This window comes from Felis catus, chromosome B4, assembly GCF_018350175.1.
Source record: "Felis catus isolate Fca126 chromosome B4, F.catus_Fca126_mat1.0, whole genome shotgun sequence".
NCBI classification, from domain to species: Eukaryota; Metazoa; Chordata; class Mammalia; order Carnivora; family Felidae; genus Felis; species Felis catus.
The window spans coordinates 54,279,799-54,351,887 of record NC_058374.1 but is presented as its reverse complement, the minus strand read 5'-3'; the positions used below and the strand labels follow the sequence as shown (position 1 = coordinate 54,351,887).

The following is a 72,089-nucleotide window of genomic DNA, read 5'->3' as shown; positions in this document are numbered from 1 at the left end:
ATTTTAAAAGTCACTATAATATATGGCTTACTTTCTAACATTTTTTTGTGCTTAATAGTGACAAATTATCATTGGTTAGGTTTAAAAAATATTTTAAACTATGGTTTAAAAAACTTGCTATGATTTTTCTTTCATTTTTATAAAGAAGTTTGAATCTCCAATTCAATTTTAGAATGGCATCCATTTCAAGTTAGTGGAAATGATTACATTGTATAGTATATTCTGTTTTATTTCTAATTGCCTGCTCTTTGAAGAAAAATTTTTTTTTCTTTGTACTTTCAACTTTGCTGTGAACCTTAAACTGCTCTAAGAGGAAAGTCTTAATAAAAATAAAGATAAATTATAAAAATATTTGTTTTGGTGTGCCTGGGTGGCTCAGAGTTAAGTGTCCGGTTATTGATTTCAGCTTAGGTTTTGATCTCATGGTTTGTGAGTTCCAGCCCTGCATCAGACTCTGTGCTAGTAGTGTGGGGCCTGCTTGGGATTCTCTCCTTCTCCTTCTTTCTCTTTCTCTGCCTCTCCTGCACTCTCTCTCTCAAAATAAATAAATACACTTAAAAAATGTGAAATATATACTTGTTTTAAAAATTCTGAGTTTTTTTTTTTTTTTTATTGTGGTAAAACATATATACCAAAATGTACCATTTTAACTAATTTTAACTATATAGTACAATGGCAGCAATTCACATTATTGTGTAACCATCACTAGTATCCATCTCCAGAACTTTTTCATCATTCCAAACTGAATTTCTGTACCTATTATACAGTAATGCTCCCTTATTCCCTTTCCTCCAGTTGCTGGTAACACTACTCATATTCTGTCCGTATGAAGTTGACTACTCTAGGTACCTCATATAAGTGGACTCATGCAATATTTGTCCTTTTGTTTCTGGCTTATTTCCCTTAGCATAATGTCTCTGAGCTTCATCCATTTTGTGATATGTATCTTTTTAAGGCTGAATAACATTGCGTTGTATGTATATACCACCTTTTGTTTATCAATTTGTCTGTCAGGTACATTTGGGTTGTTTTGTCTTGTGGCAGTTGTGTATGACGCTCCTATAAACATTGGAGTACAAATGTTTTTGAGCCTCTGCTTTCAGTTCTTTTGGATATATACCTAGAAGTAGAATTGCTGAATCACATGGTATTTCTGTGTTTAAATTTTCAAGAACTGTCATATTATTTTCCATACTCACTGTTTCATTTTTTTTTTAATTTTTTTTTTCAACGTTTATTTATTTTTGGGACAGAGAGAGACAGAGCATGAACGGGGGAGGGGCAGAGAGAGAGGGAGACACAGATTCGGAAACAGGCTCCAGGCTCTGAGCCATCAGCCCAGAGCCTGACGCGGGGCTCGAACTCACGGACTGCGAGATCGTGACCTGGCTGAAGTCGGACGCTTAACCGACTGCGCCACCCAGGCGCCCCTCACTGTTTCATTTTTTATTCCCCCAAGCAATGCATAAGAGTTCCAAGGAATGATGTTTTTTGATAGAATTCTAGGAACCTAAGAAATCATAAAGTAGAAAACATAAGTCACTCCTAGTCTCACTACTCAGATTAATATCATAATATAAAGATATATTATTTTTCCACAAACATTTTAGTTTGCAAAGAGTTTTTATTATGTTTTTTTTATTTGTTATTGACATATAATTAACATATAATGATATTATTTCCAGGATTGCAACATGATAACTATAGTCACTATGTATCACCATATGTTGTTATAATATTATTTATATTCCGTATGCTGTACTTTTCATCTCCAGGACTTATTTTACAGCTGGAGATTTGTACCTCTTAATCCCCCTCCACCTATTTCACCATTTCCTCCACCTCTCCACCTTCCTCCCCTCTGCCAACCACCGGTTTGTTCTCTGTATTTCTTTTCATTTTTTTTACATTTCACCTATAACTGAAATCATATGGTATTTGTCTTTCTCTGACTTATTTCACTTAGCATAATACCCTTTATATATATCAGTGTTATTGCAAATGGCAAGAGCTCATTCTTTTTTATGATTAATATTCCATTGCACATGTATATCACATCTTATCCATTCATCTGTCATTGGACACGGGTTGCTTTCCTATCTTGGCTATTGTAAATAATGCTGCAGTGAACATAGGGGGCATATATCTTTTTGAATCAACAATTTCATTTTCTTCATACCCAGAAGTAGAATTGCTGGATTATATGGTATTCTTTTTTTTAATTTTCCGAGGAATCTCCATACTGTTTTTCATAGTGGCTGTACCATTTTACATTCTCACCAATAGTGCACCAAGGGTCTTTTTCTCCATATCTTTGCCAACACTTGTTATTTCTTGTGTTTTTGATACTAGCTATTTGGACTGATGTGAGGTGATACTCCATTGTTGTTTTGATTTGCATATCTTTTGATGATTTGTGATGTTACACATCTTTTCATATGTCTGTTTGCCATTCTGTCTTCTTTGGGAAAATGTCTATTCAGGTGTTCTGCCCATGTTGTAATTGGAGTGTTTGTTTTTTGGTGTTGAGTTATATAAGCTTTTTATGTATTTTGGATATTAATCCCTTATCAAATTTATCATTTGCACATATCTTCTATCATCCACTAGGTTGTCATTTTGTTTTATTGATGGTTTCCACTGCTCTGCAAAAGCATTTTATTTTGATGTAATTAGCATTCTTAATTTACATTTCCATTTTTTTCCTTACCTAAGAAGATATATCCTTAATTAGGTTGTTAAGGGCAATGTCCAAGAGATCACTGCCTATGTTTTCTTTGAGGATTTTTGTGGTATCAGGGCTCACACTTCATTCTTAATCCATTTTGAGTTTGTTTTAGTATTTGGTGTAAGAAAGTGGTCCAGTTTCATTCTTCCTCATGTATCTGCCCAGTTTTCCTAACTATTTATTGAAAAGACTATCTTTTCTCCATTGTATATACTTGCTTCATTTCTCGTAAATTAACCGTATAGATGTGGATTTATTTCTGGGCTCTCTATTGTGTTCCATTGATCAGTGTGTCTGTTTTGGGGCCAGTACCATACTGTTTTGGTTACTGAAGTTTTAGAATATATCTTGAAATCTGAGATTGTAATAACTCCAGTTTTGTTTCTTCTTTGTCAAGATTGCTATTTGAAGTCTTCTGTGGTTCCATACAAATTTTAGGATTATTTGCCCTAGTTTTATGAAAAATGCCATTAGAATTTTGATAGGGATTTCACTAAATCTGTAGATTGCTGTGGACATTATAAACATTTTAACAATGTCACTTCTTTTAGTCTGTGGGCGGAGAATATTCCCATTTATTTGTGTTTTCTTCAATTTCTTTTAGCAGTGTCCTGTAGTTTACAAGTCTTTCACTTTTTTTTGGTTAGGTTTATTCCTAGGTATTTTATTCTTTGTGGTACAGTTGTAAATGGAATTGTTTTTATAATTTTTCTTCTACTTCATTATTAGTGTATATAATTGCAACATGTCTATATATTAATTTTGTATCCTGCAACTTTATTGTTCTAATAGTTTTTCAGTAGAGTCTTTAGAGTTTTCTATATATAGTATAGAAATCTACAAATAGTGACAGTTCTACTTCTTTACCAATATGGATGGGTTTTTTTTTGTCTGGTTGTTGCACCTAGGACTCCCAACTGTGTTGAATAAGTGGTGAGAGTGAACATTCTTGTCTTTTCCTAATCTTAGAATAAAAGCTTTCAGTTTTTCATCATGTGTATGATGTTAGCTGTGGGTTTTTCATGTATGGCTTTTATTATGTTCAGGTATGTTCCCTCTAAACCTAATTTGTTGAGAATTTTTATCCTGAATGGAAATTGTATTTTATCAAATGCTTTTTCTCCATCTATTAAATTGAGAATATGATTTTATTTTTCCTCTTGGTGATGTGATGTATCGTATTGATTGATTTGCAAATAATTGAACCACCCTTGCCTCTCTGGAGTAAATCCCACTAGATCTTGGTGAATGATTTTTTGTTTTTTAGTGTATTGTTAAATTTGGTGTGCTAATATTTTATTGTGGGTTTTTGCATCTATGTTTATCAGAGATATTGACCTGTGGTTCTCTTTGTAGTGTCTTTATCTGGTTTTGGTATCAGGGTAATGCTGGCTTCATGGAATGAATTTGGAAGTTTTCCATCCTTTTCTTCTTTTTGAAATAGTTTGAGAAGAATAGGTATTAACTCTTCTTTAAATATTTGTAAGAATTCATCTGTGAAGTCATCTGGTGCTAAACTTTTGTTTGCTGGGAGTTTTTTGATTAACTGATTCAATTTCATTGCTGGTTATCATTCTGTTCAAATTTTCTATTTCTTCCTGATTCAGTTTTGGGATGTTATTGGTCTGTTTCTATTTCTTCCTGATACAGTTTTGGAAGTTGTATGTTTCTAAGAATTTATCCATTTCTTCTAGGCTATCAAATTTGTTGGCATATAATTTTTCATAATAGTGAATGATTGTTTTGATATATTGTTGAATGTGCTTTGCTAATATTGAGAATTTTTCATCTGCATTTATCAGGAATATTGGCCTGTAGTTGTGTGTGTGTGTGTGTGTGTGTGTGTGTGTGTGTGTGTGTGTCTGAATTCTGTGGTATCTGTCTGGATTTGGTATGAGGGTAATGCCAGCCTTATAGGATGTATTGGGAAGCTTTCCTTCCCCTTCTATTTTTTGGAATAGTTGAGGAGAATAGGTATTAACTCTTGTTCAAATGCCTGACAGAATTTGCCTGTGAATCCATCTGGCCTTGGATTTTTCTTTGTTCATAGTTTTTTGATATCCTAGTTGAATTGCCTTACCTATAATTGGTCTGTTTCTATTTCTTCCTGATTCAGTTTTGGAAGGTTGTGTTTCTAGGAATTTTTTCATCTAGATTGTCCTATTTGTTGGCATATGTTTTCATAGTAGTCTCATAATCTTTTGTATATCTGTGGTATCAGTTATTTACCTTTCATTTCTGAATTTATTTGGTTCTCTCTCTTTTATCTTGATGAGTTTGACTAAAGGTTTATCAAGTGTTTTTTTATGTTTTCAAAGAACCAGCTCATGGAAACCACATTTTAGTGAATTTCTTTTCTTTTTCCTTTCTTTTCCTTTTTCCCTTTCCCTTTCCCTTCTCTTCTTTCTGTCTCTATTTCATTTATTTTTCTTCTGGTGCTTATTATTTCCTTCCTTGTACTAACTTTGGGCTTTGTTTGTTCTTTTTCTAGTTGCTTTAGCTATAAGGTTAGAGTGAGATTTTTCATTTTTCTTGAGGTAGGCTTGTAGTGCTATAAATTTCCCTCATTGAACTGCTTTCACTGTGTTCCAAAGGTTTTGGACCATTGTGTTTTTATTTTCAGTTGTCTCCATGTGTTTTTTTTTTTTTTTTTTAATTTCCTCTTTGCTTTTTTTGTTGACCTGTTGGTGGCTTAGTATCATGTTATTTAAGCTCCATGTGTTTGTGTCTCCTCCCACCCCCTTTTCTCTTATAATTGATCTCTGGTTTCATACCATTGTGGTCAGAAGAGATTATTTATAATATTTCAATCTTTTTAAATTTTTTGAGGCTTTTTTTGTAGCCTAACATGTGATTTATCCTGAAGAATATCCTATGTGCACTTGAAAAGAATATGTATTGTGCTGTTTTTTGATGTAATATTCTGTATGTATGTTAGCTCCATCTAGTCTAATGTGTTACTCAAAGATATTGTTCCCTCATTGATTTTCTGTTTTGATCTGTGTGTTGATGTAAGTGGGGTGTTAAAGTCTCCTATTATTGCATTACCATCAATTTCTCTCTTTATGTCTCTTAATATTTGCTTTATGTATTTAGATGTTCCAATGTTGGTTGCATAGTGAATTATAGTTGCTATATACTCTTGTTGGATTGATCTCTTTATTGTAATGTAATTCCTTTCTTTGTTATAATAGTCTTTGTTTTAAAGTCTATTTTGTCTGATATGTTGCTATCTCCACTTGTGTCCATTTGCATGGAATATTTTGTTTCATTTCTAAATTTTTAGTCTGTATGTTTTTTGTTTTTTTTTTTTAGGTCTGAAGTGAGTCTCTTGTAGGCAGCATATAGATGGGTCTTGTTTTGTGTTTTGTTTTGTTTTGTTTTCCTTTCAGCTCCTAGGTTTTGATTGCAGCATATTTAGACTGTTCACATTTAAGGTAATTATGAGTAGATATATACTTACTGCTATGTTGTTACTTGTTTTCTGGTTGTTGTTGTCGTTCTTTGTTCCTTATTCTCTTGCTCTCTTTTTTTGTAACTGATGACTTTCTTTTTTCTTTTTTTCTTTTTGATGACTTTCTTTAGTGACATGCTTGGGTTTCTTTCTCTTTATTATTTATATGTCTCATAGAGGTTATTGGCTTGTGGTTGCCATGAGGTTCATATATAACATGTATATACCAATGTAAATTAAGCTGATGGCTACTCAAGTTTGAACTTTTTTTTTTAATGTTTGTTTATTTTTGAGAGAGAGGCAGACAGAGTGCAAGTGGGGAAGGGCAGAGAGAGAGGGAGACAGAATCTGAAGCAGGCTCCAGGCTCCAAGCTGTCAGCACAGAGTCCCACGTGGGGCTCCAGCTCACAAACTGTAAGATCATGACCTGAGCCAAAGTCGGACACTTAACTGCCAGAGCCACCCAGGCACCCCGAGTTTGAACACATTCTAAGAGAATTTCAATTTTACTATCCTCCTCAACGTTTATGTATATATTAGAAGTTTTTACATCTCTTTATTTTGTGAGTTCCCATAATTTATTTTAGGTACAGTGGATTTTACTTCTCTTTATTTTTTAACCATACTAGCTATATAAGTGATTTCTCTACTACCTTACTGTTATGTTTGATTTTACTAATGGAATATTTTTCCTTTCATAATTGTTTAAATTTTTAATTATGGCCTTTTCTTTTCCACTTAAAGAATTCCACCTAACTTTTTTTTTTTTTTTTTTTTTTTTTGGTAAGGCCAGTGTAGTGGTGATGAACTCCTTTACTTTTTATTTGTCAGGGAACTCTTTATTCCTTCTTCAATTCTGAATGATAACCTTGCTGTGTAGAGTATTCTTGGTTCCAGGTTTTTTTCTTTTCACCACTTTGAATATATCATGCCATTCTCTTCTGGTTTGCAAAGTTTCTGCTGAAAAATCAGCGGATAGCCTCATGGGGTTTTCCTTGAATATAACTTTTTTTTTCCTCTCTTGCTCCTTTTTAAAACTCTCTCTTTAATCTTTGCCATTTCCATTATGTGTTTTTGTGTGGACCTCCTTGGGTTCATTTTTTTAAGGGCTGCCTGTACTTACTGAACCTTGGATGTCTGTTTTGTTCCCCATATTAGAGAACTATTTTAGCTATTATTTCTTCATATGAGTTTTCTGCCCCTTCCTCTCTTTCTTCTGTTTCTTGCACCCCTATAATGCAAATGTTACTATGCTTAATGTTGTTACAGAGGACCCTGAATCTATCCTCTTTTTTAAATGTTTATTTATTTTTGAGAGAGAGAGAAAGGGAGGGAAGGAGGAAAAGAAACAGAGAATCCCAAGCAGGCCCCGTGCTGTTAGTGCAGAGCCTGACATGGGGTTCAAACCATGAACCGTGAGATCATGACCTAAGCCAAGATTGGGAGACAGACGCTTAATCAACTGAGCTACCCAGGCACCCCTATTCTCTTCTGGGTGGCTCAGTCAGTGAAGCATCCTTCCGACTTTGGCTCAGGTCACGATCTCACAGTTCGTGGTTTCAAGCCCTGCATCAGGTTCTGTGCTGACAGCTCAGAGCCTGGAGCCTGCTTTGGATTCTGTGTCTCCCTCTCTCTCTGCCCTTTCCCTGCCTTCTCTCTCTCTCTCTCTCTCTCTCTCTCTCTCTCTCTCTGTCTCTCTCTCAAAAATACATTAAAAAAATAAATAAAACATTCAGGTTGGGTGTTCTCCATTACCCTGTCTTCCAGATTGCTGGACTGTTTTTCTGCTTCCTGTATCTATTGTATTTTCTTTCAGTTACCATATTCTTTGGCTCTCATTGGTTCTCTTTTATATTTTCCATCTGTTTGTTGAAGTTCTCACTGAGCTTATCCATTCTACTTTCTAGTCCGGTGAGCATTTTAATGACTGTTACTTTGAATTCTTCATCAAGTAGATTTGCCATATCCATTTCATTTAGTCCTTTATCTGAGGTTTTGTTTTCTCCTAAATGGAGCATATGGTCTGTCTCCTCATTTTTTTTTTTTTTTGACTTTTTTGTGTTTGTTTCTGTGAATTAGGCTGAGCAGCTACATCTCCTAAACTTGAAAGAATAGTCCTATGTATATGTGTGGTTGTCCCCTGGGCAGACTGTGTGTGCCTGGTGGCTTTCATTGACTTGGAGCTTTGCCTGGCATGGGCCAGGGATGCTGGGGTCCTCTGTGCTGGTGCTGCCTTGGTGGGATGGCCAGAGCTGAGGTGGCCATTGGCCTGGGCAGTCCTCTCTGTATAGATGGTACCCTGGCAGAAGAGCTGAAACTGATGTGGGTGCAAGCCAGGGTGTCCTAGGGTGTTCAGCATAGGGGACACCTACATGGGGTGGCTGGAGCTAAAGTGGGCATGACCAAGGGTGTGCTGGGATGCTCCGCACATGTTGTGTCCTGTGGGGCCGTGAGGCGGGACGGGGGCAGGGAGTCTCCCAGGGCACTCCCAAATCGGTGGTTCCTGGGCAAGGTGGCTGTAACCAAGGCAGGTGCAAGGCAGAGATTCCTGTGGTGCTCTGTGGCTAGAGCCACAGAGTGGCTAGAGCAGAAGAGAGCAAGAGCCAGGAGGTCCTGGAGTGCTGTGCACTGTGGTGTCCTAGCACATATCATCTGGAGTCAACATGGTACAGGTCTGCGTGGTTCCCAGGTGCTTTGTGCCTGTGTCACTTTGGCAGGTTGGCTGTAGTTGTAGTGAGCGCTGACCAGGGTGCTGCAGTGTGCATTGCGTTGGGGCTGCCTTGGTAGGATGGCTTGGGATGGTGTAGACTAGGGACCAGTGCTCACTGAGGCAGTAGGCTAGCTAGGGTGCCTGGATTGTGCTCCCATCCATGCTAGCAAGGTGGAAGAGAACACAGGATCTGGCACTCACCAGGCCCTCCAATCCAGAGATTTCCAGCAGCTCCCTTGCCATTTGGTGGAGTCTAGGGCTGGATCCTTTATATTACAGTTGCTCTTTTAAACTGCAGCTTCTTTTCTTTGCTCCAAGAGATCCAGGCATGATGTGGGCTAGGGGATCAGGGCTCGCTGGGGCAGCAGGCCAGCTATGGCTTCCGGAACCTGCTCCTGTCTGTGCTGTCAAGGTGGACTGGGAATGTTAACCATGGCACTTGCCAGCACCTCAGATCTGGAGAGAGTTCTAGGAGCTGCCCCACCATTTGGTAGTGGCCTAAGGCTGGTTCCTTTATATTCTTAATTTCCCTTCCAAACCGTGGCTGTTTTTCTGTGTCCAGGGCAGATGAACCTGCTCCTGGCCCTTCAGTAGTATCCCTTCCCACTGTAGTTTGCAGCATAGGGGCTGGGAGTTTTCTTTGTTACAGTGTGTGTCTCTTGCTGTTTTTCATGTGCTCTGTCTTTTGTTGTGCAGAAGCTGTTCAGTCTGCTCGCAGTTCTTCAGAAGGAATTGCTCTGTTAATAGGTGTAGATTTGTTGTGTCTGTGGAGGAGATGAGTTCAGGGTCTTCTATGTTGCCACCTTGGATCAGAAGTTCTCTGTCAGGGTTTGATCAGAGAAGCAGAGGCACTATGCATGATACAAGGGATCTACTGGAGGGATTTAACCTTATGTGATTGTGTGAAGTGGTCAAGCTCTTCCCTGGTGTTTGTCACCTGTGTGTCTGGCACTGAAGTCCACACCAGCGATCAGGAAGAGAAGGTGATGTACAGTGGGGGTGCAGAGGCAAACTGCAACCTGTGAATCATGAATCGTGTTTCTTAGCAGAACCTGTATTAGTCTCAGTGCCTCACAGTCTCCAGTGTGGATGATTCAGGAGTGGGTGTACATGCACATGGACTGGCATACTGCTTGGCTGAGGGTTCAGAGAAGCTGAAGGAGAACCAACAGCATCTGGGGGAGCTACAGGCTCTGCTCTTTCCCCAAGGATATCTAGCAGCAGCCAGAGTTGTGGGCTCGGTGCTGCCCTGTGCCAGTGAGGTCATCAGTCCTGGTCTTAACTAACCTTTCCACATATGGAAAACAAGGGTACTCTTTCACTTCTACCTTCCATATATCTGGCTGCCCAAGGAAACAACTGTCCCTTGTACAACCAAAGACAAACTCTTCCTCTCCCCCCGAAAAGGGCACAGGTTCTTGTTATTCATCTTTGGATGATGCTCATTCCTCTTCCTGCTGAATCACATCCTTCTTTGGTAATCCTCTAACTTAACTCCTGAGATGTGAAGTCAGCTACTATTAACACATTTTATTTACATGTTAGGAAAATAGGAAAAGGGACCTAAATACATACATACATACATACCACCAACGACAAGAAAATAAGAAACGCTTATAGTTATTACAGTCCTGTTTCTCACTTGATCATGTGGTCATTAGATGTTATTTTATAACTGTCTTCTTCAGTTTCCCATTCTTTATTCTTTTGCTCTCAGCAAGTATCTTAATTAGTCACACATCCTTGCCTGGTGTGTGGACTTGCCTTAGCAGTTTGCTTGTATTTGGGTTTTGTAGTTTTGTTTTGTTTTTATTTTTGAGAGAAAATGCATGTGAGCTTAGGTGAGGGGCAGAGAGGGAGACAGAGGATCCAAAGCAGGTTCTGCATTATCAGTGCAAAGCCCAATGTGGGGCTCGAACTCATGAACCATGAGATCATGACCAGAGCAAAACTTGGATGCTTAACCAACTGAGCCACCAAGGCACCCCAGGTCTTGCAGTTTTGCATTAACTTTATTTTTTATTTATGTTTTAATGTTTATTTATGTTTGAGAGAGAGAGAAAGAGAGAGAAACAGACAGACAATGTGAGCAGAGAGGGGCAGAGAGAGAGGGAGACAGATTCCAAAGCAGGCTCCAGGCTCTAGGCTCTGAGCTGTCAGCACAGAGCCCAATGTGGGGCTTGAACTCATGAACCGTGAGATCAAGACCTGAGCTGAAGTCAGATGCTTAACTGACTGAACCATCCAGGTTCCCCTGCATTAACTTTCTAATCGCAGGACATGGGGATATCAAAAGGTACTCTAGAGGTTCCCCTACATTTCAGTCATACTCCTCCTTAATTTTCAGTAGTGTAGCAATCCAATTTCCCTTGAATAGTCAGAATCACTCACCCAAGCCAGTACAGTAAACCCTTCTTTGCCTGCTGATTTACTGGCAACCAGGAGCTCAAGGTGGTCAAGAGGCAGTCCACTGCCATTTAAATGGAACCATTGCTTTTTCCCCCTGGTAGAAGCATTTCTTCCTTGCTTTAGACCTCTAATTTTTTTTTTAATGTTTATTTATTTTTTTGAGAGACAGAGTGTGAGCAGGGCAGGGGCAGAGAGAGAGGGAGACACAGAATCAGCAAAGTTCAAAATTTCAGGGATGGGAAGCAAGCATTTCACTGGTGGATCACTAGGAGGCAATTGTAAGAGGAGCCACTCCCATTTCCACCCTGATCCCTAGACCCAAGAATCCTATCTATGGGACAAACGGTATTGTATTCACTGTTTTGGTAGGTAAGAGCAGTTATACTGGCATCTACTTGATCTTTCCTACCATAATAGTTGTTAGTCATAGGCCAGGGGACCAATACATGGATTTGGTTAGTTGCTGAATATGTCTGTTCTGATAATATGATCTGGAACCGAGGAAATAACCATAGAGTAGGTTAGAGGACCTCCTGGGCCCACTCTGTAATGAACCTGAGCAAAACTGCATCGATCATGTGACTTTTATAAAGTCCAGTCCCTGTTTTGACTGGTGGATCACCATGGCATTTTAGTCTTCCAGAAACTGTCATTTCAGAGTTAATGTCCAGTAATTTCTGAGAAGTTATTTTCCTTTCCCCAGTACGTAATTACTCTGATAAGTTCCTCTGGAGAATACTAGTGTGAAGACTTACTACATAAAATTTTAGTTATGTAATAGAATTTTTCCTCAAAGGGTCCCAACCTCCACTTTATTCAAGGGACTCTTTGTCTATAAATTGGGTCATTTCTGGGAACTGGTTGAAGGACTCTGACTCTGTAGTGATTCAGGTCAAACTTCCATTTACCAGAATCAGGGCTTTGTATTCTGCATATTCAGATTGAGTAATCTGTTTCAAGGACATCATGACCAACTAGCCAATGCCAGAGTTCTCTGTGGACTATTGTGGTTACTGCTTCTGTTCTCTTGCCTCTTATAGCAACACATGTACCTTTTCTTTGGTTATGAATTGAATTGCTACCATTTAGCTCCCATACCTTGGAATCCATCATTCTTGTTGATTCTGTTGACCTAGTTCAAAGGCAATACTTTCCTTACTGTCATTCCTAGCTTAAAGAGAACAGCCACTATGAGTTCTTCAGGGATGCTGGGGCTCCCCTTATTAATGTATTTTTCACAACCTTAGTGAAGGGAGTGTCCTCTGGATTTTCCTGGTGGACACCGCAAGAGAGTAGATAGTAATCTACCTGATAATCCACTCTAGCATTCCCATCTCCCTAAGCCTCTGGACTCCCTTTTTAGACTATACCTAGGAAGTTCTAGCAGTGTGATTGGAATCTACACCTGTGTCATTCCAGCCCAACTTTCTGACATTCATCATTGGAGCCAGGTTTCTGGCAAACAGCTAAGTAAATTATTAGAGCCACTCCTGGCCACTGTATTTAATGCACTAAGCCAGAATTTTTGTATCAGTAAATTTAGCTTTTTACCTATTTTGTTCTGTTCACTCTGATTTAGTATCCATAGAATCTATTCCCACATATATTCCCTACTTTTCTGGTGATACAGGCATACCTCAGAGATCTTATAGGTTTGTTTCTAACCACTACAATAAAGCCAATATCATAAAGCAAGGCAAATGAATTGTTTGGTTTCCCAGTGCATATAAAAATTATATTTATACTGTGATCTATTAAGTTTGCAATAGAATGTCTCGAACAACAATGTTCATATCTTAATTAAGAATACTTTATTGCTGGAGTGCCTGGGTGGTTCTGTCAGTTGAGCATCCAATTTTTGGTTTTAGCTCAGGTCATGATCTCACGGTTCATGGGTTTGAGGCCTGCTTCAGGCTCTACTGTCAGTGTAGGGGCCTGTTTGGGATTTCTCTCTCCCTGCTCCTCCTCAGCTCACACTCTCTCCCCCTCTTTATCTCTCAAAATAAGTAAATAAACTTAAAAAAAAAAAGAATACTTTATTGCTGAAAAATGAGCTTTCAGTGATTGTAGTATTTTTGCTGGTCAGGCGTCTTCCCTTGATGTTGATGGCTGCTGACTGATCAGGGTGGTAGTTGCTGAAAGTTGGGGTGGCTGTGGCAATTTCTTAAAACAAGACAGCAATCAAGTGTGCCACATTGGTAGGCTTTTCCTTTTTTTCATGTATGATTTCTCTGTACGTGTTGTAGCATTTTACCTATAGTAGAACTTCTTTCAAAATTGGAGCCAGTCCTCTCAAAACCTGCTGCTGCTCCTTTATTAACTAGTAAGTTTATGTAATACTCTAAATCCTTTGTTGTTCTTTCAACAATTTTTACAGCATCTTCAAGAACCACTTTATTCGCTCACCCCTAAGATGACTCCTGTTATTTTTATCATGAGAGTGTAGCAGTTCACTCCTGTCTTCAGGCTCTACTTCTAATTCTAGTTCTTTGGCTGTTTCTACTGTATCTGCAGCGACTTTGTCCAATGAAATCTTGAACCCTCAAAGTCATCCATGAGGGTTGGAATCAACTTCTTCTGAATTCCTGTTTATATTTTGACTTCTTGCCATGAATAATGAATTTTCTGAATGGCATCTAGCATGGCAGATCCTTTCCAGAAGGTTTTCAGTTGACTTTGCCCAGATCCATCAGAGCAATCCCTATCTGTGGCAGCTATAGCCTTATGAAATGTATTTTGTAAATAATAAGACCTAAAAGTCAAAAATGACTTATTGACCCATGGGTTGCAGATGGATGTTGTGTTATCAGGCGTGAAAACAAGATGAATCTCTTGGACATCTCCATCAGAGATGGAGCTCCATCAGAGCTCTTGGGTGACCAGATGCACTATCAATGGAAAAAATCTTTCTTTGTTCTATTCCCCCTGAGCACTAGGTCTCAACAGTGGGCTTAAAGTACTTAGTAAGCATGTTATAAACAAATGTGCTGTCATTCAGCCTTACTGAACATAGACAGAGTATATTTAGCATAATTCTTGCCCCTATGAGTTTTGGAATGGTAAATGAGCATTGGCTCTGTTAGCTCCTAACAGAAAATCAGCCTATTCTTTGAAGCTTTGAGGCCAGGCATTGATTTTTCCTCTCTAGCTATTGAAGTCCTATTGGTGTCTGTTTTACAATATAAATAAGTAAACTTTAAAAAAAGTTAATGAAAAACAGTTGTTCTTGTAGACATTGAAAATTAACAGAGAAAAGTGTAGGGATTCTTTAAATCTTAATCATTAACCTACTCAACCTACATAAAACCATGTAGAAAATTTTAGATGAAAATTAAAACTTTATTTACCCAAACAAGCAGCCAGTTCTTAGTTTATTGACCCCAGTCTAGTGAGTATAGGTAATTGCAAGCAATTGCAGTAAAGGTTTTGTGATAAAGGTGTTAATAGGGAATTAAGTCAGTGCAAAGATCTGGTCTAGGGGCTGTCCAGAGAAGGCTGTCTGAGGAAGTGGCATTTGAGCTAAAAGCTGAAGGATAAGTAGGCAAAGAAAGGATAGCAGAGTAAGGAAGAATGTTCATTCAGCGGAGCAGTATTTCTGAGAGCCCAAAAGTAAGAACATGTGTATAGGGAATATCAGTAATCTGGAAGAATTTCAGTGTGGCAGGCAGTGAGGGGCAAGGCACGTGGAAAGAGTCTTGAAAGATACTATAAAATCTTCCCTAGATTAGTGGGAAACCATGGAAGGGTTTTATACTGGTAAGAGACTTGTCAGAATTGTGGTTTAGAAGACGGAGGAATTATAGAAATAATTAGGAGGTAGATTCAGGAGGACTTGGTATTCATTGGATGTGGGTAGGAGAAGGGATAGTCTAGAATGACGCCCAAATTCTAGGCTGGGACAAATGGTGAAGTTGTTCACTGAAGTAGGGTACATTTGGAGAAAGAATTTACATGGGAATGGAGAGAGGGGAGAGAAATTGAGGATGGGGAGCTAGTGAATGGGATATTCTTTGGAAAGAACTGCTGTGAAGGGAAAAAGAGAGGGTGCCCTAAATTAGGTATCCAGGGTTTTTCAAAGATGAGAGAGGCTTGCCCATGTTTAAATGTAATGAGAAGTTACCACTGATGAGGGAGAATGTGAAAATACAGCAGAGAGACTATTTGAGATGGTAAAATCCCTGATAAAGTCTGAATCTGAGTATAGTTTTTAATTTATCTGCTCTCTGTCTCAGGTTATTTTAAGGAACAAACTACAGAGGTCAGCAATTTTAATAATGTAGAATAGCTATATAGCTGCAGACAGTTTCAGTAATAAGAGAAAGGGATATACTTTCAGAACTTCAGTCAAGGGGTGCCTGGGTGGCTTAATCAGTTGAGCATCTCTTGATTTCAAGCAACTCTTGATTTCTGCTCAGGTCATGATCTCATTGAGTGCTCCCAGTGTAGAGCCTGCTTGGAATTCTCTGTCTCTCTGCCCCTACTCTGCTCATGCCATCTCTCTCTCTCTCAAATAAAATAAATATTAAAAAAAAAAAAAGAACTTCAGTCAATAAACTATTCGTCAGTTTCTACTCAGCATAAATTAATCTGGTACAGTGAGTGTGGAAGAATGCTTATGTAACTACCATTCTTAACTATACAGGTTGCTATCTTTTCTTTGGAAAGCTTTGTAGTAATTTTTTCCTGATATAACTGGGCAGTATTTGACTAGATTTATGTTATTTTGCTGAGATTACCAATACTGATTGTTAAAAAATGATAAAGTAAAAATTCAAAATGATACCTATTTTTATTATTATTATTATTTTTTAATGTTAGTTTATTCTTGAGACAGAGACAGAGCGTGAACAGGGGAGGGGCAGAGAGAGAGAGGGATACATAGAATCTGAAACAGGCTCCAGACTCTGAGCTGTCAGCACAGAGCCCGACGCAGGGCTTGAACCCACGAACTGTGAGATCATGACCTGAGCTGAAGTCAGATGCTTAACCGACTGAGCCACCCAGGCGCCCCTATTTTTATAGTATTGAATAAAGGAGGAGATTTCCCTGTAATCTTCTATTTGCTTATTTGGTTAATGATCATTTGTTTATCGCCTCTATTAATGAGGCTAAAAAATAGGAAGTATATTAATGCGTGATGCCCTCAGGTGAGTGGTAGAAACTTATTCTGGAGAAAGTGTAAATTTTAAGGTAGTTACTTTTTCTTTTAGGCTTTACCATTGTGATTTGCCCATTGATCTCTCTTAGGGAAGACCAGTTAATGGTTTTAAAACATTAGGAATTTCAGCTACCATGTTAAATGTTTCTAAGGTATGCTTCTGTGGTTCTTTTTTTTTTTTTTTCTTTTTTTTTTCTTTTTTTTTTTTTTTTAATTTAAACCCTTTACTGAAGTAGAGCCTTGGTTACAATTCAGTTGGTTCTAAAATTATAGAATGATGGGGCGCCTGGGTGGCTCAATCGATTAAGCGTCCAACTTCAGCTCAGGTCATGAGGGTTTGTGGGTATGAGCCCCGTGTCGGGCTCTGTGCTGACAGCTCGGAGACTGGAGCCTGCTTCAGATTCTGTGTCTCCCTCTCTCTCTGCCCCTCCCCTGCTTATGCTCTGTCTCTCTCTGTCTCAAAAATAAATTAAAAAAAAAAAAAAAACAAGAAAACATTAAAAATATTTTAACTTAATTTAATTAACATAAAGTGTAAAAACAGATTAGATAGTAGTGGCCACGGTTGCATTTGATACGGGAATTAATATAACATGGGAGGTTTGTTATTCATCAGTGAGTAAATCTATTGAATTATTACCAAGGATGTGCAGGTATGTATAACTCCTCTTCAGAAGTAACTTTTAAAAAAGCTTTTCTAGAGAGCACACTATAGATGATGTTTAATAATTCTGTATTTTGAATCTTCATGATTAGCTAGTATTTTTAGAACAATGAAGTCATTTTTGCAGTTTTTTTTTACTTTTACTTAAGTGCCTATTTTACTTGTATTGGAGTGTTATGAATTGTTTCCTATGTTTGCTAAGATAATTTGGTGTCCCATCTTTGCCTTCTGGATTTTTAATTAGTGGTCTCTAATCTATAACTTCAATAACTGTATTATTTATGTACATATTTGTTAACTCATAAAGTAGATTAAGTTTCTATAGTCATTTTTTCTTTTTATAACTTGAGGGAAGCTGTTACAAATTAACTTCCACATTTCTGAACTTTGTAGATGTGATATATTTAGACTATAAAGCATTGCTACCTGATTTTATACATACTATTTTTGCATATTTTGAAATTTTTAAGTAGCTATGCAATCTCAAGATTTCTCACACTACCAGCTGAGATGACATGAAAGCGACTGTATTTTGTATTACAGCTTTGGAGATATATTCAGAATAAGTTCAATGGTGGTGATGGAAAATGTGGGACAACAGAAGCTTTATGAGATGGAGTCATGTTGTCAAAACATAACCAAGTAAGCCACATACCTTTTTTATTTAACTTTTTTATTTATTTGCATTTAAACATAAGCACAATTTGAAAGTCTAAGAAATTACTTTGAGTACTTGTTCACTAAGTAAATACACCAGTAGAGTATCAAGTAGAAACCTGAAAAGCAAGTGTCTGAAGGATGGGAGCCAGTATATGAACTCTTAGGATCTGCCTTAATTCAAGAAAATATATTCTCTCTCTCTACCTGATAATCCTCCAAAACTATTTTTTTTTTGTAGTTTTTAAGTAAAACAAGTATACTAAGATGCTGATTTTTTTAGTTGAAGAATAATTGAAGTAGAATGTTGTATTAATTTCAGGTTTATAACATAGTGATTCAGTATTCTCATACGTTACAAAATGGTTACCACAAGAAGTCTAGCTGCCCTCTGTCTCCCTACAGAGTTGGTACAATATTATGGACTATATTCCCTCTACTGTACATTATATCCTGCTGTTATCTTTATATAGTTATCTTTATATACTAGAAGATGATACCTCTTAATCCTATTTCATTCATCCCCTCTTTCATTGAAAGTTTTGATATAAATTGACAATGAACTTAAGCTTTTTCTCCCTGGCACTGGCATACAGCTACATGCTTTATAATTTTGAAAAGGTGTATATAATAGGTTTTGAGAATTGAGCTTAGTAATGTATCATCTCACCAGCTGATGGGTTGATGAAATAACATAGTTAAGCTTTTCCATAAGAAATAAATTTTAAGGCCATTTAGGGTGGTTTTAATGAGACCATATAATTCCCCAATGGCTTCTTAGTATTAGTTATCTTTATACTACTCAAAAATTTTGAACTGATAAGCAGTAGCTGGACAAAAATGCCATTTCTTTCCTATAGAGGGCACAATAATCTAGTTAAATAGGAAAATGAAAATTTCATTAGACATCCAGTAGACTCCCAAGAAGTACATTTTGCGATTTAAATTTTTTTAATGTTTATTTTGCTTTTGAGAGAGAGAAAGACAGAGTGTGAGCAGGAGAGGAGCAGAGAGAGAGGGAAACATGGAATCCAAAGCAGGTTCCAGGCTCTGAGCTGTCAGCACAGAGCCTGATGCGGGGCTCGAACCCACGAACTGTGAGATCATGACCTGAGCCGAAGTTGGACGCTTAACCGACTGAGCCACCCAGACGCCCCCACATTTTGCCATTTAGAGTGAAACTGATACTGTAAAAGAAACTGCTTTGCTAATCAGGAAGATTATTTAATAGTTGCAAAATACTGAATTTCAAAGTGAATCTCTGACAACTTCATAAAGCAATGTTTAGGGTACATATGGAAAAAATTTTACATGGTGGGGAGAAGACCAGTGCCCCAAAGATGTCTAAATCCAAATTCCTGTAAACTGTAAGCTACCTTGCATGGCAAAAGGGGATTACGATTGCAAATGGAATTAAGGTTGACAATCAACCTTAAAGTAGGGATATAACTCTGGGTTGTTTGAGGAGTCCGGTATAATCCAAAGGGTCCTTAAATGTGGAAGGAAGCAGGAAAGGTCAGAATGATACTTATTGGTCTTGAAGATGGAGGAAACCGGGGCATTAACCAAGGAATTTAAGGCAGTCTTTAGAAACTGGAAAGGACAAGGAAACAGATTCTTCCCTAGAGCCTCCAAAAGAAATCCATCCCTGCTGACACCTTGATTTTAATCTAGGGAGACCCATGTCAGACTTCTAACCTATAGAAATGTAAGATAATAAATTTGTGTTTTTTAAGCCACTAAGTTTATGGTAATGTTATGATAAGCAATAGGAAAGTAATAGAACATATAACTGTGTTTTGGAATAGGAATTTTTAAAACTTGTTAGGTCATTTAATAATTTTTATCTCTAAATGTGTTTGCAATGTCACTGTGTATTGATAGCTCAACATTTTGATGAAGCATGCAAGAAAATGTGTGATAACTGATGTAAAGGCATTTGTTGAGTTCACTTTTTTCCTCACTGAAGTATAGTTGACATATAAGGTTATTTTCAGGTGTACAACACAGTGGTTTGGTAAGTCTATACATTGTGCTGTGCCCACTATAAGTGTGGCTACCATCCGTCCCCATATAGTGCAATTACAATACCATTGTCTACATTCCCTGTGCTGTACCTTTCATCCCCATTACTTATTCATTCCATTATTGTTAAGCTGTATCTCCCACTCTCCTTCACCCATTTTACCCTCTCTCCCCTCTAGCAAACATCAATTTGTGTTCTGTATTTATGGGTCTGTTTCTGGGTTTTGTTTATTCCTTTGTTTCTTAGTTTCTACATATAAGTGAAATCCTATGGTATTTATCTTGGACTTATTTCGCATAATACCCTCTCTAGGTCCATTCATGTTGTTGCAAATAGCAAGATCTTTCTTTTTATGGTTGAGTAATATTCCATTGTGTATGTATACCACATCTTCTTATCCATTCATGTGTCAACAATGGACACTTGAGTTGCTTCCATGTCTTGGCTGTAAAAATAGGAGTGCATAGGTATTTCTAAATTAGTGTTTTCATTTTTTTTGGGTAAATACTTGGTAGTGGAATTACTGGATCGTATGGTAATTCTATTTTTAATTTTTTGAGTAACTTCTGTACTGTTTTCCACAGTGACTGTACCAGTTTGCATTGCCATCAACAGTGCACAAGAATTCCCTTATCTCCCCATCCTCACCAACACTTGTTTCTTGTGTTTCTGATTTTAACTATTCTGGCAATGTGTGAAGTGATCCCACATTGTGGTTTTGATTTGCATTTCCCTGATGACTAGTGATGGTGAGCATCTTTTCATGTGTCTGTTGGCTATTTGTAAGTCTTCTTTGGAAAAAAGTCTATTCAGGTCTTCTGCCCATTTTTTTAATTGGATTATTTGGCTTTTTTGGTTTGAGTTTATAAGCTCTTTACATATTTTGGATACTAACCCTTTATTGGATATGTCATTTGCAAATATCTTCTCCCATTCAGTAGGTTATCTTTCAGTTTTGTTTTTCTTCATTGTGGAAAAGCTTTTTTGGTGTGGACCCAATAACTTATTTTTGCTTTTGTTTTCTCTTGTGTTAGGAGACATATTCAGAAAAATTATACTATGGCTGATGTCAAAGAAATTATTGCCTAATGTTCTCTTCTGGCATGTTCTCTTCTGGCATTTCAGCTCTCATGTTTAGGTCTTTATTCCATTTTGAGTTTGGTTCTATGCATGGTGTAAGAAAGTGGTTCAGTTTCAGTCTTTGCATGTAGCTGTCCAGTTTTCCCAACACTATTTATTGAAGAGACTTTTTCTTTATTGTGTATTCTTGCATTCTGTGTCATAGATTAATTGACCATGTAAGTGTGTATTTATTTCTGGGCTCCCTATTCCGTTCCATTGATCTACATCTATTTTTGTGCTAGTATAATACTGTTTTGGTTATTACAGTTTTCTACTACATCTTGAAATCTGGGATGTGAAATCCAGCTTTGTTCTTCCTTCTCAAGATTTATTTGGCTATTTGAGGTCTTCTGTGGTTCCATACAAATTTTAGGATTATTCTAGTTCTATGAAAAATGCTATTGGTATTTTGACAGAGATTGCATTGAATCTGTAGATTGCTTTGTGTATTAGGAATTTTATCAGTATTCTTCCAATCCATAAGCATGGAATATCTTTCCATCTGCTTATGTTATCTTTAATTTCTTTCATCATTGTTTTTTTTATTAAAGTACATGTTCTTTCACCTTCCTGGTTAAGTTTATTCCTGGGTATTTTATTATGTGTAGTGCAATTGTAAATGGAATTATGTTTTTAATTTATCTTTCTGCTACTTCATTATTAGTGTATAGAAACATAATTGATTTCTGTGTATTAATTTTGTATCCTGCAACTTTACTGAATTCATTCTAATACTTTTTGGTGAAGTCTTTAGGGTTTTCTTTGCATAGTTCTTTTTACCTACATATAGTGGCATTTTAATTCCTCCCTTACCAATATGGGTTTCTTTTATTTCTGGTTGCTGTGGCTAGTACTTCCAGTACTATGTTGAACAAAAGTGATGAGAGTGGACATCCTTGTCTTGCTCCTGATTATAGTGGAGAAGCTCCCAGTTTTTCATCATTAAGTGTAAGCTGCAAATTCTTCACGTATGACCTTTATTATGTTGAGGTGTGTTCCCTCTAAACTCACTTTGTTGACTTTTTGTCATGAGCAGATGTTGAATTTTGTCAGATGCTTTTTCTGCATCTATCGAGATGATATGGTTTTTACTCTTCCTCTTATAAATATGTAATAGATTTGCCAGTATTGAATTATCCATGTATCCCCAGAATCAATTCCTCTTGACTGTTGAATGATCTTTTTAATGTATTGTTAAATATGGTTTGCTAATATTTTGATGAGGATTTTTGCATCTTTGTTCATTGGGGATATTGGCCTATAGTATTCTTTTTGTCTGTTGTCTTTGGTTTTAGTATCAAGGTAAGTCTGGCCTCATGGAATGTATTTAAAAGCTTTCCTTTCTCTTCTATTTTTTTTTGGTATAGTTTGAGGAGAATTAACTTTAGAAACTGGAAAGGACAAGGAAACAGATTCTTCCCTAGAGCCTCCGAAAGAAATCCATCCCTGCTGACACCTTGATTTTAATCTAGGGAGACCCATGTCAGATTTCTAACCTACAGAAATGCAAGATAATACATTTGTGTTTTTTTTAAGCCACTAAGTTTATGATAATATTATGATTAGCATTAACTCTTTTTTAAGTGTTGGGTGGAATTTACCTATGAATGCATGTGATCTTGGACCTTTATTGGTAGTTTTTGGATTATCACTTCTGCATTGTTCCTAGTAATTGGTCTGTTCAGACTTCCATTTTCCCTGATTCAGTTTTGGAAAATTATAGGTTTCTAGGAATTTACCTATTTATTCTAGGTTCTTCAATTGTTGGCATATAATTTTTCATAATACTCTTACAAGCTTTTGTATTTCTATGGTGTCAGTTGTTACTTCTCTTTCATTTCTGATTTTATTTGGGTCCTCTCTTATTTTTTCTCAATGAGTCTGGGTAAAGGTTTATCAATTTCATTTATCTTTTCTAAATACCAGTTCTTGGTTTCCTTGATCTTTGTTTCTCTTAAACTCTGTTTCATTTACTTCTGCTTTTATCTTCATTATATCCTTCCTTCTACTTATCTTCGGTTTTTTTCTTTTTTTAGTTCCCTTGGGCGTAAGATTAAATTTCTTGTTGTTTGAGGTAGGCTTCTATTGCTATAAATTTCTTAGCACAGCTTTTGCTGTGTCCCAAAGATTTTGAACCATTGTGTTTCTGTTTCCCTTTGTCTCCATGTATTTTTTGTGTAGTGGCATGTTGTTTACCCTCCACGTGTATATATATTTTTTCTTTAGATTGACTTCTAGTTTCATACTGTTGTGTTCAGAAAAGATGCAGTCTTCTTAAATTTATTTAGACTTATTTTGTCCCCTAATGCTATCTGTTCTAGAGAATGCTCCATGTGCACTTGATGAAAGCATGTGTATTCTGCTCTTTTGGATGGAATGTTCTGTATGTGTCTATTGTGTGCATCTAGTCTAACGTGTTGTTCAAAGACAATGTCCTTGTTGACTTTCTGCCTTTATGATCTATCCATTGATATAAGTGGAGAGTTAAAGTTCCCTACCATTACTACATTACCATTAATTTTTCCCTTTGTCTGCTTATGTTTGCCTTATGTATCTAGATTCGTATGTTGGGTGCATAGATAGGATAGGTACCTTTATTATTATGTGATGCCCTTCTTTGACTCTTGTTACAGTCTGTTTTAAAGTTTATTTTAACTGCTACTCTGGCTTTTCTTTTTGCTTTCATTTGCCTAATACGTTTTTCCAACCCTTCACTTTCAGTCTGTATGTGTCTTTAGGCCCAAAGCAAGTCTCTTGGGCAACAGATAGATGAGTCTTGATTTTTTAATCCATTCCACCATCCTATGTCTTTTGAGTGGAACATTTAGACTATTTACATTTAAAAAAAAATTTTTTTTTAACGTTTTATTTATTTTTGAGACAGGGAGAGACAGAGCATGAACAGGGGAGGGTCAGAGAGAGGGAGACATAGAATCTGAAACAGGCTCCAGGCTCTCAGCTGTCCACACAGAGTCCGACGCGGGGCTCGAACTCATGGACTGAGAGATCATGACCCGAGCTGAAGTCGGCCGCTTAGGCCGCTTAACCGACTGAGCCACCCAGGTGCCCCTAGACCATTTACACTTAAAGCAATTATTAATAGCTGTATACTTACTGTCATTCTGTTGATAGTTTTCTGGGTGTTTCTGTAGCTTTTCTCTGTTCCTAGCTTTCTTTGTGATTGCTGACTTTCTGTAGTGTTATGTTTGGCTTTCTCTTTTCTTTTTCATTAAAAAAATGGTTTTTAATGTTTATTTTTGAGACAGAGAGAGTGTGAGGGGGGAGGTGCAGAGACAGAGGTAGACAGAGAATCTGAAACAGGGTCCAGGCTCTGAGCTGTCAGCACAGAGCCGGACACAGGACTCGAACTCACGAACCATGAAATCATGATCTGAGCTGAAGTTGGACCCTTAACCAACTGAGCTGCCCAAGAACCCCTCATTTCATTTCCATTTTTTTTTTATATTTATTTTGACAGAGAAAGAGAGGGAGAGAATGAGTAGGGGAGGGACAGAGAGTGAGGGAGGGGGAGAGAGGAGCCCAAAGCAGGGCTCAAACTCATGAACTGTGAGATGAGGACCTGAGCCAAAATCAAAACACTTAATTTAACCTACTGAGCCACTCAGGCTCCCCCTTTTTTTCACTTTGAGTGTAGTTGACACACAGTATTACAAGTACAACATAATGATTTAGTAACTCTGTTATGCTGTGCCCATCACAAATGTAGCTACCATCTGTCCCCATGCAACACTGTTAAAATACCACTGACTATATCCCATATACTGTACTTTTTCCTTTTTTTTTTTCTTTTTTTCTTTTAACCTAATTTGGTTTTGGGTTTGTGGTTAGCATGAGGCTGATAAAGAACATCCTAAATATAAAGCAGTCTATATTGAATTCATGGGCATTTATAACACATTCGAAAAGAACTTCCTTTTCACTCCCCTCTCCATGGTTTATGTTTATGTTGCCAGTTTTACATCTTTTTATATATAGTTTCCTTAAGTCTAATATGTTTTTTCCTTTTCCATGTAAAGAAGTCCCTTTTGCATTCTTGGAAGGCCAGTTTAGTGGTGATGAATTCCTTTACCTTTTGTATGGGAACTCTCTCTCCTTGAATTCCGAATGATAATCTTGTCAGGTATTCTTGATTGTAGGGTTTTTTGTTTTTTTCTGTTCAGCACTTTGAATGTATAATGCCACTCTTCTGGCCTGCAAAGTTTCTGCTGAAAAATCAGCTGAGAGCTTTTAAGGAGTTTCCTTCTTTCTTACTATTACAATTATCTCTTTAGCCTTTGACATTTTAATTATGTGTTGTGGTGTGGACCTTGAGTTCATCTTAGGGGGGCCTCTAAAATGCTTCCTGAATCTGGATGTCTAGTTCTTTCCCTAGGTTGGGAAGTTTCCAGCTATTATTTCTTCAAATAAATTTCTGCCCCTTTCTCTCCTTCTGGGGTCCTTATAACATGAATGTTTGTTCACTAGATGTTGTCAACAGATCCCTTAACCTATCCTCATTTTTAAAAATTCTTTATTTGGGGTGGGTGGCAGGAGGGGGACAGCTGACTAGTTCAGTAGGTAGAACATGTGACTCGATCAAAGAGTTGTGAGTTCAAGCCTCACGCTGGTCATAGATTTTACTTAAGAAAAAAAAATAAATCTTTATCTTTGCTGTTCAGTTTGGCTGCTTTCCATTACCCCATCTTCCAGATTATTCTTCTGCATCGTTAATCTACTTTTGATTCCCTCTAATGTAGTTTTCATTTCAGTTGTATTCTTCAACTCTGGTTTTTAGTTTCCAGTTCTTTGTTAAAGTTCTCATGGAGTTCTCCCACTTTTATCTGTAGTCCAGTGAACATCTTTATGATCAATTACTTTAAATTCTTCAAGCATATTGCTTATCTTGATTTCATTAATTTCTTTTTCTGAGGTTTTGTCTTGTTCTTTCATTTAGAGCACATTCCTCTGTCTCCTTTTGCTTAACTTTGTGTTTGTTTCTATGAATTAGGCAGAAGAGCTACTCCTCCTAAACTTGAAGGAATGGTCTTTATGTGTGGTTGTCCTCTGTGTAGACTGTATGTATCTGGTGACTTTTGCTGTCTGGCATGGGATGGGGGTTGCAGTGTACCCCCTGCTGGGGCTGCCCTGGTAGAAGAGTGGTAGATTAAGTGGGTGTGGGCTGGGGGTGGGTCCTGAGGCTCTTGGCATTGGGTGCCCTGGCAGGAAAGCAAATGCTGAAGTGGGCGCAAGCCATGGGTAGTCCTGGGGTTCTCCGTGCAGAGGGCACCCTGACAGGATGGCTGAAATCCAAGCGGGTGTAAGCTGGGGTGTTCAGGGATGTGCAGAAGGTACTTTGATGGGGGCAGTTGGATCTGAGATGGGTTGCTGGCTGGGCACGTCACTGGGTGCTTTGTAAAGGGGACAACTTGGACAATTATAGCTGAAATAGGCATAGGCTGGGGTCACTCTAGGGTTCTCTGTATGGAGGGTGCCCTGCAAGGAAGCTCAAGTGTGGGTGTCCTGGCAGGGGAGCTGGAGCTGAAAAAAGGCATCAGCTGGGGGTGTGCTGAAAAGCTGTCTGAAACCACAGTGGTGCAGGCCTGAAGTGTTCCAGTGTGCTTTGTGCCTGCCTCAGTGTGGTGAGATAGGTGGAGCTATAGTGAGCGCCGACCAGGGCTTCCTGGTGTGCACCACCATGGGGCTGCCTGGGTGGGACAGCTGGGGCTGGTGTCAGGGCTTACTGAGGTGGCAGGCTGGTTAGGACACCTGGACCCTGCTCCCATCTATGCTGTCAAGGTTGTGGGAGGGTGCATAAACTGTGGCACATATTAGACCTTCCAACCCAGAAAGAGTTGCAGCAGCTCCCCTCCCGTTTAGCAGGGTTCAAAGGCTACTTTATATTCTAGTTGCTCTTTTAAGCCAGGGCTTTTGTTTTCTGTGGCCCAGGGTAGATGAATCTGCTCCTGGTACCTCATTACTATCCTCCCCACTACAGTTTGCAGCATCAGGGGTGGGTACGTGGATTACCATGTCTGTCTCTCTTGCTGTTCTCCGTGTGGTGTATCTTTTATTGTACAGAAGCTGTTCAGTCAGTCCTCAGTTCTTCAAGAGGAGTTGCCTATAAACAGGTGTAGATTTGGTGCGCCCAGTTCAGGATCTTCCTGTGTTGCCATCTTGGATTGGAACCCTCCCTAGTTCATTGTTTTTAAATCTTTATAGGCTAATATATATAGCTAGGACTACATGGGGGCAATACTAGATCCCAAAATGGATTTAAAAGATTAAGCAAGCTGTGAACAGCACTTTCTAGATTCAAAAGTAACACAGTTTTAAAACAGTGAAATAATAAAAGGATAAAAGGATAAGTGGTATGTGTATGGATCTATATTGCTATACTAAGCGCATGTTAAATTTTTAAGAAATGAAGGGAAAAGTTTAAATCCCTCTGAATAGAAATGCTATTTAAGAAAAGGCTAATCTCTAATAGTTTATAGTGGCTGATTGGAAAGAGAAATTCCATGCAAGAGTGAATTATTTTTGAACCAGGTAATGGCTAATCACTCATAAGACACTAATATAGATAGCAGTGTTTGGGTGCTGTAGTTGAACTTTTTTTCATCCTGCATGTTTGTTGTATCTGAAGAGCTGGACTAACCAGTTCCCCCTCACAGAGTTCTGACACCTGGTGGGTGAAGGTAACTATGGTCTTAAATTTGCACCCAGAGAAACTTCTGAGTTTCTTATGCTGTGCTATACTCACCAGTTAACAAGAGTCTGATATATAAATCAGGGTACTTAGGACCAATAATCAATAATTAGGAATATCTGATGATGAGGACATTCTTGTCTCTAAACAGTGTACCTAGGAAGCCACAGTTTCCAGAATATTGTGTAATGAGCACAAATCAGGTAAATATGAACAATAGGCTGATTCTAAGTATCTCTCAATCATGTCTGGCAGACACTCTGGTTCCTAGAGCATATCCAAAGGCCTTCTGGTAACCAGGTTATTTTCTTTACATCTCTGTAAATTCAACAATGTCTTACAGAGACTATAACAGTTTAGTGACAGACTTGATTTTAGTTCAGAACAAATTAACAAATCAGTGTTTAGGGTGGCTCATGTTGAGGACTCATTTTAAGCCAGTTTAATAACTAGAATAGCCTGTCCTTGTAATTCCCAAATCCCAGTTGCCTATTTCATTATAGCATGTGAAAGATGAAACATCTAACAGCATACTGCAGAGATCTAATCAAGATCCTGAAGTAGGCAGAGAGGACTTGTTCACAATACTGGTTGTGATCAACACTGGTTGAGAAGTCTGCCTGCGCAGCAAGGTTGAACCGATACTCTCAAGCCTGTGAAACCATGCTGTGTACCACTGTGTCCATAGATTTAGGGTTTCTCAGACAACATATCCCTTCAAGATAGGGCTCATATTTGAGTAGATATTTGAAGACAAAAAAACTGGGCCACCGACACTTAAGAGCTAACCGATATAGAAGGACCCAGGGGGACTATTAATCTGAAGAGAAAATGCAACAGCTGAGTTTTTACCAAAGTGTTTGTTTTTGCTTGTAGACTGAATCACTTCAAACGTATCATTCTAAAGGAGCTGATAAAGAGGAAAGAAAACAATTCAGGTAACTTCCAAAAGTTTGCAAACATGCTTCAGCAATCTAAGAAAAGAGTGTTTCCAAATTTTCCAAGAAAACATTTTATGTACATATACACCATTATTTTGTAGTTTAAGACAATTTCATTAATATTGAAGGCTTGAACACTTGAGATCATGATTTATAAAAATTGACAGTATAAAATGAGAAAAATGTAAACTAAAGTTCACATAAACTCATATTATTTTTACATAACTGTTGATAGCAGTGTTATCACGTGGAGTATTTTATATAGGCTTATTACAAAGGGAATGATTTCAGCTCTTAACAGCTGTGGAATCCAAATGCAAAAGGAATAAAGTATCAATACAAATGATATTAGTAAGTAAGCTATTGCTACATTTCTAGAAGTAAAACCAAACTATAAGCCTCTTGAAACCACAGCCCTCTCTAACATTTCAATCAGAATGATTCTGGCGTACCAGGCCAAGTTGTTGGCTAAGTAGATCACAACCTAGCTGAATCTGCCCCAAAGCTAAATTAGAAATGAATAACTTCAATTCACATTAAATGCTAGGTTTTAAGTTAGAAAAAATGTATTTTCACTGAAATCATTATCACTTCTATTAAATTTTACCTTATTGTGACTTTGTATTATTTGCAACATTATGTAGCTCTTGAAATGCTTTTATTAATCAAAATAATCTTCTAAGTCAATATTGGGATCTAGCAGATCTTCTCCATATGATGAAAGATCCATCTGATTTAAAATTAAGTTTTCAAATGTTTCTTCTAAATCAGTTTCACCAATTAAGACAGCTCCCATCATGCGCCCATTCTGCATGACGACTTTGACGTATTCTTGTCCTTTGGTACATCTCAGCATTAATTCATGATCTGAACCTAAGCCCTGTGCATTGTATTTTCCCAGCAATACAACCTAAACGCAGGGATAAAGTACAAAAAGGAAACACGGTATGTAGTTACACTGTGTTATGCTAGAATAGCACTGCATTTATTATGCAGATGACACTAACACACAATCTATATATGAACATTAAAAATATCTAGTGAATTAGCAAATATGCAGGATCTGGACTACATTAGCTTAGAGTCATGATTTAATCTCCTTAAGTCTTACCTGTGTTCTTCCTTATCAGTAAATTATCAAGAAAAAACTTGCCTCAGAGTAAACTAAGTATGGCAGAGTACCTGGTTCATTCTTGAGTATGACAGCTATTAGTTCCGCTTACAAGGCAAGGATGGATCTCAAATGAAATGCAGAAATGCACCAACAGGGAGTAAGTCTAGAAGAGATGCCCCCCCCACCCCCACCTTTAACTATAAAATAGTATCATAGGAAGGTAGGTGGTGATTAGGAATTAAGACCAGCAGTAATACCAGGTACTGATTTGCAAGAAATGAGATGTCATTTTTTTGTAAAATGACTAAAACCATATATTTACTTACTCAACTGATAAAATTACATAATTAAAGGCTAACAAGCAGAAAAAGGCACTACTTTGTTTATCTTACCTTATAGTTAAAGAATTTTGTTACGTGAGCAAAAAGTTCAAAGCTGAAGTCCATGTCAGTAGATTGTCCTAAAGTAGCTGCGGCCATGCACTTGGCTGCGTACCACCCCATCTGTCTAGCCTGGGTCCACAGCCTCATCTGAAATAAAAAATGTTATGAGATATGTTCATTGTCCATACTTAAAAAACGCTAGCACCTTAACCTTACAAAATTGCTTAAAGGGCTTCAATATCGAGAGTCCTTGAGACTGGTTAGATCTAGCTAGCCAGATGACCAGTTGGATTGTCTTTGCCATAGAAGCAATCACCATTCCACACTAACCAAAACTGATACTGCTGTTTGAGAATTCTAAAACTAAAGGATGATACCAACTCTGTATGTTTCAATAAACTATAACAACTAAAACATTTCAGGGTACACCAGGGAAGAATAATACTAATTAACTGGTCTCCTCTCACACAGTAAGTTTATCATCAGCATAAATAGAGATGAGAAATGATCACTGAAAAATTCATTCCTTTTCCTAATCCTTAGATTTTGGTGCTATATAGTTAAGGCTTCTCATGCAATAAAACCTCAGTGGTCAGGCAGATCGATAGATTAGTTGGTGTCCTAACAGCCTCAAGAAATGTTACCAGATTTCAGCAACCAATGCTGGGAATTCATTTTAAATTCTTCCCTTAGGTTATCAGTGATCCTGCATAGAACACTGGCCTTGGAAGTCAAGAGATTTAAATACCAACTCTTCTACATATTTAAGTTTTTATTTCTACTTAACTGAGCCTCAGTTTCTTCACCTGAAACAAAAATGTATACCACCTATTCAATGCCTATTAAGAGATTTAAATAAGCTAGCCTACACTAAGCAATTAGTAATGTCCTTTTGTGTGCAAAACTAATACCACAATCATTTCTGGTATTTTTTTTTAATTCGTCTCCTCTATAAACATAAACAATGTATACCAGCTTCAAGGTCCCTTCAGTCTGTGTCTCGGACTGTGTAAAACAGATTAGTGTACTTATTTATTTACTGCTTCTGCAAATTAAGAGACAGGGTCTATTAGATTCACTCAAGAGACACTTGTCATTTTTGGGCACGAACTATACCAGAGTTTATGACACCCATTAAGGACGTAATTTATCCTAAATGGTTTAAAAGCGTTAAAAAAAAATCCCACAAACTCAGAGTTTATGACAGATCTGTCACAGAAGTGAAAGAGAATGATTACAGAGAAAACTGAAAACAAGCTAGCACTCTTTTAAAAAAAAAAATTAATTTTTTTAACATTTATTTTTTGAGGACAGAGACAAAGCATGAGTGGAGGGTGTGCAGACAGAGAGGGAGACACAGAATCCAAAGCAGGCTCCAGGCTACCAGCTGTCAGCACAGAGCCTGATGCAGGGCTAAAAACTCAGGAACCATGAGATCATGAGCTGAGTCTGACGCTTAACTGACTATACCACCCAGGCGCCCCTAGGCTAAAAGCACTTTTATATGATTGTCAGCTCTGCTGTAGGTAAAAACACACAAAGTAATGAAGCTGCCTCTTAAAATACATCTAGCTCTTCTGCTACTTCACACTCCATGGTTGATCTGAAGGAGTAATATCCCTACCTGTGGAGCTGGTCTCACACGGAGTGTTGCCTGGGTCTTTTATCTGTAACATCTACTGTGTCTCTCCTCCCCCTGAGACCACCTCACCTCTGACCACGGTCTGAGTATCTTCCTCAAGGATTTCTCCTCCACCATTAGGAGGAAGTCTATGCCCAGTTCAATGGAGGTGTTCAGCTGAGGAAGGCTGTTTACTATAGGAAATTTTTTCAGTCACAGTTCTCACAGGGACAGAATAGGGTCATCATTTATCTACAGAATACCTCAGTAATTATTAATCTAAAGCTGTGTTGTCCAGTCTGGCAGACACCAAATACATGTAGCTATTTAAACTCAAGTGCTCAATAGAGATACGTAGTTAGTGACTACCTGACTGGACACTGCAAAGGTACAGAACATTTCTGTCATCGCATAAAGTTCCACTGGACAGGGCTGATAAACTACTGTTCCATCACTATATAATAACTTACCAAAAGGGAAAATTCTTTAATTGTCACAAAAAACTCTATGACAGCTTCTTAAAGTAAAAAAAGTTGGAAAACCAGGTATTTAGATTTGCTGGTAGCAACTCCTTTACTGTCAGATGGAATCTCTGATACGAAGATGTGATCCTGGATGCTGGCTTACCTGCTGCCACACTGGGCTGGGCTGCCATGACGCAGTGCAGATGTCACCTGCAGCATAGATATCAGAGAGAGATGTGTGCATGTGATCATCCACTTTCAGGCCACCATCTTCGCCTAGATCAAACTAAACAATGTTCCTTATGAGAACACATGGGAAGAAAAGTGAAAGATGGCTTTGTCATTCTAAAGTGAAAGAACAAGTCACATTTGTACACCTTGGTATGCTGATCTTTAATGAGAAAGTAAATAATAGCTGTAAGTTTAGATAACTCAGCTCAATTTCCAGGGGATCAAAATGCTACTAAGACAGACCAACTCAAAAATTTTTAGACTTTCAACATCAGGAACACTCAGTAACCATGACTACCCCACTCATAATTACAATATTCCAGTTTTGTGAGCTTTAAATGCTAAAAGGCATTTAGCATTTTAGCATTTCTCCAAAAGAATCACTTGTAAGAATCCATAGGTGTCAGTCTCTTACCAACCTTTAGACAAACGAACTGTGCATTATGTCCCATCAATGATGACATTTATGCTGGGATGTTAGCTGCTTAAGGACTTTACGCAATAAGAAATACTGCAAATCCAAACATGAATATGATCTAAATTGTTTTCACCTTCCATAAGTTACAGTTTTACACTAAAGCAAGGAACAGTTATTTATGTTTGAAAGTTAAATTTCATACAGTACTTTAAAATTATTCACAGCATGAGGCACCTGGGTGGCTCAGTCGGTTAAGCATCCGACTTTAGCTCAGGTCATGATCTCACAGTTTGTGAGTTTGAGCCCCGTGTCAGGCTGTGTGCTGACAGCTTGTTCAGAGCCTGGAGCCTCCCCTGGATTCTGTCTCCCTTTCTCTCTGCCCCTCCCTCTGCTCATACTCTTTCTCTGTCTCTCTCAAAAATAAATAAACATTAAAAAAAATATAAAAATATTCACAGCAGGACAAAAAAAAAAACAAAAAAAACTTCACCTTACATTGTTGCCACAGAGAAAAGGTTCTGTATTTGGTGTAACTCCTGTAGCACTGACAATGAAATCACAGCCATATATCTTTTCACTGGTCAATTCCACATATACAGGCCATACCTCTAAAACAAAACAAAATAAACAAAACCTTTATTCTCCAATATAATCACCACAAGTTATCCATAGCATTATGTGACTATAATACCTAGAATAAAGGGTGAAAGAAAACGGCAGGAGAGTACTTCAAAACAACACTGCTTAATAACTTTTATAAGGCACATTTACTAAAACAATTATAATACAATCAACATTATCTCCTTGTTTTGGGTATACTTATAACATTACAGCATTCTAAACATTTTCCCTTCAAATTTAGACCTAGACCTTTTCTAACAAAGTAAATTTAAATTGATAATCACTTTATAAATTATTTATCTAAAAATATTAATACATTATATACTCCAGAGAGTTTAACCCAACTACATTACTCACTTTTCAATGTTTTCCCTTACTGTTCTTAGTCAAACTGTAACATTAACTCTTCCCGTGGAAAAATTCAAAGAATTCAAAACAATGGAATATTACACACTAGTTTGAGTGTATTTCTTCAAATAGTGGTAGGTCTCACAGGAGATGTGGAACAGGAATTAGTCCCAAATTACAGATTTGCAATCTGATTTGGGGGAAGTCACTTCATCTCTGAAAGCATAAAGGTTTTTTTAGTTTCTTTTTGATCTGCAAGGTATTCCATTTGACTCACAGAGTTGTGGTGGGCAAAACACCATGAATGCCATGTAAAATGTGATGCTCACTATATCAATTATTAGGAAACTTGAAGATTAAGTAGTGAAAAGGAAATGACTTACATTAAGTAATGATTTCATGTTTACTTTTTTTTTAAGTTTATTTTTGAAGGAGAGACACAGCATGAGTGGGGGAGGGGCAGAGAGAGAGGGAGACACTGAATCCAAAGTGGGCTCCAGGCTCTGAGATGTCAGCACAGAGCCTGAAGTGGGGCTCAAACTCACAAACTGTGAGATCATGACCTGAGCTGAAGTCACACACTTAATGGATTGAGCCATCCAGATGCCCCTCATGTTTATTTTTCATGTTTAAGTTTCCTCCTTTTAAATTACTGGTTATTACATTTTTTCTTAATTACTTACCTTTATCAGTTGTGACTGGCTGATTATGATGGTCTCTCGGAAAAGGCAAAGACTTTTTCCTCGAAATTCTAAATTCTTCCTGAAGGTAGATTTTCTTTACTTCACACATAGTTTCAATGTGAATCTTATGAGAAAACTAAAAGAAACAATGGTTACCATAAATAATACTTCCCAAAAGACTGATTTGGGTTACTGATTAAAAAAAAAATTACAATACACTTGTAGAAACATATGGAAAATATAAATGAAAACACACTGGATGCCCCCATATAATCTCGATTTCTGTTTGTGAAGGCAGTACGAAGAAATCCATTCAGAACTTAAGAGAACAAGTAGTTGCACTGACAGGTAACACCAAGGGATGCTTTTTAAGATAAGCCTCACTGATAATTACAAATATATTTTCTAAAAATTTCAACTGTTAGAGAACTATAAAACCCTCTTGAGGGCAGATCTATGTTGATTTACTTACTATTATATCCCAGAACCTTAGTAAAGTACCAAGTATGTAGGAGATAATGTTCACTGAACCAAACTGCTGCTCAGTTTAAAAATACTACTAAACTTACAATCTGAAGGTGCAGAAGAACTGATTTTGCATAATTTCTATCACAAAAATGAGGTATAACATGAAGCCAGCTCCTCTCCAAACTACCTGAGGCTGAAATCATACAAAGTAGTAAGAACTCCGTGTATGCTTCTTACAGTATTTACATATCATAGCCTTTTAGCAATTATTTAAAAACAAATACCTAATAAATAAAATGAGTAAAAGCAAATCATCTTATCCAATTAAGGTATTAAATGTGTATTTAGAATTTATCAAATAACCTGTAAAATATTATAATGCATAGGAGGTGACCTTTAAGAAAAGATTAATTTAAAATAGGACAGGTATATTCACTGTAGAAATCTCTGTGCCTGGAGAATTAAAAAGAAGGGCAACTGTTTGTTTGTTTTTAATATGTGAAATTTATTGTCACATTGGTTTCCATACAATACCCAGTGCTCATCCCAAAAGAGGCCCTCTTCAGTACCCATCACTCACCCTCCCCTCCCTCCCACCCCCCATCAACCCTCAGTTTGTTCTGTTTTTAAGAGTCTCTTATGCTTTGGCTCTCTCCCACTCTAACCTCTTTTTTTTTTTTTTTTTCCTTCCCCTCCCCCATGGCTTTCTGTTAAGTTTCTCAGGATCCACATAAGAGTGAAAACATGGTATCTGTCTTTCTCTGTATGGCTTACTTCACTAGTGTAACACTCTCCAGTTCCATCCACGTTGCTACAAAGGGCCATATTTCATTCTTTCTCATTGCCACGTAGTACTCCATTGTGTATATAAACCACAATTTCTTTATCCATTCATCAGTTGATGCACATTTAGGCTCTTTCCATAATTCGGCTACTGTTGAGACTGCTGCTATAAACATTGGGGGACAAGTGCCCCTATGCATCAGTACTCCTGTATCCCTTGGGTAAATTCCTAGCAGTGCTACTGCTGGGTCATAGGGTAGGTCTATTTTTAATTTTTTGAGGAACCTCCACACTATTTTCCAGAGCGGCTACACCAGTTTGCATTCCCACCAACAGTGCAAGAGGGTTCCCGTTTCTCCACATCCTCTCCAGCATCTATAGTCTCTTGATTTGTTCATTTTGGCCACTCTGAACAGTTTTTGATGAATTAAATATCCACTTATCTCTTAAGGTAAGGAACTGGGCCAGCTGCTATTGGTTCTATCCTAGCACTATGGATTTTAAGTGACCTAGCAGTTGTTGGACTATATTTGTAACCAGTCTTCAACGAATGGTTCAAGAATTTAAAATTCCATCTACACATGTTTAATTAGTGTATGAACACATACCTCTTTTGTTCCTTTAAGATTCAAGCCTTCATGCCAATCAGGTCCCAAGGCACTGCCCATATTGCCAGCACTACCTTTGGTTTGTGCTTCCTTTTTTCTTTCTGAAAAGATAAAACTCAATTCAAAATTCAAATGATATAAAAACTTCCAGGCAGAGAAGTATACTTGTGTTCTCAAGCTTTTAGGCAATGTCATGATTCTCATATATAGCATAAACTAACTTATCTGTATTGACTGTTTTAATATTTTGTGATATAGAGCTATAGAACAGGTAATTTTTCAATCAAGTGTTGAATATAAACCATACTAAATACATGGTCAATATGAAGGGTGAGATCTGATAAAAGGTTGATATCCAAAATGTATAAAGAACTCCTACAACTTGGTAACACAAATACAACCAAAATAAAAAACAGGCTGAGGACCTGAACAGACATTTTTCCAAAGACATACAGATGGCTAACAAGGACATAAAAAAGTGTTCAAAACCACTAGTCAGAGAAGTACAAATCAAAACTACAATGAGATAGATCACCTTACACCTGCCAGAATGGCTAGAATCAAAAAGCAAGAAATTACAAGTGTTGTCAAGGATGTAGAGAAACAAGATACCTCGTGCACGATTGGTGGGAATCCAAATTGGTACAGCCACTATGAAAAACAGTATGGAGGTTCCTCAAAAAATTATCAGAATTACCACATGATCTGGTAACTCCACTACTGGGAATTTACACAAAGGAAATGAAAACACTAATTCAAAAAGATGTATGTTCCCCTATGTGAACTTGCATAATTTACAAGCAAGATAAGGAATCAACTCAAGTGTCCACTGACAGACTTATGGATAAAGAAGATGTGGTGTGCATGTGTATGTGTACACACACATACACACAATGGAATATTACTCCACCAGGAAAAAGGATGAGATCTTACCATCTGCAACATGGATGGACCTAGAGGATATTCTGCTAAGTGAAATAACTCAGAGAAGGACAAGTACTGTATGATTTCACTCATATGTAGAATTTAGGAAACAAAGAAAAAGGAGACTCAAAAAAACCCACTCAAAAACTGAGAACGGGGGGTTGCCAGAGGGGAGGTGGGTGAAGGGATATGTGTGTGGAACAAGGGGGAGGGGATTAAGAGTGTACTTATCATGATGAGCAGAGTAATGTATAGAATTGTTGAATCATTTTACTGTATACCTGAAAATAGAACACTGTATGTTAATTATACTTCAATAAAAATTTTACAATAAATGCAGGCAAGTTAAACTAGAAAAATAATTAAAAAAAAAAAACCTCAAAACACAGCAGAAGCAGACTCAGATATAGAGAATAAACTGGTGGTTGCCACAGGGGAGGGAACTGGTGCACAGGATAAACAGGTGAACAGGATTAAGAAGTATGAACTTCCAGTTATAAGTCATGGGGATATAAAGTACACCATAGGAAATATAGTCAATACTGTAATAACTTGGTACAGTGACAAACGGTAACTAAACCTACAGAGGTGATCACGTCATAATGTATAAAAATACTGAATCACTACTGTACATCTGAAACTAATATATGTGAGTTATAATTCAATTAAACAATTAGCCAACAGTTTTTAAACATTTTGTCAACTTTTAGCACCCTCAACACTTACAGAATTTTTTGAATTTTATAAGCCAAAAGTTAAAAATTTTAAAAAGCCTCTTAAATAAAAATCTAGGTTTGTATTTCCTTTTTAACTCATTGCATTTTTTTTTTTTTTTGTAAAATTACCTAAGGTGCTGTCCAGTTGTACCACCTGTTTGCAAAGATGCAGATGGGCTGGTTTATTTAATTCACTTTAAATTTCCAGTCTTAATTACACACAGTTTTCATTAAAAAAAAAAAAAAGTCCTGGATAGGAGCTCCTAGATGGCTCAGTTGGTTAGGCATCCAACTTTTGGTTCTGTCTCAGGTCATAATCTCAGGGTTTGTGGGCTTGAGTCCTGCACTGGGCTCTGCACTCACAGCCAGAGCCTGTTTGGGATTCCCTTTCTCTCTCTCTCCTTCCCTATTTCTCTCTCTGCCCCTGCCCCATCCGTGCTGTCTCCCTCTCAAAATAAATAAACTTTGAAAAAAAAAAATCCTTGAAAGTCTAAATCTTGTGTATGGAGACAGGAAATAAATATTATCTATGTATCTGTCTCTCAACTGTAGTATTTTTACTCCATGTTCTTATAGCCTTTTTCTATACAGCTAAGAAACAGTTTCATCTGTGAATTAATGAATAGATGCTATACTTACCTTCAGTTGTATATCTGGTTCTTTTATGTGCAATTTTAGCCTCCGGTTTTTCAGCAATGAGCTTTGAAGTCAAGAATTCAGCTGCACCTGCATCGAAGAAAGTATTCCCAATGGCTTTGTCTTTAATGGCCCAAATGACTTCACAGCCTTCAATTTCATACCTACAAGGAATAAAGTTACTCAGAGCAATTTAAGAAGTCTGAGTAGGAATCTTTTTTCTTTTTTTTTTTTTTTTTTTTTTTTGTAAATAACAATTTTCTCCAAAGGTAAAAGAAAGTGTTTTAAGGCAAACAGAAATAAGGAAGAATGTAATACTCTTTCAGGATAATAAGAGCTAAAGTAGAATAAACAATAAATTTATCCAGTTTATTTGAAAGAACATAAAAATGACAAGCATGTGTAACTGAGTATCAAATAAAAGTTCATTACAATGAGCATTACTTCTAAGGGTTCAATTTCTCCAACAGTTACTATACGAATGTTCCCCACAGTTCCCAGGAGTGAGCGGTGCTTTGCTGATGTGGTTATAGTGTAATCAATAATGGATGAATGGATCCATGGTATATGATTACAGTATTGACAATAGCATACTCTTTGGTAACAAATATTTTGTGTACTCAAAGGAGAGAATCAGAGTTATTAACTACAATTTTAACTTTGTTATAAAGGAACCATTACCCTGCAATCCCTTCCCTTCACCTCAATAATTTCTAAGCCATTCAGCCGAAGAAAGATCCGGTTCACAGAAAAATCAAGAAAGAGCAGAATGGCCATGGTGTGTACAGGCCATCACCACTAATGAGACAGCCGGAGCTCCTGGGGATCTGCTGTTTTATCTCTACGTTTAGTCACAGAGAATGTGGTTTGCTTAGTATTCATTTCACTAAGTCCCTGAAGTCCATTATATTTTTCTGCTATTATTACTTGTTTTGGTACAATTGATGAACTGAGACCATCCACGATAAACAGGATATATGGTCATCCTAATTATACTAGGACTTTATCAGAACCTAGAGAGGTAATAAGAGTATTATGTGTTAAGAACTTTTAACATTTACTTGTGGTACAAAGTACTGCCATGTTTATTTCACAGACTGCTATAATGTAACACATTAACTTCTCAATAAATAAATGATTCAAACTGATCAATAAATAAATGATAGAAAAAAAGGTTTAGTACATCTGATTTCAGGTCACCTGACATGCTTTGTGACAATTGCTCCCTTACCGCAGAAAAAAATATTTAGTTACTAAATTTCAGATTATTTGGTGAATATTCTATGTTGCTCAGATCACATAGGATTGCTGATGAGCAGAAAGTAGAATACACATTCAGTAATAAATTTCATATTTTAATTTACATATAGGTACATAGTTATTATGAAACACTTTCCTTAGTTTTTATTAAGAAACTCCTCTACCATTTTTTTTTAATTTTAAAGTAATATAATAGTATAACACAGTATCAATATAGTTTAAAATACTAATGCTTGGCTAGTAGGCCACCCACAATTATAAGTAACCGCGAGTAACATCTATACATGTCCTACCTCACAAGATGCCCTTAGACTATGAACCATGCCCTCAGCGAGATACATTACCATGGAGGTAGTATCACATATATAGTAGAAATACTTTCATTTTTAAAACCACTTTTAAAAAATAAACAGTGAAGTATTATGGTTTTTTGAAATCATTAAAAAAATGTCTGAAAAGAAAAGATTAACCTACACTAGTAAAGAAAAAAACAGAGGTAGTAATTGAAATAAAAGTACACTGAAGAAAATCAGCATTAGCCTCAAGGGAACACAAGGGCTATTAAAGAGCAAAAAGGGTTTGTATATGGCATTTTTCACCATGAGATGATAAACACCTGATCATTCAGTGGACCTAAGCTGAGACAATCGCATTATATGTAGCCTTTCTTAAACTATCAGAGTTTATTCAATATAAAATTATAAGCTTTGTCCGATTATATAGTCTTATATCTCCAACCTCAAGAAAATGAGGAATAGGATTACATGTTTTAAGACTGAGCATTTCTGAATGCAAGAAAATTTTCCAGTGTAAATAATAATAGTATTCAGTTACACTTTTGGTGATAGCTGATGGAGAAAATTTGTCATGTGCCTCCTTCTTAGACCTGTTTGATTTTGAATTTCCAGTTTTTTCTCTGTTCTCCATACAGTGCCATAAATTTCATAATTACAAGAATGATTGCCATCTCTAGTACTCAGGCAATCTAGGAACTCTTAGAAGCTTCCACTGGGAATCACCATCCTGTCAAAAAGAAGAGCAAAAACCTAGTCTGCGAATAGGAATGGATAAGGCTTTGGCAAATTCATTACTTTGATTCAAATTTGTCCTCTTTATAGTTGGACTCAACTTTCTGCCCTAAAAATGTCCAGACTATTCCATCTCAGCCATCCAATGGAAGATAAAATCATAAAGAAAATGAATGCTCTGTAGACCATAGCAGGATATTTATTCCTCAGTGTTCTTTAAACTTGAAATATCATTTTAAGATAGTATTTCACATTAATTGATGGGTTCACATTTTTCAACTTCCAAAAAAACAAGAGCTGGGAGTACCACATCTTGAAATAGGGAGTCAAACACACTGTGGGTTTCATGGGCCCAACAGGTAGCATTATAAATGAATGAAGCAGGATGGGTGTAAACAATAAAACGGGTAGATACTGTGACTAGAAATCTCTAAAGGTGTGCACATTTAAATTGTTGTTCAATATAGTACATGCCTACCAAACACATGTATGGATCACATCTGTCCAGTCACCTGTGACCCCTTGAGACCTAAAACCTTCCCTAAACTCATGTTTTACAATGACATTTCTACAACTATGAATTCCATGAAGCTAAAAATATAAAATGGATTTTTTTCTCCTTGAAAATCTATGAAAAACAGTTCTATTTATCTTTGAATTTCAGAACAGGATGTTTTCTAGTCTGCCAACAATTATGAGTCATAGAGTAGTGTTTAAATGATATTTAAAAATATATACTTACACTAGTTCAAGTGCAATGCCACCATTCCCTATGATCATTATTCTTTTGGCTTTAGTAAGCTGTTTCTGAAATTCCTATATTCAAAAGAAAATGAGATAGTGTTTTGTAATAGTGGGCAATACTTGAAGAAAGGCTTCACTGATAATGTTCTTAAAATTGTACGAATTTTACCTGATTTACAAAGGAACAAAAATCTCACTTTCACACTCTGCCAGGACAGACCCTCCCAATATTACAAATGTTTTCCTCTATCTGTCACACAAACTGCCTTTATAGCAATGCCTCTTATGATTTGACTTTTTACGTCATTACATCTAGAGTACTTCAGAATTGCAGCAAGAGGCACTAGCTCTAGTTCATCACATTCCTAACTACTTGATCAAACCAACTTACTAACATGACACCGATCTGTATACATGCAGGGTTATTCCTTTTCTTCTAGTCTGTCAGTTGGCACTTCCCTGGACTCACTCAACACCGAAACTTACAGGAATGAGAAGCACAACAGCTTGGTGGTTAAGAGTCCCTGGAGTTACTAACTTCCCCCAGTTAGTAACTTGGCCAAGTTGCTTAACCCTTCTGTGCCTCAGCTTCTTCAATATAAATGGAAACAAGAAGTGACTGTATTTCATTACGTCTCTGTAAGCATTAGGATAATGTAAATAAAGCTGTTAAGAGCAGGCACGATAATGTCTAAATTAAAAAAAAAATGCTGCTTTCTTATCATAAGACAATTAATTGATGGCTCTACCCCCCTCTTCTGCCCCCTAAAAAAAATTATCACAATGAGCTTAGGGAAGCCATGGTCATTTTTATGGCACTTTTGTAAGTACAGAATAGTCCCACTGGATCAGGATGACATCTCAATAGCTAAATTTCCTCTTCCTACCATGTCAAGTTACCATTTCTATTAAATTCACCCAAAAACTTATTGTAATATTCAATAAATAATCACTGAAACTGACTGGCTTAAAATTCTACCAGAAAAAAAAAAAAACATTAAGTTAATTTCAGTCAGCCTTTCTCTGAGGACAGTAAATAAGAAAGATCTGTTAAAAGCACTGGATGTGGAGATGAATGGCATAAGTTTATATTGTACTTCTGATAACAGCTATTTAAGTACAGGTAAATAATCTATTAGAGTTTGCTATTTGTAAATTGGGAGTAATACTGTCACACAGTATTATCATAAGCAGTTAGTGAATTCATGTATGTAGGCAGCCTCGCTGGAACACAGCTATGCTCATGGTTTGTAGGATCGAGCCCCATGTTGGGCTCTGCACTGACAGCACAGAGCTTACTTGGGATTTTCTTTGCTTCTCTCCCTGCCACTCATCTGCTCACTCTCTCTCTCTCTCTCTCAAAATAATAAGCTTTAAAAAAGTTTTAAATTAAGAAAGATTGAAAGAAAACATCAATTTCAAGAATATAAAATATTATTAGTATACATAAAATTATCACCTTAGGGACAGAACTACAACAATAAGCTACAGGTAAGACAAAGTATTATGACTGGAAACCAGGAAGAGCTTCTTGGCAAGAAGGGTCAAGAAACCCTGAAGCCCTGCAATAAATTATCAGAAGAAGTTGTAGAAGGTTCCACACAGTTTTCACCTTATTGGGATAGTTTACATGGTTCTTGAGCAGAACAATAAACCAAATGAATTTTTTAGTTCTGGGATTCTGTCATGATTCTGGACCACAAAGATCTTCTGAATATTAATTTCTTTGCTAAGGAGTACTGTAAGTTTGGGATATGCCTTACCTTTGTGGAAAAAGACTGCTACATTATTTCGGCTACAAATCACTCTTCCCAATCAAAATACAGTAATGAATGTGTGTATAATTTAAGTTATAACCTTCAGCTTAGTCATTGTATCTGGGATAGTGCACAACGGAAAGAACACAGAACATCAGCATGGGACTAAAAACAGGAAAAATTATCAGCTACAACCAAACTGAAATTGGCAATAATAAAACATTATAACTATTTTCTGGTTTATGGATCACAAAACAAACCTCTTCTGTAATTTAAGAATTGACACTGTAAGTGGAATACTTTGATTCAAATAAAGGAAGTCTATGAAATATTCATGTTCCTTTCCCGTGGCCCCATCTCAGAATGTTACCTGAGCACTGTCTGTATCACGGATTCCTAATACATAAGGATTTCCTTCACATATCAACTTTGGCTTAGCTCCAGCACACAGACAGAGTTTCTTATATACATGCTGACTGCCATCTCCTGTTAAAATGCACTGTAAAAACAGGGCAAGGAAGGGGAGAGAAGAAACATATTTATACATGGGTACAGTTTCATTTTAAATACAAAATTCAGTAAGACAAAAGCAAAAAAATACATTAAGGTTGCCTCTTGGTGGCACTCAATACGCTGTCACAGCAATTGCAAATCAGAGTAAACATGAGAATGCATTCTCCAACCCAGTGATTCACCATCATTTTAGGGCCATGAACCATTTTGAGAATCTAGGGCAAAACAGTCTTTCTTCCCTGGAAAAAAAACATACATTCACACCAGATGTTGCCTAAAACTTAGGGAATCTTATTATATTCAGGGAGGTATGTTGACCTCAGGTTAAAAACTAAACATTCAGAAATTTTTAAATCAAGCATTCTGATCATATTATACCTGAGGTAGGCCTTAATATTTCTGATCTCAATGGAAGTTACTGTAGGAAGATCTAATAATTCTAATGGCATCATACCTTAATATTTGTTATGGGTACAGAGGAGTACAGTGTGGTAAAAAAGGTTACATTATGTCTTCTTAATCTAAAAATATTAAAAGTGTTTGGGAAGCTTGGGTGGCTCAGTCTGTTAAGTACCTGACTCTTGATTTTGGCTCAGGGTCATGATTCCTGTGTCATGGGATCAAGCCCTGTGTCAGGTTCTGTGCTGAGCATAGATTCTAAGAATCTCAATGTCTCAATCTCTCTCTCCCCCACTCTACCTCCCCAGTTTGCACGTGCATGCATTCTTCTTAAGTACAAATAACAATCACCTAACCACAAACAAATGTTCTTTGGGGATATTTTCATATTAAGTGAAAAACATATTAACCTTAAATCCTAACATGTACTAGCTTTTAAAGTCATTTATATTAATTTTTAATAATATTATTGAGTCTAAAAATATGTATTTGTGATCCATTGTTTTTATTCTTTAAAATCAAATGGAAATCTGCACATAAGTAGGAGCTTTTAATAAGCATATATGTATGTGTATGTATATATACACACACATGTGACTATGACACAAGACTTTGTTGGAATGGTTTAGAGATTAACACTGTGACATGTGTTTGACTTATAAAACATAGCAAATCATAAGATAGCACTTGATACCAACTGAGCCATTTGTTACCCACTGTAACTCTTCAGCTGTATAACAAATACATAAAACTGATAATTCAACACAGTATAACGCATACAGAAATTCTATGCAGTTCTTTCTGAAGATAATGTAATGTGGTGGGAATTTTATCTGACAAACAGTAATTAACAGACACTGACCAAATTTAAAAAATAATTTACATTTTATGTTGTAAAAACAAACACAAAAACTCCTTTCATTGGCTACTGCTAAATTTTTGGAAGTAGACATGAAGATAAAACACACAATCTCTAATTCATCAAAGAATATAAAGGACAAATAAGAGAATACAGACGTGAGCTCATACAGGACACTTCAAATGGTAATGGGTGGCATTCGGATTTATTCAAATGCCCTAATATAAATTCCCTCACAATTTATTAGTCTACATTTGAGCCCACCTCAATTTACAAATTAACGGACACGGGATGTTATATAGGATATGTACTACTGTAAATGTTAGAAATTTATTCCAGTTTTGGGATTCAGATTTTTTATTTTTTTCTCATAAAATTTAGTCCTTTTTCTTATTTTTTTACTGTCAAATTATTTGTGTTTCAAATGTATTATGTATGTGTTTTCTCCATAAGGGTGAAAAATTAGAGCTGCTGTAGAGAAACGACTAGAAACCCTACTTCTCATCTTGCCTAAAGCTCACCTGAGGATATTGTTAATCATCTGACAACATGTTTCCTTCGACTGCCTTATTCATTCCCACATCCAATGGGTTACTGAGTCCTGCTAAGTTTACAGGAGAAATCTCACTCATATCTGCACCATTCTTTCCAAATACACAGTTCTTGTCTTCGTTCAGGCCTTCTATCAGTTTGGACTATTGCAACCACCTTCTGGTTTGGTTGCTGGACACTATCACTCACTCCACCCCATTTCATCCTCAACATTGGTATCAGATCTGTCTTCCTAAAAGAATATATTACCATCCCTGCCTCCACTTTATTTCTCCACTGACTGTAAAATAAATCATCTTGGCATGATGTAAACAGCTCTTCACAGTCCTATTTGTTTGCCCTAGTCTGCCACTCTCCTCTCTTTATCTCCACCACAGTACCTCTGACGATGTTATTCTTCCACGTGCTGCTTTTCTTTGGGTTTCTGAACAAGCAACCTCGTTTTCCTACAACGTCCTTAACTAAGAACTCTTAATTCACCCACCTTTTAAACCCAGTGCAAACATTTTCTCCTTCTGTGAGGTCCTCCAAAATCCCTAATATCAGAGCTTTGATAATACTTCAGTGACTGTGCTTTTCACATGTATATATAATTAATACATGTGCATGTCTATATTCCCTATGACAATGAGACCTCCCAGGCCAAGTTCACTGTAATGTTCCTGTTGTATCCCAGCACTTATTGCGGTGCCCAGAACACAACAGACGCTATGTAAACGTTAATGCTAATTTGAAATGTAAAACCTAAAATGTTAAATCAAACTAATTATATAATCCCAATAAATTCAGAAAAAGTATAAATTTTCCTAATAAAAAGAAATCAATGTTACTAAACTTTATATGCTAGGAACCTTAGTAGTGGTGGGGGTACAGATGGGTTCAAAAGAAAGCAGGGAAAGCTCATCAATATTTAACAATGGACCATCATTAAGAAAAACATCTTCTAGGGGTGCCTGGGTGACTCAGTCAGTTGGGTGTCCAACTTCAGCTCGGGTCATGATCTTGTAGTTCGTGGATTTGAGCCCCATGTCGGGCTCTGCACTGACAGCTCAGAGCCTGGAGCCTGCTTTGGATTCTATGTCCCCCTCTCTCTCCGCCCCTCCCCTGCTTGTGCTCTGCCTCTCTCTCTCAAAAATAAACAAACATTTAACAAAATTAAAAAAAACAAAAACTTCTTACATGTTCTTTACTCTTCAGTTGCTTTACTTCGGATTCTATAACCTTAATGTTGGGAAAGCGATTTTCTAACATGGTATTTGGTTGCTCTTCAACATCAAATTCCTCCAATACTTTAGAAACCTGTATTAAATCAAAAAGGTGAAAATGTAAATTTTCAAAAAAATATTTCCTTTTAAGAATTTTAAATAATGAAAATATTTTCATTTCTTTTTATATACTACTTAATGTTCATAAAACAAGAACGTCGGCCAACTGTACTGTATACAGTGAAAAAAGGGCTAACTCGCATTTTAAGACTTGAACTCCAATGACAATCCTACCACTGGGGCAAGTCAGCCAAGTAACTGCACCTTAGTTTCCTAGCCTGGAAAATGAGGGCTAACTCTACTTACTTCTGCATATTTTAATTGCACAGCTTGTCTGTTTCTGTATCCTTATAGTTTTCTCTACTTACTAACTTTATTGTGATCTAGTCTTTGGACTCTTTCCTGTTGTCCAAAACCATCAGCATCCTCTTGGATTCACTTTTCTTCCTATGCAGCCAAGACTCCATTGTAGATCATTTCGTGTTTTGCCCACTTATACTTCCTTGCTCTCTTGTCTTTAACCATTAATTACCCTGAAAACTCACAACCACAGATTGAACAACCTGCTTTCTCCAGTCCTATACCCAGTATGCAGTGGAAAGACCACACCTTGCAGACTAGTATTTGACCTCAGCTACCCCCTTCAATACTACTTGTAAGACCTACTACATGGCCCTACCAGTTCTCAAACGTTTCAGTCTCAAGACTCTCCCTTTATATTCTTACAATGGACTGAGGACTCCAAAGAACTTTAGTCTGTGTAAGTTAAACTCAGTGATATTTGCAACTACTAGAAATGAAAACTGAAAAATTTAAAACATTTCTTAATTCACTTAAGAATAGATCTAATACATGTTAAACAGATATCATATCCCTTTAATAAAAGTAAATTTTTTTTCCAAAACAAATTAAGTGAGAAGAATGGCAGTTTTGCATTTTTACAAATGTCTTTAATATCCGGTCTTAATAGATCTGCTTTTGCATTCAAACTGCTTCCATACTCTGCATCTGCATTCAAACTATTGCAGTATGTTAATTTGGTTAAATTTTATGAAGACAGTTCAGGCTGACAGAGATGTGCAGCCTTTTTAGAGAATTGTATATTCTTCTTTGATGTTATACTAAAACTCAACAAGTGTGGTTTCTTAAAGATTAGTTGCAGTGCAGAATTTGAAACCGTTATCAAAGAATTTTTCATACCCTACTACTGTGAAATCTATTGGTCTATCCTGCACTTTGGATCGTGTAACATCACATTTGTCATCTGGACAATAGTGGTTCACAAAGTTATAGAGATCTTCCACATGTTAATTTCAACTCAATACAATATCAAAAACCACATTCATTATTGTCACCAACAATAATTTTGTTATCCTGGCAACAAATACTGTCACTTGTTTTCACTCATTTTCCAAATATGAAATTAGTTTGTCAGTTGTTCTTTCAAGTAAAATTGGTATTCCACAAAAAGGGTAATTAATTCCTCTTGCAACTCAGCAACTGCACAACTGCTTTTCCCTCCTAGCCCCATATGTGGAACAAATGCTTTATGCATACATCTCATCTCATCACACAGAACATTAAAAAGACGTGCACTTAAGAGTCAGGATTTAATAAAATTGCTGGCTTTAATTTATTTCACTGAGTGCCTAGCAGTGAAGAATACAAGACCACTAGTTCAGTTTAGCCACCAAGGCTTTTAAACCATCAGTGTTTATGTGTCAATGTAGTGACAAGAGTAACATCGAAGTAACATCTTCCAACCCTTGGTGATTTTTCTAAACGTTCACCATTCTAATGCCTCCCAAGCACATTCCATCCTCAGCACTCCCAGCAAATCACTTTACTTCTTGGCTCAAAGAGACTACTAAGAACTCTTATGACTTCTTTCCCACCATCTATACATTTCCGTACTACAGTCCACCTTCCATGACCCATTTCTACCTTTTCAAGGTGAATCCAATAATCTGTGCTCTATATGCCATCATCTCTCACCTCCTCAGGACTCCTTCCTTATTATGTACTCCTTGCTTTCCTTCATCTTCAGCCTTTCCTACTGGTTTCTAAATCTCAATAGGTAAACACACTAAAGTGTCTTCCACCTTAAAAGAATAAAACTCGGGGCACCTGGGTGGCTCAGTTGGTTAAGCATGTGACTTTGGCGCAGGTCATGATCTTGTGGTTCATGAGTTCGAGCCCCACGTCGAGCTCTGTGCTGACAGGTCAGAGCCTGGAGCCTGCTTCAGATTCTGTGTCTCCCTCTCTCTGCCCCTCCCCTGTTCATGTGCTCGCTCGCTCTAAGAATAATAAATCAACAGTAAAAAAAAAAAAAAAAGAATAAAACTCAACTTAATGCTAGTCTTCACGTTCTCTATTTGCTGCCACCCTATCTTTTCTCCTTTTGCAGCTAAATTTCAAAAGAGAAAAGTTTATCGTTACTGTCATTTTAGAGTTACCCCCCACTAATTTCTGAAAATGGTGTAAACTGTCTCAAAGTCACCAATAATTTACTAGATATAGGCACTTTTGAGTCATTATCTTACCTGCTATCCTTGGATCTGACACCACTGACCACTGCACTTAATTAAACTTTTGCCATCTTTGGCGTCAGGGAAACAAACTCTTCTTCTCTCATAGTTTTCCTCTCTGACTTAAGACTAATAAATAGGGTGCCCATTTTCAGGGCTTCCTTTCTCTCTGATCTTCCTTTAAGTGTCGGTGTTCCATAGAACACTATTATTGGGCTCTTCTCCCTGGGAAATTGCAGCCAATGCCTATGGCTGAGCTGGTACTGAGACAATGATGAATACCAACCTGTTATATCTCCAATTCAGTGTTCTCACCTGCTGAAAATGCTCCAAAAGTTTGGCATCATCTAAATTTTGGATAAAATACAATTCCACATCATAGCATACAAGCCCACCATGGTCTGCCCTCTGACTATTGGTTCAGCACTGAATTTACATTCCAGCAGAACTGAACTGATACCTATTACAACATATTACATAGTCATATACTTTCATCATCTTGGCACATGCCTGCCTCCATTCAACCTCTTGCAAACATGGCAAGACCTACTTATTCTTTCAGTCTCAGTTTCAATCCACTCTCCTATGTAAAGCCTTTCTTGATCTCAAAGGCAGGCTCTGACACTCATTCACAATATATTTATAAAAATAAATACGTATATATTGCAATACAACCGCAATTTTTTTTTTTTGCCACTATAAGGATAATTACCACATTATAATGATAACTTTGTCCTGCAGATTTGTTACCATTCTGAGAAAGTGCTACTCATTAACCATGAGGGTTACAGAGCCAACCTGAATTTAAAACCTATCTATACACACCTTGGAGATTTACCCAGCCTCACTGACTCATTTACCTCATCTGTAAGTGGGGATAATATAAGAACCCACTTCATAGGATTACTTTAAGGATTAAATAAGTTAATGTATTTAAAACATTTAGAAGAGTGTTTGGTACATAGCAAGTACTCCATAAATAACATGTTATTATTAATCTTTTTTCTCCTTTAGAAATTACACATGCCATGAAAACATTTTCTTTAACATTAAACAATACCTAATATAAAATAAAGTGTCCCTTTTACTCTTCCCTAAATCTCACACTACCCCACCACGACTGCCATTCCCCAACTCCAGAGATGACCATTAGTGACTTTTTGGTGTATGTTCTATACTTTCAATCTGTCTTCTGGATGCTTAGCACACTGGCTCATACATAATATAGATGTTCAATAAATGATAAAAAGGATGCAATTTCCTACTTCTGAATATTAAGAATAACTGACATTTGCATAATGTTATTCCAATTCATTTTCACATATATTAGTATATCTTAAACTCCCAACCTCCTTCAAGTAAACAAGGAAGATACTATCCTAATATTAGAAGTGAAACAACTTAGATAGAGATTTGCCAAGGCTACACAGCCAATAAATAAGAGGTAGGCCTAGAATCCAAAACTGTTTTTCTTCTATTATACAAAATTTACAAAATCAGCAAAAATTTAAGTCAAGTCTTATAACTCTGGAAGAGTCACACTGAATTAAGTCTTCCAGAAAAACACTTATAAGACACAGCCAAACATCTTTCTCTTATGTATGTGCTCCTAGCCTATAATTGATTTTTTTTCCCATTAGAGATTAATAGCCACAATTTGTTCTCTAGTTCTTCCAATCCCTTAAGTCCTTTGGCCATACCTCAGTAGTAAGATATCTTACATATCTCTAAGAAGGTTATAAAGGAAAAACATATCACACTAAATTACCCTTGGTCTTAGGGGTTTACAACATGAGAAAGTTTTATTTTATTATCAGGATCTAAAGGAAAACTTGTATTAAAGACTATAGTAGTATTCTTCACTGAAGTATGAGAAGAAATACTTCAGTGAAGTATGATTTACTTAATTTTTTTGCATAGCCATTATAACATTCACAATTAGAGCACTATAGTATATACATAATTTATAAATATATAAATATACGTATATTACAAGATCAGCCAAAACTTTTTAACAGGTGAGGTATCAGATCAAAAATGTTTATAGATCACTTTTCTTTTTTTTTTTTTAAATTTTTTTTTTCGACATTTATTTATTTTTGGGACAGAGAGAGACAGAGCGTGAACAGGGGAGGGGCAGAGAGAGAGGGAGACACAGAATCGGAAACAGGCTCCAGGCTCTGAGCCATCAGCCCAGAGCCCGACGCGGGGCTCGAACTCACGGAGCGCGAGATCGTGACCTGGCTGAAGTCGGACGCTTAACCGACTGCGCCACCCAGGCGCCCCTATAGATCACTTTTCTATAACACTAAGACCCAAATGATCTTAGACTCCTAATGTAATGCTATAATGTGTGTAATATAAATTCATGGAACTACAAAGTGTTCTGAGATGCTTATTACACATCTGAAACATTAATTACCTACAAGTGTAAACTTAGCTGAGAAGTACTCTTCTGATATGCAAACACACAATTTATACACACACAACTACTTATAATAATTACATATACGTATTGGTATTCATATTTACATTTGCAAAGCATTTTTCCTCAAAAGAACTTTATTTAAAAATTTCTGAAAAGTAACTCTGAGTGGGAGGAAAAGATAGGAAAAACAAGACTAGGAATTCAACATCAGTTGGGTGCTTTTGGTATTTAATATAATACTTTTATTTATTTATTTATTTGGAGAGCAAGAGCAGGAGAGGGGCAGAGAGAGAGGGAGAGAGAGAGAAACATAAGCAGGCTCCACCCTGCCAGTGCAAACCCAATTTGGGGCTCGAACTCACCAACTGTGAGATCATGACCTGAGCCAAAATTCAGAGTCAGACCCTTAACCAACTGAGCCACCCAGGTGCCCTGGTATTTAATATAATTCTAAACTTTGGGCTTTTGTTTTAAAATGACCATCAAAAGAACATTTATCATTTTAAACATTTAAAAACTATAATTACACTAACTGCTGGGAAATTACTGAAATTACAAAAATATATATGACTAAGAAAGTTATATAAAGGATTCTTACCTGCTTGAAATTTGTAACTGCTTTAATAACAGGAGAAGCTGTTACCAGGAGAATATCTTCTGATGGAAAGTGAATAGCCAACTTATTTAAAGAAAAAAAAATTGGGAGAAAAAATTTCATAAGTAACTTTAGGTATTAACATATGTGACATGGGGGTGAGATAGGGATAATGCAATTTTAATAATGTTATTATTAACCTAGAAAACTAAAAAGTCACTTTTCCTCATCCAAATGTCTCCATTATTCTGTGTCTTGTTCCTATTTATGGGGTAGTAGTGACTAACGTTCAACTCTGATACTGATAAAATGTATAATACGTTTATAATAAACACTAACAAAAACCTCCTGAATAAGAAAAATGATATTATCCCTTACTATCTTGCATACCAATGTAAAGTTGTCCTCCAGAGAATGAGAAAAAAAAATATTTTCCTAATTAACAGTTAAACCAACTTTTATTTCTTTTAAAATAGTATTTTCATTTCCCTTCAGTGGCATGAAATTACAGTAAATCCTTACTCATAAATATTCAGAATCTTAGCCTGACTTTTCCCAAGTGTTTTGGTACTCCTATTCTGCCTCTTCCAAATGCCCAACCAGTGTATACTCTGGAAAAACAAAACCATTTTAGTAGTAGCTTCAACAGTATTTAGAGGCTTAACTTGCTATTTTTTTCCATCATTCTCCTCTGGCTACAACCTCTCTTTCACTTTAACCTTCTTGAAAGAATTTTCTTAAATCATACTCTGGTTCCTCAACCAATTCTATTTCTCCACCAATTTCTATTTCTTTCCCTACTATACTGTTAAAACTGAGCATGTTCAATCAAAAAAACAAACAAAAATAAATAAATAACCAAAAATAATATTAGAATGAAAAAATGAATCCAGTAAAACTACAGGATACAAAATTGACATACAGAAAACGTATGTCAAGTTTCTGTATACTAGTAACAATCTATCTAAGAGAGAAATTAAGAAAACAATCTCATTTATAACCACATCGAAAAGAATAAAATACCTAGGAATAAATTAAACCAAAGAAGTGAAAGACCTGTACTCTGAAAACTATAAGCCACTGATGAAAGAAATTGAGTAAGATGTAAATAAATGGAAAGATCACGCTCATGGATTGAAAGACTTAATATTGTTAAAATGTCCATACTACCCAAAGCAATCTACAGATTCAATGCAATGCCCACCAAAATAGCAATGGCATTTTTCACAGAACTGGAACAAAGAATCCTAGAATTTGGATGAAACTGCAAAAGACCCCAAACAGCCAAAGGAGAAAGAAGAACAAGGCTGGAAGTATTATGCTTCCTGATTTCAAACCACACTACAAGGCTGTAGTAATCAAAACAGTATGGTACTGGCACAAAAACAGACACAAAGATTAATGGTATGGAACACAGAGCCCAGATATAAAACCACACATAGATGGTCAATTAATCTATGACAAAGGGGGCAAGAATATACAGCGGGAGTGGGGGAAGTTTCTTCATAAATGATGTTGGGAAAATGGGACAGCTTACATGCCAAAGAATGAAACATGACCACTGTTTCATACAAAAATAAAGTCAAAATGGATTAAAGACTTGAATATAAGACTCGAAACCATAAAACTCCTAGAAGAAAACATAAGCAGTAAGCTCTTGAACACCAATCTTAGCAATATTTTTTGAGCCATTTTCCTCAGGCATGGTTAAACAAAGCTAAAACAAACAAAAGAAATTACATCAAACTAAAAAGCTTTTGGAAAGAGAAGGAAACCATCAACAAGACAGAAAGACAACCTACTGAATGGGAGAGGATACTTGCAAATCATACATCCAATAGGGGTTAATATCCAAAATATATTAAAAACTTACACAACTTACTATTAAAAAAATTTGTAAATGGGCAAAACTTGGATAGACATTTTTCCAAAGAAGATAGATGGCCATTAGATACAACAAAACATGTTCAGTATCACTCATGCAAATCAAAACTACAATGAAATATCACCTCACCCCTGTCAGATTGGCTATTATGAAAAAGACAAGAAATAACAAGTGTTGGTGAGGATGTGGGGAAAAGGGAACCATTGTACACTGTTTTTCAGAATGTAAATTGGTGCAGCCACCATGGAAAACAGTATGGAGGTTCCTCAAAAAATTAACAATAGAACTACCATATGATCCAGCAATTCTACTTCTAGGTATGTATGGGAAGAGAACCAAAACACAGCTCAAAGAGATACATGCATTCCTATGTTCACTACAGCATTATTTACAATAGCCAAGATATGGAAGCAACCTAAGTGTCTACTGATGAATGGATAAAGAAGAGGTCGTATAAATATATTCAATGAAATACTATTCAGCTATAAATGAAATCTTGCCATTTTTGACAACATGAATGGACCCAGCGGGTATTATGTTAAGTGAAGTAAGTCAAAGAAAGACAAATATTATATGATTTCACTTATTTGTGGAAAACGAAAAAACAATGCAAACAAAACAGACTCATAGATACAGGAAACAAACTATTAATGGAGTGGAAAGGGATTGGGGCTGGGGGGAAGAGGGAAAAATAGGTTAAAGAGATTAAGAAGAACAAATTTCCAGTTATAAAATAAATAAGTCATAGGGATGTAATGTACAGCATAAGGAATATAGTCAACACTGTAATAACTTTGTGTAGTGACAAGGGGTAACTATGCCTATTGAGATGATCATTTCATAATGTAAAGAAATAGCCAATCACTATGATGTACACCTGATGAATACTGTATGTCAATACTTCAGTAAAGAAAAAAGGAGCATCTTGAATTCACCTCCAGACCCTTAAAATTCACTAAATTTTTTAAAATATCACCTTATTTGAACTTTCTATAATATCTGATGATATTACCATTCTTTCCATCTTTCTTCTCTTTATATATTGTTATTTCCCCACTTTGTTTTCATTGCTATACCTGGCTTCAAAATTTCTTTATACTACCAAATTCACCTTCCAGTTGGCCTTCCAGTCTCATTTTAACCAGCTGCCCCTGCCCCAAACATACTGGAGCTAATCAACTCTCAAAATATTTCATTTGATCACATTACTCCACTGCTCAAAATCATCTCACTTCTTGCAAGTTCTGGCTAATTTCTTTTTTTTTAATTTTATTTTAGAAAGAGAGCACAAGCAGGAGAGAGGGGCAGAGGGAGAGAGAGAATCCCAAGCAGTCCCCTCGCTCAGTATGTAGCCTGCCACGGGGCTCGATCCCACAACTGTAAAATCATGACCTCAGCTGAAATCAAGAGTTGGACATTCAACTAAATGAGCCACCCAGGTGCCCCACTTGTTAGTTATTAGCAAGACTTAATAAGATACTTCATGATGTGGTCTCTCCCAGCCTTCCCAGCTTCATCTCTGGTCACCTCCCCAAGCACCATGTTCTTTAAGTTTTGCTGCTCTCAGTAGTGCTTTCCTACCTGAGATTATATATCCTTGCCTCCCTTTGGACCATCTAGTTTTTCTTGTCCACCTGGTCAACTTTTACTCATTTTCTACACTGAGACAAAAGGACACCTCCCCCTAATTCATGCCCTGTCAACTCGCCAGACACCCTTAGGTTGGCAAACACACTGATGAAATGGTTCATTCACATGTCTCTTCCACTAGATTGCGAGTCCCTAGAAAGGAGGTACCATGCTCTGTTTGTGATTACTCAGCCCTTAGTACCGTACCGGGATAACAGGTGTTTCACTTGGTGAAAACATGGAAAATACACACCTAAAGATTAGAAGTTTGAAAACAATTCTTGCATTTCCTGCACTACTTCTGTGACTTCAACGATTGCTTACATTTACTTTATATCAACAAAACAATTCTTTTTGGAGTGTGTGTGTGTGTGTAGCCTGATTATTCACTATAATTAGAAAAGCATTCCCCAGCTGCTTTTAATCCCTTGTTGGTTGTTTTACAAAACATTACTACAGATGAAATCTCTTCTATCTTGGGAGTTCAAAGTACAGGAAACTACGTAAGGGTTTTTCAATTATTTACGAGGAACTAAGGACCTGGCATCTACCTGAAACCTGAATTCAATCAGCTAACGAGCAATGGAGGCTGAATTTTCTGACCAACTATTTACCAGTTTAAGCCCTCTTGTCTGCTCTGGCAAAACTAGCACCACAGTCTGGTTCAGTCAGCTTTGGGGTCCCACCTGCCAACAACTTGCTCCCCACTCCTCTTCCCTAGGCCTAAGGCGAAGCTTGCGAGGTACCAAGAACTTCGTAGAGGGGCCGCCACCCAGTCTCTAACATTTGAAAACAAAGAGCGCTGGGGCGGGGGGAAAGAAGCGGCTAAAGCGGGATCTGGAAGGACAAGGTGGGGGCGAGAGGGTGCCTTGAGTGCCACCGCCGCGGGGTCAGGGAAGAGGCGGAACTGTCGACGCGTCAGCCTACCTGCTCAGCACAGGTGACACCCGCGATGCCACCGCCAACCACCACAAACTTTCCCGCCGTCGACGGAGGGCGCGCTGCCTCCATGATCTGACTCCTAGCGGTTTTCTGGCAACCGGTGGGCGAGCCGCAAGGGTTCTTACCCAGGGAGCGGAAGTCAAGCTGGGCGGCCACTTCCGGTGCCGGGGCCTGATCCTGAGACTCTGAGCTACGGGTGCCCAGCAGTTCACACTTAGTGTCCTCGCGTACCCGCTTAGATCCTCGTTTCCGCGGTAGAAAGACGTGTCTTTGATTCCAGGGTTTCGTTTTACTGTCAGCACACCTGAGTAGAATTTTGACACATAGATATGATAAAGAGAAGACCAAAATAATAATAATAATAATAATAATAATAATAACAAATTTAAAAAAGAAAAAATCTAACAAAATTAAAGTAAAAAGATGAGTCGCCAAGAGAAGCTTGGCAAATTGTCTAAACACAGACCAGAGTTCTCACAGGACCGGGCACTCAGAATAAATAAACTGCCCTGAAGTTTTCACTATTGGTTCTTCGAGGAATTTGACATTGAGTCAATTTTAAACTCATATATCATAAGTAATATAATCCTTCCCCACCTTCTGCCTGGCAAACCAAGATTTGATATTTTGAAAGCACATTCTTCATGATATATTAAAGCAAAGCAATACTACTGAATTGTTCTGAGAAGTTATTTCCATTTGCAATTTTGACCTCAGCTAAAATTTTCAGTAGTATAGAGAGTTGCTCACCATTTTGTCAAGATAAATGAACATTCCTCCCAAGTGTCCAGTAAATAGCATGTGTGAAGGAATTTAATATCCCCAAGGTAATTTTATTGCTAATACTTTTTTTGTTGTATTCATTTTGAGAAATGACTAAGTTTTTTAAAAATATTTTTTATATTTGTATTATAGTATTCACTATTTTCATTATTTTGCTATTTACTATTGCCTTTACTGTCTCATATAACATGTTTCCTTAGTGTTGTACTATAATATTAAGAAGGTACAATATCTCTAAGTGGCTGACTCTAAAACTGGTAATTGCAACCCCCCCCCTTTAATTCTTTAAACTCTGTAAATAACCATTCTGGATAAATAGAAAACCCTACCATGTAATTATATATATTTGCTGATATTCTAATAATTATTTAATAATTATTAAATACTTAATTTCACAAATTAAATAGTAGTTCAATTGTGAGTTTAATTCCCATTACTAGCTTAGACAACCAAACAAAACATTTCTAAGAGGAGGAACTAGTACTTTAAGCCCATTGTTTACTTCTGTAGCTTCTTATTTTCACATGATCTCACTCACACTGTGCTCTAATTAGATTGAACCGCACTGGCAGCACCCAGGATATGGTATGTTCTTTCTTTTCGGAGCATTTGAACATAACTTTTCCTGTGACATTCTTCCTCCAACTAATTTTCCCTAGCTAAATCCTTGCTGACCTTTGGTTTCAACCAGCCATTACCTCCCCTAAAAAGCTTTATCAGATGTTGTTGAGACTGAGCTAGGTGTCTTCTCTGTATGTCCCAATAGCGCCTTGTCATACCCTGAGTTTAGACTTATATCACCTTATTTTAAAACTACCTATTACTCACCCTAACTCTCACACCCCACCACAATAAACTCCTTAATCTTAGGGATTATTACTAGTCTCCCTTTGTAGTCCCAATCTTAATTAGTAGTGAGTGCTCAATGTAAATGTCCTGAATGAATTAGTAATTAAGTGGAGCATGAGACTGCCTGTGAGTTCCCTAAAGACTTTTAGATTCATTTTCCAGGGTCAAGATCTTCCTGTATATTGAAAGCTAGCTCCCCTTTAGGATGGGCAAAGAGAAGATAAGCCTAGAACTCAAGCATCTGGAGGAAATGGAGAACGGCCAGTGGAATGGAATTATTGTTTACTTATCTTGATACTTAACTATTTTTCATTTTAGTGTATAAGGTAACATTTTAACATTAGCTATATTGAAGATAAGCGAAATTAAAATTGTTTTCTGATAAATAATTAAAATATTTCCCACAGCTAGTTATTATAGTAAGGGAAGAAAAAGCAACACCACTTTGTATTTATACTTTTTGTTTATTGAAATTGTAGTTCCCATAAAATAAATGGAGGTATAAAGAAGGTGAAGCATATTCCCTTCCAATGAGAAAAATGCTAAAATAGGGTATCAAGTAGATATGGCTAATTTGATATAAATACTGATGTCAGAACAGTTGCACCAAAGAATTTTACCTGTTTTTAAAAGAAAAAATACGTTGTTTCAAATACTACAAACACTGCATTATCTTCTCCATTATTATTTTTTTTAACTTCACATTAACCCAAGACAGACTTACATGAAAGTTTAAGTAAATTTTCCATTTTTAGTCGTGAAAATTCTTTCAGGTTTACATGAGATTTTGGAATTCTAGCCATCAAAATGATCTCAATCAAAATATATTTGGTAGCAACAATGATTCATATACATGCCAACCTGAACATATCAAGCTAAAAGTGAAAAGAAATTCAAATTTCATCATTAGCCCTGGGAGACACAAGTATATAACCAATTTCTGGCTTGGTTCAGGTGAGGTTATTTATTGTATAGATCACATTTTGAAAAACAGCTGTTTAAAAAACATTTTGGGGGTGCCTAGGTGGCTCAGTCAGTTAAGCATCTGACTTTGGCTCAGGTCATGATTTCCCCGTTCGTGGGTTCCAGCCCTGTGTTGGGCTCTGTGCTGACAGTGCAGAGCCTGGAGCCTACTTCAGTTTCTGTGTCTCCCTCTCTCTCTGCCCCTCCCCTGCTCATGCTCTGTGTCTGTCTCTCTCTCAAAAATAAACATTAAAAAATTTTTTTTAAAAAGTTCTAAAAAATCTTGTTATTGTGACTGTGGAACTGCATTCACAAAGGGAAATATTTTTCTTCAGGAAGGTGAAACATGTATTTAAAGAGACACATTAGCTGGCCGTGCAATGATTTCACTTTTTGACATCTTTGAAGTAATCTAATGTATCACCAGTTATAGAATAGTTACAGCATCTGGTGTTTGTAGAGAATTAGACAACCATTTATTTCCTCCTTTTTTTTGCCCCAGCCATCTGCCCCAGGAACCTACACTATATTTTTGTTGTTCTTTGTATTGATTAATGCTCCATTTGAATTTTTTTTTAACGTTTATTTATTTTTGAGACAGAGAGAGACAGAGCACGAACAGGGGAGGGCCAGAGAGAGAGGCACAGAATCTGAAGCAGGCTCCAGGCTTTGAGCTATCAGCGCAGAGCCTGACGTGGGGCTGGAACTCACAGAACGCGAGATCATGACCTGAGCTGAAGTCGGACGCTTAACCGACTGAGCCACCCCGGCGCCCCGATTAATGCTCCATTTGAAAAGGAATGTTAATATCAATTATCAGACAGCCATGACTTATGGAATCATGATGTAATTATTTTCCTCATATTTAAAAATAATTTAGAAAAGTGTCATAACATTATATAAACCTAATATTATAAAACTTGAAAAACTCTGGGGCGCCTGGGTGGTGCAGTCGGTTAAGCGTCCGACTTCAGCCAGGTCACGATCTCACGGTCCGTGAGTTCGAGCCCCGCGTCAGGCTCTGGGCTGATGGCTCAGAGCCTGGAGCCTGTTTCCGATTCTGTGTCTCCCTCTCTCTCTGCCCCTCCCCCGTTCATGCTCTGTCTCTCTCTGACCCAAAAATAAATAAAAACGTTGAAAAAAAAATTAAAAAAAATTAAAATAAAAAAAAATAAATAAAATATAAAAAATAAATAAAATAAAAAAATTAAAAAAAACTTGAATAACTCTTTTAACAATGCTCCTATTTTCCTTTTACATATTTAAGTCTTTTTGCTTTCTGTCCTATGATGATCCATTTTTTTTCACCTGCCCCTAAATGCACTTGTTTCTCAAAGTTCTATTCTCTGTGAAGTTCTCTTCCCTTTCTATTTTCCATTTCTAACATATCTGCTCCTCTGTTGCCTATTGGATATACATTCTTCCCTTTTTTCCTTGCTAACAGAATCCTAATTTTGTTAAAATTTACAATGTGCTACCTACCTGGAGCAGAGACCTGAGGGGGAAAGAGTAAGATATGAGGTGAGAAAGGATAATGAAAGAGGTAGACAAATTAAATAGAGCTTTGTAGGTTATGCGAGGACTTTGGTACTTATTTAATGAAATGAGGACGCATTGCAAGGTTTTGAACATAAGAGTGACATGCTCTGAAGGCAAGGTCAAAAGCAGAGAGACAAAATGCAGCAAGTGAGAGGAGATGGTGCCTCGCATCAGGAAGAAGTACTTGAATTCTGGATATATTTTGAAGGAAGAACCAACAAGATTTGGAGGGTTGACCATATACTTTTTATCATGTCTATTAGATATTTATAAAACTGAAAAGGGATTCTATTAAATATTATGCCAAGACAAGAGACATAAATCAGAACTGTCCTGGACAAAAGTGGACATAAAATCATTAGTCATTAGTGACCTTGAAAGAACTTCCCCTCCCTGCCCTCTGCAGAGCATTTCTTTCTCTTCTTTCCTCTCCAAACTGTCCAATAATCCACAAAAATTTATCCATTTTGAAACTGTTTATCCTGGGTCAGAAAAATGTCTTCTGAGAAAAATCATCATTGAATGAGAAAGAGAAGGAAGTATTGCTTTAGAGTTTTTGGCTTAAGTAGCCAAATAGATGATATACCATCCACTGAGATGGGGGAAACCTGAAGGTGGAATGGCACCTTTTTGTTTGTTTTTGTTTTGTTTTGTTTTGTTTTGTTTTTGAGTGCGAGAAGGAGGAAGGAGAACATCAATTCTAATTCAATTTTTTATATGTTATCTTTGATATGTCCAGTAGAGATGATAAGTAGACATATATCTGAAGTTTGGTAGTAACATCCAGCCTGGATACAACAGTTTGGGAATGATCAGCCTATAAGAGGTGTTTATAAGCCATTAAATTAGATGAGATCACTGAGGAAGTTTATATAGATTAAATAGAGAAGAGAACCAAGGACTGAGCCATGAGGTATTCCAGTGTTACAAGAGCAAGCAGAGGAAGGGGGTGGGAGTCTCACCAGAGGAGACAGAAATAAATCACCCATAATACAGGAGAAAAATAAGAGATGTAGTGGCCTAGAAGCCAAGTGAAGAGACTTTTCAGGAGAAAGGAATGATAGACTTTGTCAAATGCCACTAATAAGTAAGAGAAGACTGAAAAATATCCATTAGATTTAATAATGGAAAGGTCATTGGTAGGTTGACCATATGAGTTATTCAAACTTGACTTTTCAAAAACCGAAAGGGAGGGTGGATGTTAATTATGATGCTAAGGTAATAGGCATAAATCAGAACTGACCTGGTCAAGACTGGACATAAGTTCACCTTTGTCACTTGTGACCCCTTCACAGAAATACTACTTCTTTTCTCCTTTTCTCTTAAGTATGCTCCAGTCAGGCTTTTGGACCCACATTCTATAGAAATTGATCAGTTTTGCAATTGTTTTTCCTAGATCAAAAACAAATGTCTTCTGGACAAAGGTAGTATTGAATGATTGAATTCTAGGATTACATAACATTTTATCTTCTGCTATATTTTGGTCAGAAAATATATATATATACATTTACTTCAGTAGGTTGATCTAATTTACCTAGATCAAGGGTTCACAAACTTCCCTTGTGAAGGGCCAGATAATATAATATTTTGGCTTTACAGAACATATGGTCTCTCTCATAACTACTCAACTCTCCCATTGAAGCATGAAAACAGCCATAGACAATATGTAAACAAATTATCATGACATTCTTCCCATACAACTCCATTTATGGACAATGAAATTTGAATTTCATATAATATTTACATACTTTTAAAAATTAAGCATTTTATATTGATACAATTGAAGATTCACATACAGTTATAGGAAGTACCATAAAAATATCCATGTACCTTTACCCAGTTTCCCCCCAATGGTAATGTCTTGAAAAGTTACAGTACAAATCACAATCATATGGAACATTTCCATTACCACAGGATTGCTCATGCTTCCTTTTTATAGCCACACCTACTTCTCTACCACTGTCATCTCCTTAACTCCTAGCAACCACTAATTTGTTCTCCACTTCTGTTATTTCATTATTTAAATAATTCCATTCTATAAATGGAATAAGACAATAAGTAAACTTGTAGGATTAACTTTTTTCACTCAGCATCATTCTCTGGAGATTCATCGAGGTTGTTGCATGTATCAATAGTTAAATGTTCTGTTTGCAAAAGTGGAAGCTCCCTTACCTCTTTAAATCTTTATACATAATTGTTCTATATTCTGTGCCTGAAATTTCCATTATTTGCAGTTCTCAGTAGTCTAATTCTGTTTGTTACTTCTTCTGACTCTCACTCACATTTTCTTCTGTTGAAACCCAGAGGCACTGGTGACTTGGAACCTTCCTCTAGAATTTTGGCTCAATGAAGGAGACTCATATTTAGCTTCCCTCTGTTGCTTTTGGAGTAGGGTATACCATCCCAATACTGGTATTTCTCTGGCCTTCAGTTTTAGAACAACCCAGGTGCAGGTTGGGAGTGGGAGTAGGGTCATAAAGTTTTACTATCCTTATAGACCTCCCCTACTTCTGTGGAGACCCATGACATGTTGAAAAAAAAGTATGTTTTCTTTCCACAAGCTGGAGATGTTCTGGAGATGATATTGTGTAGTGAGAAAGTCTCTCAGTACACTTATCTGACATAATGCTGGAAACAAAGGTCAACATTCCATTTCTATATGTTTACTGATTATCCTCACATTTCAATACATATGTACATTGTACTGTCCTCAAATGCGTATATGCTTCCAATATTTTCCCAAACAACTCAGGAAATTTAGCATGATTTAACTTCTCTTTGATATGCACCATCTCTCATCTTTACACATAGTTTTGGCCATTGAGTATATATATCAATTTGTATAGTTTTTATTTTTTATATTTTGTTTACATTTTTAATAAATTATTTTTATAAGTATCAAAATTATGCATGAAAAGTGTCAGGAACTACAAATCTTTCAGCAAAAATAATAGTATTTTTTACTTTTCTCCATTCACAAACACACCCTCATTAAAGAAAATTACTTTTAATATTTTTTTTTCTGGTATCACCTCTTTTTTTTTTCCAACTAAGAACTGGATTTATGCTTTTTATCTGCTTTTTCCTATGGAAGATGTAATTCTCTTTAACCCATTGTATATGTAACTACACAGACAAATACTCCTTTTGATAGCATCCCAATATAGTCAATTATCATTTTGATTAAATGTTTGTCAATGTTTGTATAGTTATGACTGTGGAAATATTATTCACAGCTGATATTACAATATGAATACCTTTCTTGTCTTGTATAACTTTTTTGTTTTCCTGGAATCAATGGTTGCCTTGCCTTTTTACTTGCTTACTTTTTATTGTTCTTATCACTAATTTCTTCCCAAACTGTCCAAAAAATGAAGATATGACAGGCACATAGAAAATTAATATATTGAGTACCTACTATGTGCTACTTACTTCCCTCATGGAGTTAACATTCTAGATCAGTAAGTTCAAACAGTTAATATTCCAGCTCAATAACTTCAAACACATCAGTAATGTAACAGTTTTGGGTTTTCCTTAGAATTTTCCTTCATTGAGCCCTTCATTCCCCCGATTCAGTTGAAATGAATTAATACGAAACTTAGTAAAAGGGAGACAAACTGAAATTATGAATTAACATGGTAGAAGCAAGTCCAAGTATATCACTAATTAAAAGAAATATAATTACTCAACTCACCAGTTAAAAGATACAGATTAATAAATAGGGCAAATAATCTAAATGTATAGTATTTACAAAAGAAACACCAAATATAAGAACAAGCCAAGATAACGTTGGTATAGTTATTTATATCAGATAAATTAGACTTTGAGGCAAAAAAATTATAAAGAATAAAATAAATCATCACATAATGATAAAGATTGCAATACATTTTGAAAATGCAGAATTTTAACCCTTAAAATACATGAATCAAAATTGATAGACATTAGAGACATTGATACATCCACTATTGCACTGCCAAATAAAACTAAAACAATTTTGTGACAAGTTTGATGTCTTTTATTCGAGGGGAAACAATTCATGGGTTGGGGGGTTACACTGCCTCATAAGCAGTGGAACAATGTTCCCAAAGGATTTGGGACAAGAGGGAGTTTTGTAGAACTTTAGAGGAGGCCACTTTGAAACAGGACATGATTGGCTGGGAGGTCAGGGTAGCATCTCCTATTTTCTAGGGTAAGGTAAGCTAGCTAAAGCTAAGTTGGAGGACTGTGTTTGGTGTATGTTAGGGTTCTTTGACAGGTGCTTCTTGTAAGTGCAGGCTGAATTAGGTTTACATTTGTGACGTGGGCCAGGTACTGGGGTGACCTCCATTTTGAGGGGCCTGACATACAAATTAAGTTTAACAGTACTGAATGTCAGTACACTCTTGTGATTATTAATAAGTCAAATATAGAAAAGGCTGGAACTATTTTAAACACCTAAACAATACTATTAACAAGCTAAAACAAGTTAGACGTTAGAAACAACAAAGCGTAAATACAAACTCCCCACATTTGGAAATTGAAAAAAATGCTACCAAATAAGTCATAAGTTAAAAAAAAATAATGAAAACTAAAAATGGTCTAGAACTGAATGGTAAGAAAATAGTATTCACCAAAATAGTATTTACCTTAAGGACTTACATTAGGAAAAAAAAGAAAGCATCACAATCAGTGAACTAAGCATCTATCTTAAATAAGTCATAGGACCTTTCTTCTGGACCGAAGTCCAAGAGTGTAAGTCATAGCACTGTAACATGGTAGAATCTTGGTCTTTAACCCTAATCCTTTACTACGGCATTCATTAATGGGAAAGCAGCAGCCCTCAGGGGCTGAGATCCAAAAGTTACAGAACCTGGGGTCTGAGCCTTCACCTTAACAATCTATCAAGAATGATTGCCTCAAGGACTAAACAGGAGCTGATTTCCAGTGGAGCGTTGCAGGGGCTAGTTTACAGAGAATTAGTTTTGAACAAATTAACTCTTACTTCTCAACGAAGGAGAAAGCTCAAAATTGGTTCTTTTAGAAAACTAACAAAACAAATTCATCAATGCAATTCAACAGATTAAGAGAGGAAAACATATTAGCATTTGATTAATAACTGAAAAAATCCAAAAGGAAATCATGGTAAATATTCTAAGTAACTCAGGAATAGAAAGAAAAGGATCTTAAACTTATAAAATTATTTATGAAATGATTAAATTTGACAAAATATATTTGTTATATCTATAAGGAAATTATGAAACTTTATTTAGAAATACTTTTTTAAATTCCAGATAGAGATACTATGTTCATAGATAGAACCAAGTATCATACAGATGGCATTTCTCACCAAATTGATCTATAGATTCAATGCAATTCACAAACATGACACTTGATAAGATTATTATAATTTTATATGGTCAAGTAAAAGGTTACAAATAATGTGTTTCTAAAGGAAAGTCTGTGGGAGGGTGGACTTAGTTTATCAGATTCTAATAATTATTATAAAGACATAATAATAAACACTGTGTAGTAACACTGCAGAAATAGATAAACTGACAAATGGAATAAAATTAGAGCCCAGAAAGAGGCCCAGATGTGCTTGGAATTTTGGTATGACTGTGATGACATGAGAGATCAATGGGGAAATGAGAAATTGTCTAATAAATGGACCTGGAGAAAAGTATATCCTTTTGGAAAAAGATAATATTGGATTAGTATATCATATCATATAGAAAGATCAACTTCAGATATATTAAAGATCTACTTATCAAAAACAAAATTTTAAAGCATGACACGAAAAAATTTAGTTTAAAAAAATATTTTTGGACAGAGTTTTATTGTCGCAAACAGGCATTGGCAATAAATTTTTAAAAATTGAAAAATTTGGGTGCCTGGGTGGCTCAGTCAGTAAAGCATCCGACTTTAGCTCAGGTCATGATCTCACAGTCTGTGAGTTCGACCCCCGCATCGGGCTGTGTGCTGACAGCTCAGAGCCTGGAGCCTGCTTCTGATTCTGTGTCTCCCTCTCTGTCTGTCCCTCCCCCACTCATGCTTTGTCTCTCTCTGTCTCAGAAATAAATAAACATTAAAAAAAATTTAAAAAAATAAAATAAAAATTGAAAAATTTGACTATACTAAACAGTAAGAATTTTTGTTCATCAAAAGCCAACATAAAGAATGAAATGACAAGTAAAAGAGTTGGAGAAAATATTTACAATGCATACAACTAATATATTAGAATTAGTAATATACAAAGAAACTTTACTCATTAATAAGAAGAGTACAAACAGCCCAATAGAAAAATAGATCAGAGAAATAAGCAGGCATATCACAGAAGAAACATATAGCCAATAAACATATTATGAAAATGTTCAATCTTCTCTATTAATCAGTAAATTATACATCACAATCATGAGATATCATTTTATACCCATCCTTTTGAGAAAAATAAGAAAGTCTGAAAATACCAAGTCTGTATTTCAATAACATTTTCCATGCATTGCTGTTCAGTATAAAGTAACTACTAGAAGAGTTTGCATTTACTTCCTTAAGTTGAACATTCACATACCTTCAGTCGCATCCTTCCACAGGGTAAGTCTATTTTCAAAATAAAATTTTGCACTTGTATAATAAGAGCTGTTCTTAACAGCAAAACCCAGATAAAGAGTTTTGTGTTGGGAAACCCTACAGTTCTCTCTTTTCAGTAGGGAATAATCCTGTTCTTTCTTTCTATGTTCCTCTCCAATGTGTCTCCTTTGACATCACTAACACACTCATATATAACACTTGACTTCTGACACTCTGGTTACCAAATGCATACGGAGTTTTTCCCACATCAAGCAATTCTCTGCAACGGCATCTGGGTGTTCTATAATTTTACTCAATTCCAACACTATCTTCCTGGAAGTAGCATCAGACCCCACTAAGGCTTCATTCCCACAAGACTGCCCCCACCTGCAGATGCCAATCACAACTAGTAGATCCCCAGGTTACCCACAACTTCTATTCAATTTGGTTACACATCAGAGGTTCGTATGATCCTTCCTGAGGTTTGATTAATTTTCTAGAGCAGCTCACACAACTAAGGAAAACACTTATTTACATTTACAAGTTTATTAAATGATATGATAAAGAACACAGATGAATAGCCAGATGAGGATATACATATGGCAAGGTCTGGGAGGATCTTAAGTGCAGGTGCTTCTGTCCCTGTGGAGATGTAGTACGTCACCCTCCTGGTATAAGGGTGTGTTCTCCAACCTGGATGTTCTCTGGGCCCACTACTATTGGGATTTTGTGGAGGCTTCCTCACATAGACATGATCAATTATTAAGTCTACTCCCAGCCTCTCGCCCCACACTGGAAGATGAGGAGGGAGGTAAGGCTGAAAATTCCAAGCTTCTAATCATGGCTTGGTCTTTCTGGTGAACAGCTGCCATCTAGGAGCCATCCCAGGAACCCACCTTGAGTTGCTTCAATAGAATATACAGGAGCCCTGTGTCAGGGATAGGGTCAAAAACAAATATTAGAAGAAGATATTCTTAGTGCTCTTATACCTTAGAAAATTACAAGTGTTTGGGGAGCTCTGTGCCAGGAACAGGGGGCAGAGACCAACAAACCCTCATGCCTTCAAAGAGAAAGTAGGCAATTTAACTGTGGTACATTCACCCAATGGAGTTTTATGCAGCAATAAAAACAAATTAATTACCATGATATAATATCCAACAAAATGAATTAATCATAGCAATAAGTGAAAAAAATTGAGTCCCCTCAAATTACATACAGCCTGAAACACTTTATAAAGTTTGAAACAAACAGATATATGCATGCATGGTTGTGCTCTCTCTCTCTCTCTCTCTGTCTCTCTGTCTCTCTCTCTGCCCCCTCTGTCTTTAGGAATATTCATAAAAACAAAACTACATAAAAATGAAAGCAAAGGAATGATGAACAAAATATTCATGATGAACATAAGATTCAGGTGGATGGTTACCTTGAACTGGATGAGACAGGAGGTGGGTTGGTGGGAAAATCAGACAGATGCAGTTTATTGATAAGGTGTTAGGTTTTGCAAATAAAAGCATCCATGCATGGGCAATGATGAGAACAAGTTGTAAACCAAGGGGTGTGATTAATGTAATTCTAGGTTCCTGACGCCCCATAAGTTTTTTTTTTTTTTGTCCAAGTGAAGGATTTCCTAAAAGGGTTACATTTATTTATTTATTTATTTATTTATTTATTTTTAGAGAGAGAACACAAGTTGGGGAGAGGGGCGGGAGGAGAGAGAGAGAAAATCTTAAGCAGGCTCCACTCTAAGTGCAGAACCTGACATGGGGCTCTATCCCGTAACCCTGAGAACATGACCTGAGCCAAAATCAGGAGTTCGACACTCAACCTACTGAGCCATCCAGGTGCCCTGAGAGCTACATTCCACATTTTAAAAACACAACACCCACAAAAAAAATTATGAGGGATACATGTATCCCTAGGAATTAGTATATATTTTTTTGTATTCTTTGGGTAAATACCCAGTCGTGCAATTGCTGGATCCTAAGGTAGTTCTATTTTTAACTTTTTGAGGAACCTCCATACTGTTTTCTAGAGTGGCTGGCACCAGTGTGCACTCCCACCAAGAGTCTAAGAGGCTTCCCTTTTCTCCGCATCCTCACCAACACCTGTTGTTTCTTGTGTTGCTGATTTTAGTCATTCTGACAGGAGTGAGGTGATACCTCATTGTAGTTTTCATTTGTATTTCCCTGATGATAAGAGATATTGAAAGTCTTTTCATGTGTCTGCTGGTCAGGTGTATGTCTTCTTTGGAAAAATGTTCATGTCCTCTGTCCAATTTTTAAAATCAGATTATTTGGGGGGTTGAGTTTTATAAGTTATTTCTATATTTTGGATACTAACCCTTTATCAGATATGTCATTCTCAAATATTTTCTCTCATTCTGCAGGTTGCCTTTCAGTTTTGTTGACTGTTTCCTTTGCTGTGCAGAAGCCTTTATTTTGATGAAATCCCAGTAGTTTATTTTTCACCTTTGTTTCCCTTGCCTCAGGAGACATATCTAGTAAGAAGTTATTGCAACCATGAATGGATAAAGAAGATGCCATATATATATAGTATGTATATATGTGTGTATATATATGCTACATTTTATAAAACTTGATAAAAAATAGATGTCAAGCTGTACAGTTACCAGAAGTACACAGTTATCAAAAATGTACACACTTCACTTGGCATCTCCAGCACCTTCAGCTTTCTGTGTCTAGTCTGTTTTGGCATCTCCATTTTCTGCAGGGTTACTCCCATATTTGCCAGTATCAGCTTTTCCTCTTTTTCCTCTGGGAATCTTTTCTCCCTTCTTTACAGGGGCTTTTTTAGGTTTGGGCTCTGGATTTGGAGGAATAGGTTTAGCAGATAACTTTGCAGATCTTCTCTGTGGCTTATCCTTGACCTTGGCTTTATCTCCTTTAACATCCCCTTCAGCCTTTCTCTTGGGCATAGTGGTGACAGTGGTGGGACATAGGCACTGGGCACATGGATGAAGTGGTGTGTGGGCTTTGGCCAGTCTGGGGGTCATTCTTGCCCCGACTTCTTCACACTGCTCTTTTATGTACATATGAATATAATGGAGTATATAGAAAGAATAGAATATATAATAGAATATTACTCAGCCATAAAAAAGAAGGAAATCTTGCCATTTGTAACGATGTGGATGGAGCTAGAGACTATTATGCTAAGTGAAATAAGTCAGCAGAGAAAGACAAATACCATATGATTTCACTCATATGTGGAGTTTAAGAAACAAAAGAAATGATCAAGAGGAAAGAGAGACAAACCAAGAAACAGACTCTTGGCTATAGAGAACAAAATGATGGTTACCAGAGGGGAGATTGGGGGGGGGGATTGATTAAATATGTGATGGGGACTAAGAAGGGCATTTGTTGTAATGAGCACCAGATGTTGTAGATAAGTGTTGAATCACTAAATTGTGCACCTGAAAATAATATTACACTGTGTTAAGTAACTTGAATCTAAATAAAAACATTAAAGGGGCGCCTGGGTGGCGCAGTCGGTTGAGCGTCCGACTTCAGCCAGGTCACGATCTCGCAGTCCGTGAGTTCGAGCCCCGCATCAGGCTCTGGGCTGATGGCTCAGAGCCTGGAGCCTGTTTCCGATTCTGTGTCTCCCTCTCTCTCTGCCCCTCCCCCGTTCATGCTCTGTCTCTCTCTGTCCCAAAAATAAATAAAAAACGTTGAAAAAAAATAAATACTATTTAAATAGATTTTTAAAAGTCATGAGGAACTACCTGACTAACCAGTGCTCACTGAGAGGAAAGAACATGTGCAACGGAGTGAAGAGAACACACATAATGAGTTTGAAGTTCAGAGAGAGATAGTCAAGAGGTGCAGATTCTGAAGGAAGTTTCTGAACTGTACAATTCTGTGATATAACCATGATCGCAAAGCTTATTTTCAAAGGCAAAGATGGTAGTTGGTCACTAGCCACACATGGATTCATTTCAACATTTCATGCTGGTATCTGTATAGCTCTAAGTCCAGTTTTTATCAGAACTTTTGCTGACCTGACACCAAACTGGCATTGCTGTTACCAGGAGCATTATTCTATACTGGGGGTCAGCTAACCTGTACTGTAAAAGGCTAAATAGTAAACATTTTAGGCTTTTCAGGCTCTATGATCACTGTCACAACTATTCAAAGCTGTCATTAATAGCAGCCATGGATAAAATGTAAATGGTTGAGTGCAGCTGTGTTCCAATAAAACTCAAAAACAAGTGGCAGCCCAGATTTGGCCCCAACGCATACTTTGCTGAGCTCTTTTCAATCCTATCCATCCAATGGTTAATATGGATACCTTATAGTGGGGGAACAGGTATAAATACAGCATCCTTGCCAGAGTGGTGAGATGGTGTTTAGGGCAGAACTTAGAGTTTAATGAATTATCCCTCCACGGGTGCTACATCTTCCAACGTGAGAAG

At 36.8% G+C, this 72,089-nt stretch overlaps 2 protein-coding genes across 2 annotated transcripts; both read right to left on the bottom strand.

The window, feature by feature from the left end:
• Positions 1–28,475: 28,475 nt before the first annotated feature.
• On the bottom strand, positions 28,476–57,144 carry PYROXD1 (pyridine nucleotide-disulphide oxidoreductase domain 1). The gene is made up of 12 exons (XM_006933557.4): positions 56,963–57,144; positions 52,525–52,605; positions 46,885–47,004; positions 43,753–43,881; positions 41,624–41,697; positions 38,597–38,757; positions 36,318–36,418; positions 34,459–34,594; positions 33,302–33,414; positions 32,321–32,443; positions 30,082–30,219; positions 28,476–29,485 (listed from the first exon to the last, which is right to left on the bottom strand). Exons 1-12 carry the CDS (start codon positions 57,044–57,046, stop codon positions 29,237–29,239), a joined length of 1,509 nt encoding a protein of 502 aa, XP_006933619.2. The 5' UTR covers positions 57,047–57,144; the 3' UTR covers positions 28,476–29,236.
• A 13,074-nt stretch (positions 57,145–70,218) lies between these two features.
• LOC109501481 (non-histone chromosomal protein HMG-17-like) lies at positions 70,219–70,782 on the bottom strand. The gene has a single exon (XM_045062643.1). It carries the CDS (start codon positions 70,707–70,709, stop codon positions 70,356–70,358), a length of 354 nt encoding a protein of 117 aa, XP_044918578.1. The 5' UTR covers positions 70,710–70,782; the 3' UTR covers positions 70,219–70,355.
• Positions 70,783–72,089: the final 1,307 nt, after the last annotated feature.

Excerpts from the sequence above, each read along its gene's own strand:
- PYROXD1 (XM_006933557.4), bottom strand. The coding sequence starts at position 57,046 with ATGGAGGCAGCGCGCCCTCCGTCGACGGCGGGAAAGTTTGTGGTGGTT. Across the intron at positions 52,606-56,962 it reads GTGTCACCTGTGCTGAGCAG|TTGGCTATTCACTTTCCATC; the intron begins GTAGGCTGACGC and ends TCTTTAAATAAG. Across the intron at positions 33,415-34,458 it reads GCCAGTCACAACTGATAAAG|AGGTATGGCCTGTATATGTG; the intron begins GTAAGTAATTAA and ends GTTTTGTTTTAG.
- LOC109501481 (XM_045062643.1), bottom strand. The coding sequence starts at position 70,709 with ATGTACATAAAAGAGCAGTGTGAAGAAGTCGGGGCAAGAATGACCCCC.